The sequence below is a fragment of the Mobula hypostoma genome, chromosome 2 (genome assembly GCF_963921235.1).
Source record: "Mobula hypostoma chromosome 2, sMobHyp1.1, whole genome shotgun sequence".
NCBI lineage: Eukaryota > Metazoa > Chordata > Chondrichthyes > Myliobatiformes > Myliobatidae > Mobula > Mobula hypostoma.
In genome coordinates, this window is record NC_086098.1 from 211,697,602 (window position 1) to 211,769,690 (window position 72,089).

The following is a 72,089-nucleotide window of genomic DNA, read 5'->3' on the forward strand; positions in this document are numbered from 1 at the left end:
CCTGACCAATCCTGAATCAAACTACTGATTGTTCTCCGAACTTGCCAAAGCTGATGCTGTCATCAATGAACACCCTAGTATATTGAAACTGTCCAAGTTTAGTATTTCCTTAAATCAATGTCCTACTCAATTGGTGATAAGCATGGGTTCAAGGGTGAAGCCCCCTCATTTACCTAGCTTGATAAATCTGCAGTTGGGGGTACCTGTATACCTTTGTTCCTCTTTTAGTTGTTAATTTATAATTCCTACGGGTCCTAATGGTGCCATGTGTCTTCACTACAGGAACAGTTTGAGTATCCCAATCAGAAAACTCATCTAGTTCAGTTGTAGCTCCTTTCTATAGTCTCTTTTGATCCTTCCTGACCTTTCCTTTTAGATATTTAAGCTTCAAAACAAAACCAAGAAGTTGTATCCACTTTCAGGAATATCTTGAGTTCCAACTTCATAACAAGAACAGCAGATATAAATGGTTCATTCATGTTCTTAACCTCTTCTCTGGTCGAAGCGGTAAGTTCTAATTCATTAAAATGGATCTTTACACCAGGAAAATTGGAAGAAGCAACTTGCCTTCACTCCCACTGTTTTTCACTCTACATATCACCTTAATCCTTTTCTGATTGTAACTCTAATGAAAGGTGGTTGATTTCTTCAGATGCAGTGACTAATGTCATTTAAATTGGCACATTTACATCAGCAACACAGTCGCCAATTTCCAATGACACTCTTTTTCCTTTGTGACCTCTGATAGTGGAAAGTTTTGATAGATATCTTGTGTGATATAAATAGTCCAAGTAATCCAGCTGTGTCACAAGACTCTGCATTAATTCATATGTATAAAACCCTTTATTCTTGGTTCCAAAAGACTTTGGATCACTTGGGTGCTTGAAGTTACCATGGTCTTGCTTTGTTTCTAATCAAGCTGTTGACAAGTATCCCTTAAAACGACAAATGTACATCTACACTCAGAACCACTAACTGTCTTATCACAATGATGATATCTCCCCTGCAGGTGCTTCTTCCCATGTCCTGAGAGTTCTGCAGCATTAAACTCCAGTTTACTAACTCTCTGAGCCTTTGCCTTATGATTCAAGTCCTGCGCTTGCTTTATCACTTTCTCCATTGATTAGGCTATATCAAACACTTGCTTCACACTTGGCATCTTCTCACTAAGATGCCTTCTTTGAAAGGAAACTTCATCTGGTGTCACGTCCTCCAAACCAGTATGTTATTCACAGTGTTCAATAATCCAGCTGAAATCAATGGCAAGGTGTACAATTGTTTCATCTGGATGCAACCTCATGCTTGAACCACTAACATTTAACTAAGAAACTAGGGTTGGAGAACTCATTCTGTTCAACCACTTTAAGCATCTCTGAAAATGCTTTGTCTTCTGCTTTGGATGGGCAATCAAGCTTTTCAGTAACTTACCTGTTTTATCACTTGCAGATAAGAGGAACTTTGACCACTTCATCCTTCCTAGAATTCTAATGAAAATGTCTAACGTTCTCACTAAAAATTCAATCCATGTCACGATTGCTCTTATAAAGAAATCAGTTATTTCTTCCTTGTACTGTGAAAGGTAAACACATGTACTTTGGGCATCAAGCACTTTTGGTGTTGAAAGCTTCACCTGTGCATTTGCATCTTAATTCAGGTTTACTCTTTTAAACAACCATTTCTAAACGTCAAGACAACTCAGAAAAAGGTAAGCAAAATATAGCCCTGGCCGAAAAATTTGCCTCATCCTCCTTGCTGATTATAATACAACTGATTGAAGCACATGCAGCACACTGAGCTAGCGCTAGAAAAAATTATGCTGGAGGATCTCAATAGGTCAGGAAGCATATGTGGATGATCGGGTCAGATAGAGTGTCTTGTCCTGAATCATCGACTGCTTATTCTACAGATGCTGTCTGACCAATTGATTTATTTTAGCAACTGTTTGTTTTAGCTCTGGACTCCAGTATCTGCAATCTTCTGTGTCTTCAACACTATGGCCTGATGGTAAGACAGAACAACATGTCCAGCTATTTGAGTAACATATTTTTTCACTCATTTGATTGAACATGGGCACACCATTCCAAATGCAAAAGTAATCTCAGACTCAGTAAAATATACACATGGTCCCATTGCCTTGAGTTTACCACGTGATCAAGGACGGCAATCCACATCTTCGATCTGAGGGACGAAGGCTAATTGTAGCACCATGCCTGAGATAATTTCAGTGAAAACCAAGCATCATCCCTTAGATATTTATTCTCTATTAAACAATAGGCATTCAGGTAGCTGTGAAGTGTGTCCCCTCAAATTTAATTGACAGATGCTCCAAGTGAGGCACTGCCACTTCATCGCCATTCAGCACAATCAACATCACCCCACTGACCAGACAATAGACATCAGCTTAAGGAAAATTGGTTGTGATTTATCATGCCTTGAGAGGTGTGAATGAGGGTTCTTTGATGGAATACAATTAACTCAATTTGAAGTGTGAGCTATACCATGGAATGGCTAAGCACAGCTTTGCGTGCTTATCCCTCATAGTGGAGGGAGGAGTAGATGGTGGTGCGACGCAGCGGGTGCGGCCGTTCCAAATGATATTGTATGTGTTAACTAGGGGGCCGCGCACAATCCTGATTTGATGGAGACAACCGAGAGAAGCACAGAGGAACACCTGGAGAAACTTCTGAAATGCCCGCTTTGCTGCCGCAATCGAGAATCTCCTGAGGGGAACGCCCCAGATCCTCGGCTTTGCCTATTGCCTGTAGCCAGGACCGGGGTCGAAGTGTTCAGCAGAGATGGTGCTCGGTGCTCAGTGTCGGAGAGCTGGTCGGAGGCTCAGAGTTTTTGGGCGGACTTGGAGTTGGACTGTGGTCGGATGCTTCCAGGATGCTGCATCGGCAAGTTTACGGTGCTGGAGGTTCACCATCTGCGTGAGATGATGGGACTTTCGAGAGACTTTGAGATTTTTTATCGTGCCATGGTCTGTTCTTTATCAAATTATGGTATTGCTTTGCACTGTTGTAACTATATGTTATAATTATGTGGTTTTTGTCAGTTTTTCAGTTGGTTTGTCACGTGTTTCTATGATACCATTCTGGAGAAATGTTGTATCATTTCTTAATGCATGCATTATTAACTGACAATAAAAGAGGACTGCGTGTCCTCATAATCTAATCTAATCTAACCTCTTTCAGTCATTATCTAAACTTCTTACCAAGATGTCTGAGTCACCTTGTCCTAGAGCAAGGGGTTTAGATGGGGTGGAGTATGTTCGTGAGTTCAGGAAGGTTTCTTGACACAATATGCAGATAAACCTACAAGACGAAAGGCTGTACTTAATTTGGTATTGGGAAATGAACCTGGTCAGGTGTCAGATCTCTCAGTGGGAGAGCATTTTGGAGTTAGTGATCACAATTCTATCTCCTTTACCATAGCATTGGAGAGGAATAGGAACAGACGAGCTAGGAAAGCTTTTAATTGGAGTAAGGGGAAATATGAGGCTATCATGCAGAAACTTGGAAGCCTAAATTGGGAACAGATGTTCTCAGGGAAATGTATGGAAGAAATGTGGCAAATGTTCAGGGGATATTTGTGTGGAGTTCTGTATAGCAACTTTCCAATGAGACAGGGAAAGGATGGTACGCTACAAGAACTGTGGTGTACAAAGGCTGTTGTAAATCTAGTCAAGAAGAAAAGAAGAGCTTATAAAAGGTTCAAAAAACTAGGTAATGACAGAGATCTAGAAAATTATAAGGCTAGCAGAAAGGAGCTTAAGAATGAAATTAGTAGAGCCAGAAGGGGCCATGAGAAGGCTTTGATGGACAGGATTAAGGAAAACCCCAAGGCATTCTACAAGTGTGTGAAGAGCAAGAGGATAAGACGTGAGAAGGATTAAAACCAATCAAGTGCAATAGTAGAAAAGTGTGTATGGAGCCGGAGGAGGTAGCAGAGGTACTTAATGAGTACCTTGCTTCAGTATTCACTACGGAAAAGGATCTTGGTGACTGTAGGGATGACTTACTGCAGACTGAAAAGCCTAAGCATATAGATATTAAGAAAGAGGATGTGCTGGAGATTTTGGAAAGCATCAAGTTGGATAAGTCACTGGGACCGGACAAGATGTATCCCAGGCTACTGTGGGAGGCGAGGGAGGAAATTGCTGAGCCTCTGGTGATGATCTTTGCATCATCAATTGGGACGGGAGAGGTTCCGGAGGATTGGAGGGATGCGGATCTTGTTCCATTATTCAAGAAAGGGAGTAGAGATAGCCCAGGAAATTATAGACCAGTGAGTCTTAATTCAGTGGTTGGTAAGTTGATCGAAAAGATCCTGAGAAGCAGAATTTATGAACATTTGGAGAGGCATATTATGATTAGGAATAGTCAGCATGGCTTTGCCAAAGGCAGGTTGTGCCTTACAAGCCTGATTGAATTTTTTGTGAATGTGACTAAACACATTGATGGCGGTAGCGCAGTAGATGTACTGTACAGGTTTCCCCCACCATACGAAGGTAGAGTGTTCCTATGAATCGGTTCATAAGCTGGAATGTCGTAAAGCGAAGAAGCAATTACCATTTATTTATATGGGAAAATTTTGTGAGTGTTCGCAGACCCAAAAATAACCTACCAAATCATGCCAAATAACACATAAAACCTAAAATAACAGTAACACCTAGTAAATGCAGGAATGATATGATAAATACACAGCCTATATAAAGTAGAAATACTTTTCCACAATCATTGCCGGCACTGTTCTCTGTAGCGAAAATCTCACGCAAGCGCTCTTAGCAAAACACGGCACAAGCGCTCTCGGCAGAAAATCTTACGCAAGTGCTATTGGCAAAAACACTCTCTCCAGTAACCTTTAAGCTATGAAGCTGCCAAATCATACCAAATAACACGTAAAAATACACAGCCGGTATAAAGTAGAAATAATGTATGTACAGTGTAGTATCACTTACGGGAATCGGGACAGCGCCGAGCACACTGATGATGGTGTGTTAGACTGAGTTGTCGGAGTTTGGGTGGTGCAATGGCCCCCACCCTCTGGGGAGCGAACGGATACTGATCCGCGAAGCATGCAGGGGTACAGCGGTAGTCGGGACGCACTCAGCACATCTTTAAGAAAAAAGCCGAAATAAACATGCTAATTAATTAGGTGCCGCCCGGCACATAAATGTCGGCCCAGGTCAGAGCAATCGCCTCTGACCTGGACTGACATTTACGTGCTGGGCGGCACCTAATTAATTAGCATGTTTATTTCGGCTTTTTTCTTAAAGATGTGCTGTGTGCCTCCAGGCTACCGCTGCATTCCTCGCAGATCGATATCTGTCTGCGGCCTGGAGGTTGGGGCGGTGGGACAATGGGGTGTCATCTCATCGTTGTCTGTTTCCATTAGGGCAGGCAGCTCATCTTCTCCTATGACTGCCTGGCTCGATGTCGAAGGTCGAGGTTCGTCGTCTGCTGTGGCTGATGTGGAAGGCTTGCTTGACTGCTGAGCCTCGCGCATTTTTAGATCATACAGTCCTTTGTAAGCACTCAAAGCATCCTGCAAATATCCCCTAAACCGACGTACCCTTTCAAAATTAAATTCGTACTTTATCATTACTCGTTCGTTTTCGATTGTTATCCTTTCCTCTTCCAATTGCATCTTCATCTATCAGTTCTTGGTCATGAGATGCCAAAACCTCTTCAACATCATTTTCGTCAACTTTCACAAGCCAAACTCACTTTGTCCTTACTTCGTTCAGCACGATCGAAACGCTTAATTATGTCTAGTTTTACACTAAGTGTAACATCCTTACGAGCTCTTTTAGGCTTTTCCGATATCTTAGAACTCATCTTGCTAACGGCTGCTCACAGGCACGTGTTTAAGCAATGCCAGCGAGAATGCCGTTCCGAATCCGGGGGAGAGCGGCTGCTCGGGACGCGCGCTGCCTTTTATCGGACGCTGCTTTTTTATCGCGCTCTGCTTTTATTCACGAGCTGCCTTTTTCGTGTGCTGCTTTTCTTCATAACAGTGAAAACACCTTCTGTTAGCGAAAACAGGTAAGTAATGTAGGTCTCTCGTAACAGTGAGGTTTCGTAAAGCGAACATTCAAAAAGCAGGGGACACCTGTATATGGATTTCAGCAAGGCATTTGATAAGATACCCCATGTAAGGCTTATTGAGAAAGTAAGGAGGCATGGGATCCAAGGGGACATTGCTTTGTGGATCCAGAATTGGCTTGCCCACAGAAGATAAAGAGTGGTTGTAGACGGGTATATTCTGCATGGAGGTTGGTGAGCAGTGGTGTGCCTCAGGGATTTGTTCTGGGACCCCTTCTCTTCATGCTTTTTATAAGTGACCTGGATGAGGAAGTGGAGGGATGGGTGAGTAAATTTGCTGATGACACAAAGGTTGAGGGTGTTGTGGATAGTGTGGAGGGTTGACAGAGGTTACAGTGGGACACTGGGCTGAGAAGTGGCAGATGGAGTTCAACCCAGGTAAGTGTGAGGTGGTTCATTTTGGTAGGTCAAATATGATGACAGAATATAGTATTAATGGTAAGACTCTTGGCAGTGTGGAGGATCAGAGGGATCTTGGGGTTCAAGTCTACAGGACATTCAATACTGCTGAGCAGGTTGACTCTGTGGTTAAGAAGGCATACGGTGCATTGGCCTTCACCAATTGTGGGATTGAATTTAGGAACCGAGAAGTAATGTTGGAGCTATATAGGACCCTGGTCAAACCCCAGTTGGAGTACTGTGCTCATTTCTGGTCGCCTCACTACAGAAAGGATGTGGAAACCATAGAAAGGGTGCAGAGGAGATTTACAAGAATACTGCCTGGATTGGGGGGGGCATGCCTTATGAGAATAGGTTCAGCGAACTCTGCCTTTTCTCCTTGGAGCGATGGTGGATGAGAGGTGACCTGATAGAGGTGTATAAGATGATGAGAGGCATTGATTGTGTGGATAGTCAGAGGCTTTTTCCCAGGGCTGAAATGGCTAGCACGAGAGGGCGCAGACTTAAGTTGCTTGGAAGTAGGTACAGAGGAGATATCAGGGGTAAGTTTTTTTTACGCAGAGAGTGGTGAGGGCACGGAATGGGCTGCCGGCGACGGTGGTGGAGGCGGATACGATAGAGTCTTTTAAGAAACTCCTGGATAGGTACATGGAGCTTAGAAAAATAGAGGGCTATGGGTAACCCCAGGTAATTTCTAAAGTAAGGACATGTTCGGCACAGCTTTGTGGGCCGAAAGGCCTGAACTGTGCTGTAGGTTTTCTTTGTTTCTATGTTTCTACCAGCAGGACAGATTCCCCTAAGGTGGCAATATTTGGGAGGAAATAGTTCAATAAGTGGTCAGCATCAACAGTGCATTGAAGGAAGTTTCATGGCATGGGAGGTTAACCATTTTGCTGATTACCACCCATTGCTTTTCTAAAGTGACGGATCAAGAGCTATCACTTGGAAGAAACACAGAAAGCAGTAGGGATGTAGAATGAGGTCCAGGTGACCCAAATCAGTGGTGACCTGATAGCATTGTTACTGACTCAGCTGGGCTGAGGATGATGGTCACGTTTTCCCGAGAGCCAACAGAGGAGAAACCAATGTCCTCACCAGACTTTATGTTATTGCTGTACCTGCCCATGACAATGTTGACAGGAGTAACAATAGTATTGTTATTGTGGAGACAAAGCCACATCCTCATGAATTCACATCATCCATCACATTGCACTAAGCCAGCCAATGGTGTAGTGACATCTTGCAACGGACACCGAGACAAGTGGTCCCGGGTTCGTATCTGGCTGGGTCCTTGCACGGTTTCCATCCATGCTGGGTTGAGCGTTGAGCTAGAAGCTCACCCTCATTAAAAAAAACAGACAAAATGCTAAAGGAACTGCACTATTTATGTTCTGTAGATCAGCAGTTCAAAATGAGGTATTATTAACTACTGTGGGTCATCAGCTGTGAAGAATTGTGTTCCATCACAATTTGTCTCAGATGGCCCTCACTTCATCATTATCACCAAGCAAGGGGAACGGCCCGAGTATAACCGGCATGCAGAAAAATCACATTTGGAGTAGAACACAGGATGCCTGAATGTGAAGCACTGAACTGGTGAAATTCTATTATATGGACAGAGAAAGCAGCATACATTAGGCAGAACCAAGCAAACAACCACTAGAACAGATCAAGGCTCTGAATTCCAACCACACCCATTCATAAATGGCACTGAACATTTGAACAATTAATGAAGAGAAATGGTTCCATGAAATTACACCAATCTCAAAGATGCTGTAGACACAACACAAAAGGCTAAAGTCTTTGCAACCATTCCCAGCATATTGTGCTGAGTTGATAATTCATCCAATCCTCTTCATTAGATCCCCAATGTTTCAGAACTTAGACATTGATAAAACAAATCCAATCTTCATCGAATTTGATTCACTCAAGGGATACTAAAAAATGTACAAGTACACTCGACATTGCGAAGGCATAAGGAATCAGAAAGCCTCATGCACAAAACCTCCAGAATAACTGTACTTCTAGAGAAGCTGTTCCAACACAACCTCAACCCTAGTATCTACCCAACGAAGTTAAAGATTGAACTGATACGTTCTATTTATCAGAAGCAGAATAAGTCAAATGTAAGTGATTACAACCCAGTTTACCATCAATATTCAGTAAAGTAATTAAAGATGTTTCCAAGAGTTAAATAAGGCAGGATATTCTCATCATGAAATGTATTTCAGTGCTGCTTGAGTTTTACCAGGACCACCAAACTTCAGACTCCTTTGTAGTTTTCATTCAAATATGGGCAAATGAGATGAGTTCCAGAGATAACATGAGGCAAGAAAGAGTCATAGTGAAACACAAGCCAATGAGTCAAAACGGAAAGTTCTATTGGCTGTTGTTATACTTCATACCATGAAAGATTAACACATTTGTTGGAAGCCATTTATCTGTAGGAATTCCCCTGGGTTGAAAAAGCTTCATTTTCTTTGTCAGTGCATTTTCTGTCACCATCAGATCAGAATTATGAATGTTCATTGTTGGCAGTGGCAGAGTCCGTGGACCCACATGGGAATGGGGATTGGAATTAAAGTGGTTGGCCGCCAGGAAATTCTGCTTGTTGTGGATGGAGCAAAGATGGTTGACAAAGCAGTTCTCCCAATCTACATTGGGTCTCACTGATGTAGAGGAGGCTGCACCGGGAGAACTGGATACAGTAGATGTCCCTGAAAGACTCACAGGGGAAGTATTACCTCACCTGAAAGGACTGTTTGGGGCCATAAGTGGAGGTGAGGAAGGAGATCAGTGGTCTATGAGTACAAATAGACTGAGCAGTGGATCCTGACATCATCCAGTGAGCAGCCCAATTCCCTTCTGACACATTGTGCTCTCAGAGAACCTTTTTTACTATTTGTATGCATCTCCAATATTGGACAAATTTAGGGGCAGTTGAATAATTAAATTTAAATGTTTTATATAAAATCAAAATGGTAAAAATACTTAAATAATTCTTGAAGACCATCTACCTGTTGCAAATTTAATTAAAATTATTAATATCAATGAAATCTTAGAATACTAACCATAGAACTTAACTTATCTTTTAAATAAAGATTAGTAACTTCATTCAAATGAATGGAAAATACAGCACAATCTTACCTTATGTGTTGTAGATAAGAATTTCTCTGCCCCATCCATTACTGATTTATAAGAAGTGGCTTTTTAAACAGAACATACCTGTGATTGACTCCAGTGTAACTTAATTTCCAACACAAAACTTCAGTAATGGGTTTTATCCACATGAAATATTCAGAAGGCTCTCAGTATCCTGGGAATCCACCATTCTACTAACCAACAAACAAGACAATTCCTCTGGACATACTAATAAATTAGGATATGTCCTTGATTTCAGGTGACAACCTTTGATGTTCATCTTATTCATCCTTTATTCTCAGTTCCAATTTGTCAACTCTCTCCTCTAAATATTACCCGATTTCTCAGTTTACTCAATCATATCAACTGAAACCCCCTCAAAATTGTCACTTCCTGAGGAATTGTCACCTCCTTTTTCTTCTTTAGTTCACCATTGCATACCTCACTTCAACAGTTCCTGGTTTTTCTCCTGAAGAACCCATTTTCAATAGAGAAAGAGTTGTCTCCCCCAACCAGAACTTTTCTTAATTCCAAACTGGCCTAACCAAACACGTCAACAAAATCACAGCCAGGATATCTGAATGAAAAATGCAGCTCAAGAAATCTTTAAAAGAAACAATCGACCATATCCTTCCAATTTATTTTCCCTGGTGGTTCCTTGCTCACCTTCAATATCAAGTGTTAGATGGTTGGAATCATACTTTTGGAAGTCCTGGTTTTTGAAGAGAAGACATTAATCAGATATTAAGTATTGAATATCTGATGCCATATCTCACAAAAGAGCCTGGAGTGTTCTGTGCTGTCCAGACTAATATTTTCCTCCAATCTCAATAGCAAGACTCTAAAACAAATCATCTGTTTATAATCAGATTGCTAATTGTGTGAAGTCACTGTTTTACTGTGCGACAATTGAAGCCTTTGTTTTCTATATTTTAGGGATATATTGTAAACTCCTGGTTTTAATTAAGTTTTTTTTAGATATTTTGTGGTTAAGTCTTTCCTTTCACCTATCTATTATTCATATCCCAACCCATTTACCACTCACTGCCTACTCAGCCACACCTGCATGTCCACCTTGCTTTAGATTAATGGAGACACTGTTGAGCATGTACTTCCCACTCTTCAAATCTCCTGTCAGTACAACTGCCACGTCTAAAAAAAACTGACCTTCCCCTTCTATAAACATGTCTATTTTAAATCTTCTCTAACTGATTGTTGTCACCCAGCTTATCTCTCATTTCTCCTTACATTGTCTCTTCAGTATTGACAGCAGCGTGAACCCTGTTCTTGGTAAATTCATCTGAAGTCCCCCAGTGGTTATGCCATAGAGTCCTGGAGTAGTGTACCATAGAAACAGAGTATTCAGTCCACTGAGTCCTTGCCAGCCAACAATCACTCAGTTACACTATTCCTACATTTATCCCATGTTATTCTCCCCACATTACTATCAATTCCCCCATCATCCAGATTCTAAGATAATGTATACATTAGAGGCAATTTAGAGTGGTCAGTTAACCTGCCAACACACTATAACTATGCTAGTGTTCTTTCTTCTACTCAACTTATCTATTTAGCTTTACATCTTTCTTCATAATTTCTTCTCTTTATCCCACCAATAGCGATCCTTCCAACAAGTTTGATTAGTACTTTATTCTATAGAGCCAGCATAAGTACGGTATTCCCCTTCCAGCTTCACACGTGCGTCTGATATTTTAGTATTGCGTTTTTGGCCCTTTCCCTCATTTGCTGTTTCTCAATTGAAATATTATATACTGAAAGCATCTCTGCCATCATTGTTGATTCTAGAGGCAACACTGTGATATCTCACCACTTAAATGGTTTCAAGATGACCAAAAGAAGTTACTTCAGTTTATCATCAAAAATACTATATTTGTTAAAATTGACTGCCAGATACAGCTTTGAACCTTGGCCTGCAAATCTGTCTCTCTCCTTGAATCATTGCTCAGGCTCAGGCTAACAATATTCAGTCTCTTTACTTGAACATGAATTACATTTTAAAGTGCATGTTCCAGCCTTCAGCAAAACCACCTGTTTTCATCACAGTAACCAGACTACCCTAACAATAGGTCCAACTCCATCAAATCACTCATTGATGTTTTTGTCACCAGCAGGCCTGATTACTCACTTTTATTGACTTTGCAACCTCAAGGTGCTCAGGATGTTGTCTGATGGCATGATATCCTTCAATAATTCTCAATAGCCAATCAAACTTCCCCTAACAAGACCTTATTCACTCCCTATCTCTCCATTCCTAAACCATATTCAGAACATCAGGGAAGTTTTGCAATTTCTACAACTGCAATAAAATATACACAGACACAGTAAAAAAGTTCACCATAATTTTTAACATTTGACAATGTTTAAGTTTCTTCTTTACAATACATTTCAAATGTTTATGCTAGCTGTATTTATTTTTTGTTACCTTTATGTCTGAACACCAAATATGATTCAAATAATAAACTGCAGGAATCCTGGAAAAAATACATCAATCAACTCGGGAAAAGGATTCTGAATAAAAGTGCAGACATAAGTAGAGCTACTAGGACTTGATGTTTCAATCCCTATGGTAAGTCAACACTCGGTTACTTAAATCAATCTTATGCGACATCAAGAATGAATGTGAAAATAATTGATGAAGAAGGTAAGTAATTTAATAACTTAAATTTTATGTAGTTCTTAGCCTTCATTATAAAAATCCTTATGCTGAACAGATGTATCTTAAACATGAAAAAATACTTCTGTCTATTGCGTGCACATATACAATTGCAATATGCAATGGAAGAAATTTATTTGGTTATCTTCCATAATGAAGTAGGAAAATACAGCTTTTCTGTTGAAACTAATCAGTTCATGGTTTGTGTGGTGATCTCCAGCAAAATACTTTTCAATCCTTTTGTGTAGTTGTGAGCCACTTCTCAATCATTCCCATCCCCCACAACACCATAACCTCTGCCTTGTACTTTGTGACCAGTATAATGTCATGAAGTTTTGTCAACCTCAGCGAATTGAAATTAGCAGTTTGATGTACACATTTACAAGACATGGAGGACTTGGTGTGATACTGTCAAATTGACAATAGCACTTCCTCTTACATATCTGAGCTTTCTTCCTATTTACTTCAGTGGCAGTAAAAAAAACAGGCAAGATGTAAATGAGGCTGACGGTTCATTATTGTCCACAGCAACCTTATATTAACTGAATAGCCTTCTCCTTAATTGGCATTAAAATAAATGATTAACTATCAGGTCAGGAGATATCAACATTTGTGAAATACAAGTCATAACATATTTTGTAGAAAAGCATCTTTATTTAGCTCTCTGTTTTGATACAGAAAATCTACTTTCAGCACTGCTTTAATTCTCAAGCTGCAGAGTATTATTGTGAAATTCTAACTTATTATTAATCCAATTGATTCTTTAAAAATCAAATTTATTCACAAATATGATTTTGAAATTCTCAAGACTTACACAGTGTTGATTTCCACTCACCTACATAAATTTCTGACTTAGCTCCAAAATAAACTCTGTGTGTGTGTGTGTGTGTGTGTGTGTGTGTCTGTTGCAAAACTGTTCCTTGTCTTAGAAATTCTTAGAATTAGTTAAAAGACTTACCCCAACTTTGGAAAATTACTATAAAAAATTAAATTGGCTTTTCAATTTTCTCCTAAGGGTGTAGAGGAGCAGAATGGTCCTTAAGATAAATATTATACAAATAGCGTTATCCCCAATATTGTGCTTATTGTCACATAGCTGTCAGGAACTAATTGATATGTTAAAAAAATCCATCTGTTGATTATTGAGAAACTCTAAAAGGAAAGTTTGTAAATGCATTAAATTTAATGTTTGCCCATTAGCACTACTCTGAACATGAAGCATTAACATCCACTATGGATAAAAAACAAGTGTTTAAAGCAGATGAATATATGTCTCTTTCAATTTATGGTGAGACCCATCTTGCTGATTGCTATCATTTGTTTGCTAATTTGTATTCTTGCCACAGAACTCCTTTGAAAGCCAAACTCAAAGTTAAATTATGCTTCTTTCTCATGCTGCTGTGGTCATGAATTAACATTGCTGAAATAATAATGAACAAAATTAATCCCAACAAAAGTAAACAGCTGATTTTTCTCAGGTTCCACATACAAAAGGCCTGTCATTTAATTGAACAGGATCTGCATCCAGATTAAATAGGAAACTGCTAATGAGACCACAACCACTGGGTTAGCAGATCAAGCTAAATGGAATGTACTCATGAATTAAGCATCCACTAACCTTTTCAGTACTGAAAGCGCTTTGTATCCTTTACAATATATGATGGGTTCTCTCACATTGTTGAAGAAATGAATTATCTATGTTCCTAATTTCAAAAGTTGCGGATTTGTAGAAATATTTCAACTGTAGAATGCAAAACATTAATAAGCTAAGTGTAACTAGCATCATCTAAATACAATGAAATACAGCAGAGTTATAAAGATTTTAACCTGAATAGTGGCATTATACTCAGACTGAACAATGATGTCATAAATTATTACACAAATACCAGTGCTTTACTTGGCAGAATCTTGAATAAAAGGGAATATTCTTGCACAAGCACTGATCAAGAATGTCGGTTTTAATTTTCAGGGCTTTTCATGTGGATGGAATTAATTTCACCGAAGGCAACTACAGTTTGTAGAACCAGAAGCATAGCAACACACTCCCCTGTTCTAAAAGCACATACAAAACCCTTACTTTCAAGTTTTCTACTTCTGTGTAAGTGTGTGTGCAAGAATTTGTTTCACATAGTTAACCACAATATTTTGATAGTTGATTAAACCTTAAAATACATCCTTAAAGAATATTCATACACATTCTATATGTAAATTACAGCACCGAATTCTTCCAAAGTACCAACATAAAGCAAATGGAAAGCAACACTTTGAACAGATTTAATTCCTCATAAAATTATGGTTCTATCCAATTTATAATCTGATTGGCTAGTTTTTTGTGAGACTCTGATGTCAGTGAACAGCCTTTCTCTGGGAGTTCAGCAGATTCTCCATATATCTGCAGCTGGATCTTCAACTTCCTCACAGACAGGACACAGGCTGTAAAAATAGGCACAAGCTCTCCTCTACAATCACTCTGAGCACTGGTGCCCCACAAGGCTGTGTACTCAGCCCCTGCTGTACTCACTGTACACCCATGATTGTGCAGCTAAGTTTCCATCAAACTCAATATATGAGTTTGCTGATGACACAACAATTGTAGGCCGTATCTCGGGTAATGATGAGTTTCAGTACAGAGAGGAAATTAAGAACCTGGTGGCATGGTGCGAAGACAATAACCTATCCCTCAACGTCAGCAAGACGAAGGAATTGGTTGTTGACTTCAGAAGGAGTAGCGGACTGCACGACCCAATTTACATCGGTGGTGCGCAAGTGGAACAGGTCAAAAGCTTTAAGTTCCTCGGGGTCAATATCACCAATGACCTGACTTGGTCCAACCAAGCAGAGTTCACTGCCAAGAAGACCCACCAGTGCCTTTACTTCCTGAGAAAACTAAGGAAATTTGGCCTGTCCCCTAAAACCCTCACTAATTTTTATAGATGCACCGTAGAAAGCATTCTTCTAGAGTGCATCACAACCTGGTATGGAAGTTGTCTCGTCCAAGACCAAAAGAAGCTGCAGAAGATCGTGAACATGACGCAGCACATCACACAAACTAATTTTCCGTCCTTGGACTCACTTTACACCGCACGGTGTCAGAGCAGTGCAGCCAGGATAATCAAGGACACAACCCACCCAGCCAACACACTTTTCGTCCTTTTCCCTCAGGGAGAAGGCTCAGGAGCTTAAAGACTCATATGGCCAGATTTGGGAACAGCTTCTTTCCAACCATGATAAGACTGCTGAATGGATCCTGACCCGGATCTGGGCCGTATCCTCCAAATATCCGGACCTGCCTCTCAGTTTTTTTGCACTACCTTACTTTCCATTTTTCTATTTTCTATTTATGATTTATAATTTAAATGTTTAACATTTACTAATTTTTGATAATTTTAATATTTCATATTTGTAATCCAGGAAGTGGGAAGCGCAGAATCAAATATCGCTGTATGATTGTACGTTCTGGTATCAATTGTTTGGTGACAATAAACTGTAAAGTATAAAGTATTTGCCTGTGTAGTCATTCTTCATGTGCAAGCCCAGTGAACAGGACTCTTGGCTTCACGACTTGTGTATCTGTTGCCTTCTACATTCAACCAATTTTCACTAGACTTTTTGACCACCTCCGGTACAACATGACCTTCAGTCAAACGAAGCCTTCAAATACAACATGAAGCTCAAGGGCCATGATCCTTCTTACTCTATCTTTCAGCATACCACATTTGTGACCGATTTGTTGAGTCAGTTCACTCCTCTAGTTCAGCAATTATTCTTACACTTAGCCGTCTTGCTCCCCTAACATGCATGTTGCATTGACTTAAGTGACCTCAGCTGCAGCTTCAATCCAATTGGTGTCAAAAGTTGGAGATGCCACTTATGTTGTGTCTTTCACATCCTCCCATTATCCCGAAGAAAATAACAACAACGAAATGCTTCTTTGAGTAATCACTGAAAGAATTCAAGAAGTCTTGCTGCTGCCAACTTGAACACAGTAAGCTACCATAGGTTGTCAGGGTAATAATTAGTAAAAATAGTTGATGGATAGATCTTGGCCAGGTCAAAGGTAAGCCTTTCTGGAGGATAGCAATTGGTTAAGATACGGGAAGTAGGATGTTGAGTGAATAACCAACAAGTTCAATTTTCCTGTTGTTATTTTGAACCAGTCACTGGCTAATGATAAGAAACTTAAAACTTGGTGAGTCTTTGATCCTCTAATCCAGGGGTTCCCAACCTTCTTAATGCCATGGACCTTCTTCGGTTGTCCATCGAAATCCGATGATGATGTCCACTCCTTTAACGCTGAGATCTTTGTTGACTATACAGTCCTCTCCTGGACCCACAAGCTCTATTACAGGTGAGACATGTATATGTAGTAGTGGTGGCAACCATGGCTGCATTTCTCCTGGCTCTCTTCTGCTGTCTTCTGGTTGTTCTTTCCATCTCCAGAATACGAAACTTGTCCCTACATAGCTGCCGCCAAGTGGTACGGTCAGCAGCAACGTCCTCCAGGTCCTCAGATCTGATCTTGCACGTCCTTAAAGCATTCTTCATCTGATCCTTATATCGCTTCTTCGGCCATCCAGCTGAGCGTCAACCACGATGCAGCTGGCCGTATAACACTCTGCGGGGTAGCCGACATGGGGGCATCCTTATCACGTGCCCCAGCCACTGCAGCTGACGCTGGGTGATCATGGCCTCAATACTCCTGCAGTTGGACTTTACAAGTATTTCAGTGTGAGGCATCCGTTCATGCCAGGTAATTCCCAGGATGCGCTGGAGGCAGCTTATGTGGAAACACACCAAGGACTTGATGTGACAGCTGTAGGTTACCCAAGCTTCACAGCTATAAAGGAGGGTGCTGACACAGACCGCTTGGTATACGGCGACCTTTGTGGAGGGACAAAGGCTCCTGTTCTGAAAGACTCTATGCCGAAATCTCCCAAAGGCAGCTGATGCCTGTTTAATGTGGCTCTGGATGTCGTTGTCAATGCCGCTATCCTCAGAGAGAATGCTCCCCAGATATTTGAAAGATGGCACTACTGACAGCTTTTCATCACCAACAGTGAAGGCGGGTAGAGTGGGTGGGACACTGGTACTCCATTGGCAAACCACTTCTGTCTTGGTGGTATTGACAGTCAGCCCCATTCTGCTGTATGCTCTCACCGCCACAGCAAGGATAGTCTGAAGATCCTCCAGAGTATGGGCCACAAGAGCACGGTCGTCTGCATACTGCAGCTCCAGGACCCTGCAGAGTCTAGTGGTTGCATGGAGCCTCCTGATGTCAAAGAGGTTGCCATCTAATCTGACGTCCACTGCCACACCGCTACCGTTTTCAATCTCATTGTGGAGAAGCTTGGCAACGCACAAGAAGAAGACGTTAAAGAGCACTGGCGCTAGTCACACTCCTGCCTCACCCCTGTGCGTACAAGGAAGGGCTCGGACTCTTATCCTCCTATGGTCACCCGAGCAGTCATCCCATCGTGGAACTGGCGGAGGATGTTAACAAATTTATTGGGACAGCCAAACCTAAGGTGGACATCCCATAAGAGCTCTCTTTGCACAGTGTCAAATGCTTTGGAGAGGTCGACAAAGGCCATAAACAGGTCCTGATGTTGTTCCCGGCACTTTTCCTGAAGTTGCTGGGCTGTAACGATCATGTCAATTGTGCTCCTGTTCTTCCTAAATCCACACTGTGATTCAGGCAGCATTGACTCGGTAATGTTGCTAATGAATCTCTGAAGCATCACCCTAGCCAGGACCTTTCCAACAACAGAGAGGAGTGATATGCCCCTACTATTGCCGCAGATGGCCTTGCCACCCTTGTTCTTATAAATGACAACGATGTTTGCATTCCTCCATTGCTGTGGGATGTTCTCATCAGTCCAGGCCTTGGTGATGTACTGGTAGAGGGTGTGCATACACATGTACCCTCCGTTCTTCAGTAACTCAGCAGGGATATTGTCAGTGCCAGTGGACTTTTTGTTCTTAAGGGAATGGACAGCTGATAGAACCTCCTGGAAGGTTGGTGGTAGACTGAGGTCATGGACAGTCAGAAGTTCAGGCACTTCATCCAGGATGGTGGGGTCTGCATCAGAGTCCTGATTAAGCAGGGTGTTAAAATGCTCAGCCCACCTCAGCAGAATGGTATTCTGATTCTTCAGAAGTGTTAGACCATCTGCTGTTTTCAGGGGAGTAACACATCGATTTATTGGGCCATAGATGGTTTTGACAGCATTGTAAAAATTATGCATGTCATTATTATCGGCAAAGGACTGGATTTCATGTGCTTTTTCAGTTCACCACTCATTTTGTATGGCCCGTATTGCCTTTTGCACTTTCCTCCAAGCTGCCTGATGCTGGTGGATGACGGGTTGTCTAAAGTTGCTCGGTATGCTTTGTGCATGTCCTTAAGCAAGTTGTGGATGGTGTCTGAGATGTTGTCAAACCAGACTTGGTGGTTTCTCCTCTTATGGCTGATGGATTGGGCTGCTGCCTCATTGAGCGCAGTGCGATATAGATCCACTGTTGTTCCATGGTATTTTCTGAGCTCAGACAAGGTTCCAGCTCTCTTAGTTTCTCAGCTAGGATGCGTCGAAATTCACTTCTTGCTTCTGTGTTTCTCAGGCGGTTGCAATTTAGCCGCTTTTTATTGGGTTTTCGCAGCCGCAAGGGGGGGACACACTTTCATATGGAGCTTGGACACAACCATACGGTGGTCAGTCCAGCACTCTGCACCACTCATGGTACGGGTGATAAGAACGTCCTTGATGTCACTACGTCTCACAATGATGAAGTCGATCATGTGCCAATGTTTAGAGCAAGGGTGCATCCATGAGGTCTTATATTTTGCCTTCTGCTGGAAGATGGTGTTGGTTATGGTAAGGTTATGCTCAGAGCAAAGAGTAAGTAGCCTCTGCCATTTGCATTCACCTTGCCAATACCATGCCTACCTAGCACTCCACTCCATATCCTGTTGTTCTGTCCCACCCTAGCATTGAAATCACCAAGCAAAAGGATCTTATCATTCTTAGGGATCCGGCAAAGGGCTTCATCCAATGTCTGATAAAAGCCTTCCCTGGCCTCATTCTCAGATGGCAAAGTTGGTGCATAGGCACTGAGAAACATGGCATAACATTTCTTTGCCGGGGGATACGGAGGATCATTAGTTTTTCACTAATGCCAACAGGTGTTTCTGTAAGACTTGGTAGAAAGGTGTTCTTGATGGCCAAGCCTACTCCGTGGAGATGTTGTCCACCTAGGGGGAAACCTTTCCAGAAGAAGGTGTAACCCATCCCTTCCTCTGTTAAAGAGCCTTCATCCAGGAGACTGGTCTCACTCAGGGCAGCAATGTAGATGTTGTAGCGCCTCAACTCACCAGCGATCAAGGCTGTTCTCCAGTGAGGTCTGTCAGAGATGCCATATGAGTCCAGGAGAGTCCTTACATTCCACGTTGCCAGTTTTACGTTGTATTGTTTCTTATTTCGACTGCAGTAGTGGTATAGCCCAATAGGCACAGTAACATATCCAGGTGAGTGATTGAATGGGCAATTTTTAGGCCACCTTTTCTAGGCCCTTCCCCAAATGGGGTGAGCAGTGCGTTTCCTAAATAGGGCTGCTCAGTCGCACAGGGGAAACTGCCACTCAGTCCCAGCTGCTGGTGACCAAATACCCTGTGTCGCTGCCATGCAGGGTTCTGACTAGAAGCTCCCAGTCCATTTGTACCTGCTCCCGTTGCCAGACGCCCCATCGCCATCAGACTTCAACCATATGTAAGGTCCAGGTATTGTTCATCGTGGTCAGAGGTGGAGACCTGCACAAGGAAGATTTTAAAGTGCCACATGGGGTGCGCCATCCACAGTAGCGTTATCTTCACCATGATGAGGTAAATCCCAGTGGCAAGGGTGATCCCAGCACAACTGGTCCCACATCTTGGCTGCAGGAGGCTGCCGGGTCCTTGGTCTGTTAAGGCCCGCCTATTGTGCGCCACCAGCATATTGCTTTTCTGTCAGGGTGTGCTCCCTTAGCTTTGTCTCAACAGACTTACCACAAGGCAGTGGGGCTATTTGCCCATAGCTGGGACAGTGGTTGACGGGTGCCAGGGCGTGTCCACACAGTGGTGGGCCTGCACGCCACGTCTCTGGGGCCCACTGCTGCTCCGAGATCCTCTGTAGTTTAGCCTGGGACCGTAAGATACCCAGTTTCTGTGTGTGGCCCCGAGGAGTGTGGGAGTATTTGCTCACAGGATGTGTGTGAAGAGTCTAGTGCAGTAGTGTAGTAGTGCTTGTAGTTAGTGCATGCTGCATGCTGTATGCCGCATAGTGCTCTCTGCTTACAGCTACTGCCACTAGCTAGCCATCTTAATAGAGGGTGAAAAGAGGAGCTGAGGGTGTAAGCCTCCTCCTGCCAGTACAGAGCCTCTCCACCACCAAGACTCTTGCCATGGACCAATACCAGTAAATAATGTTTCCACAGACCTCAGTTTCAGAACTCCTGCTCTAATCTAAAGACACAGAAATCACTCAGAAAAGTACTCAGCATAGACGAGGGTTTACCTTGATAGTATGTGCCATGCATTTAGGCATAACACAGAGACAGATGCCACAAAATCAGAAAGCAATAGGAGGGATAGCCCCAAGGGTTTAGAGAGAATGTGGGAGAAAGGGACTGTGCGTTTACTAAGTATTTGCAGCAAAACCTGTTTTCCATTCATCTTGGACCTCCTTGCCATTGAATGCGCCCTCTCTCTGTCAAGTCTGTGTGGTATCTGATGTGCAACTGTCAACCGTCATTCATGCACAAACATCTTCGAACATTTCAGAACAAAGTGGAAGCAACTCCCATGCTACCTAAGGGGATGCCAAAAGGAAGGTAACTGATTACCGAATATGCTTGGTGAGTAATTTGAAAGCCCCACGCCTTCCAAAGACAAATATTAACCCCTTTCATTGGATTGATGTCATTTTAAATCCCTTGATGATGTTGGTTCCTTTTTAGTTCTAAATTGAGATGGTCATTGCTTACACTGCTATAAATTACCCTATTGGAGCCTAAGGGTGTGACCAGCCCAAAATATATATATGCTGGACTTCTGTGTCACTGCGGATAATACATTAAAACAGCTGTGAAGAGGATTGAGAATGGGAAAGGAAAAACTGCTACTGCATGGGAGACATCAGGCAGGGCATACATGCTCCACTGCTCATCCTGAATGCAATCTTTTTGTGTGGCTTTAAGGCATTTAGATTTGTGGGTGGTGAAGAAAAAGAGAGAAAAATCCTTTTTTTAAAAAAATAAAGGGGGGGGGAAGATTGATGTTCTGAAGAGCAGTGTTTGAAGGGTGAGAAATATGCCAGATGCTTGAACTATTTCACATGGAGTGGGCTGGATTAGTACCAGCTCTATTATGAGCACCTGCATGCACTCACTCCCAATAAACAAGGCTTCATATCAAAACCTCAGTGCCATAATTGGAATGCAGATGTAACAGCAGTATGTGTGGTGTTCATTTCCTGTAATTAAAGGAATTATATTCCTCAAAGAACATATGTACATTGAAAAAAGACAATACTCAGAGCTGGGCGCACCAGTCACAGCAGGTATCTTTGACTAAAGCCACTTAATACTTGTTTTCCATTTATATGCAATTCAGGATACTATTTTGAGTTCATTGTTTTTGACAGCTGGAGGCAAATCAAATTAACTTCATTTTATTCTAAATTCAAATTTCTTTTTTAAAAATTGATTATTCAAGTGGCTACAGTTAGTAGGTAGATGAGCCATAAGGACCCAAAGGATCCCAGGCACAACCCTGAAGCATTACTTTGGCAAGCTGCTGTATATTTCGCTCAGCTCCACTCTGGTGGCACTGGACCATAATGTGACGATGTAAGATTTCCTAGCTGTTTGGTTTTCATGAATCACGATTAACCTCCTTGCCAGTTGCAGTTGGCCACGAAAGGCTCACTTACCAGAAGTCATAGCCACTAGCATGGGATCATGCAACGTTTAGCTATTTCTTCTCTGGCACCTCTGTCTATTGATTCTTGTTGTATTTACATGCATATGGGCATTAGCCTACTACTCTGTGCTCAGCTGTCATTCTCTCAAAACCTTGTTTACACTTGCTACCAATACCTTGCTTACACTTGCTACCAAGGCTCAGATGTACAAGGATTCAACAAATCAGAAAAGAAAGTTCAGACTAGGAAATTAACAATTAGACCATGACTCCGCAGCATTCAGGTGTGGAGGTAGTGTGGTTTCAGTATCATATCCAACCCTGGTGGCCTTTGGTAACAGGGATGAGGGGAAAGAAACCAAAGTGAGAAAATTTCACTATTTCATCTCCACTGCTCCAGGTCTAAGAGACAAAAAAGATCTCATGTCCCTGGTAGAAATGCATGGAGATAAATCTAATAATGAATCATTTGTCCTATGTAGAAATTAAGTTAATTTGTTCAAATTATATGAATCCACACATGTTATAAATAATCCTTGGAATTGTTGTGTATGAATTTTGCTGCTGATTCTGGCTGGTAAATTGGGTCTTAATCCAAGTTTAACTCTGACAGAGTAAGTCAATATTTGGGAGAAAGAAATGAACACTATTTTACTTACACAGTTTATATACCTAGACTATATTGGTAGGAGAAACATTCTGGTCTGCAAATACTTTTCACTTAGAAATTAAGGCAGACTATAATTAAATGTTTGTAATTTATAAATACAAAAAAATGATATCCCATTTTGCCAAAAGAGAAACACATCAACAGAGAGAAGATGCATTCCCACAGGGAGAGCATGAAAAATTAGCAAAAGAAAATCTTCTCAGAAAATTTTCTGGAGAATCATTGTCAAAGCCAAAGAATTCAGTACATTCTACCAGCTGCAGGACTATAGGAAACCTTAATAAACAAAATGCCATCAAATGGAATAGAATCTTTTTAAAGTATCTTCAACCTTAGTTATAGCAGACATTCAACACTGGTGGTATTTTTTAGATTTTCTTTTGGTATTTTTAGCACATTATCAGGATCTAAACATTAAATAAAAATTAAAATGGTCAAGGTAAATGTGTGTCATTAGAACTGACAGCAGTTTCATTCAATGGGCACATAGTTATTCAAATATTTTAGACATTGTGGATAAAAAGAGTCTAAAACAGTCTGGGAAACTGAGGAAAGACAAGAAAACTGCTGACATTTTAAAGATATATGCATTGCATCACTTTTTGTAAAATGTTCCTGGAAACTGGAGTGCTCTTTACATAAACTTAAGACCATAAGACCATAAAATATGAAAGCAGAGGTAAGCCATCAGCCCATCGAGTCTGCCCTATCATTCAACCATGGGCTGATCCAATTCTTCCAGTCATCCCCACTCCCTTGCCTTCTCTCCATACCCTTTGATGCTCTGGCTATCGAGAACCTATCCATCTCTGCCTTAAATACACCCAGTGACTTGACCTCCACAACCACTCATGGCAATAAATTCCACCGATTTGCCACCCTCTGAATAAAGTAATTTCTCTGCATCTCTGTTCTAAATGGACGTCCTTCAGTCCTGAAATCATGCCCTCTTGTTCTAGAATCCCCTACCATGGGAAATAAATTTGCCATATCTATTTGTTCAGGCCTTTTAACATTCAGAATGTTTCTATGAGATCCCCTCTCATTCTCCTGAACTCCAGGGAATACAGCCCAAGAGCTGCCAGGCATTCCTCATACAGTAACCCTCTCATTCCTGGAATCATTTTTGTGAATCTTCTCTGAACCCTCTCCCATAACAGTATATCATTTCTAAAATAAGGAGATCAAAATTGCACACAATACTCCAAATGTGGTCTCTCGAGTGCCTTATAGAGCGTCAACACCACATCCCTGCTTTTATATTCTATACCTCTTGAAATGAATGCCAACATTGCATTCACCTTCTTCACAACCAACTCAACCTGCAGGTTAACCTTAAGGATATCTTGCACAAGGACTCCCAAGTCCCTTTGCATCTCTGCATTTTGAATTCTCTCCCCATTGAAATAATAGTCTGCCAGTTTATTTCTTCCACCAAAGTGCATGACCATACACTTTCCAACATTGTATTTCATTTGCCACGTCTTTGCCCATTCCCCTAAAGTCCCTCTGCAGGCTTTCTGTTTCCTCAACACTATCTGCTCCTCCACCTATCTTTGTATCATTGGCAAATTTAGCCACAAACCCATTAATACCATAGTCCAAGTCATTGACATACATCGTAAAAAACAGCGGTCCCAACACCGCCCCCTGTGGAACTCCACTGGTAACCAGCAGCCAACCAGAATAGGAGCCCTTTATTTTCACTCTCTGTTTTCTCCACCCATGCTAGTAACTTCCCTGTAATTCCATGGGATCTTATCTTGCTAAGCGGTCTCATGCATGGCACCTTGTCAAAGGCCTTCTGAAAATCCAAGTACACCACATCCTCTGCATCTCCTTTGTCTACCCTGTTTGTTAATTCTTCAAAAAATTGCAGTAGGTTAGTCAGGCAGGATTTTCCTTTCAGGAAACCATGCTGGCTTTGGCCTATCTTGTCATGTGCCTCCAGGTACTATGTAATCTCATCCCTATCAATCGACTCCAGCAACTTCCCAACCACTGATGTCAGGCTAACAGGTCTATAGTTTCCTTTCTGCTGCCTCCCACCCTTCTTAAATAGCAGAGTAACATTTGCAATTTTCCAGTCATCCGGTACAATGCCAGAATCTATTGATTCTTGACAGATCATTGTTAATGCCACCACAGTCTCTCCAGCTACTTCCTCCAGAACCTGAGGGTGCATTCCATCAGGTCCAGGAGATTAATCCACCCTCAGACCATTAAGCTTCCGGAGCACCTTCTCAGTCGTAATTTTCACTGCACAAACTTCACTTCCCTGACACTCTTGAATGTCCGGTATACTGCAGACGTCTCCCACTGTGAAGACTGATGCAAAATATGCATTCAGTTCCTTTTCCATCTCTGCATCTCTCATTACAATATCTCCAGTGTAATTTTGTATTGGTCTTAATCTACCCTCGACTCTGTTAATTAAGTGCTGCTCTCCTTCCTCACAACACCACCAGTACCAATCTTGCAATATTAGGAAAAATATCATTTTAAAAAGTCATTGGAGCAACATTCATTTATAAAATCCTTACTTGCAAAATTTCCAATGACAGCTACCTGCAAGAATCACAACTCCTGCATCTTACCTATTACAAAACCTGGGGTGCCTTTGGAGATTTTTCTGAGCTGTCAGCCTCAGAAACTCTCTATAGTGTTCACAATACAGTAAAATACAGGGCTGCCATTATGTAAGGGAAAATGCACAGGAGGGTAGCATCATGTCTGGATATGGTGAGTGCAGACAACTCCCAACCCCATGGTCATAGCTGCCAGTTAGATCCCATGCCACAGGTAACTCTAAGTCACAATGTGGCAGGAGTTTATCACTGTGCCAACACGCAGTATTTATCTCTGCAATGCATTGCTGTAGTAAGTACTGGGAGAAACAACAATAATGCATGAAATATGAAAAGCATTATCAATGCATGAAGATAGACAGTAACACAATGGGGTCCTAGTCGGGACTCTAATTCATATCTCCTACTTGACCTGCTGTCAATTTGGTGTCTTGTTTTATTGGGAGTTATAAACCAAGATGGTATGTAAGTTGCTTCCTTTGCTGTCAGTGCAGCAGGGATAACAGTCAACAATGCTGATACACATTTGTGCACAGATGATAGTGCAGAAGTGTTTGCCAAAATTAGTTAATTAGAATAATAATAATAATCAATAAGTGAAAACCCCCAGAAATATGCTGAATTAAAAGAGGAAATGGGAAAACTTTGGAACATTAACGGGGTATATATTGTCCCAATAGTAAAATCTACAACCGGTGCCAAAGGCAGTACACAATAGCATTAAACAATTTGGACTACGCAGCAATATTTATGTAAATCTTCAGAAAGCCACAATACTAAACACCTCTAGAAGTGTCCAGAATTTACTAACGATTGAGAAATAAGTGTGCTTGGCTATGCATGTACCTCAGCTTGAGCTGAGGAAAACTAAAAATAATAACTTATTTCTAGAGCACTTTTCAAACAAACAATGCTTTCAATGGGATTAAAGTGCAAACATGACAATAAACGACAAAGAGATGTTAGTTAAAAGCAGGTGAAATAAATATGCTTTGAGTTGGTGCTTAAACGGTAGATTGTATCTGAAAGTGCCAACTTCAGTATGGCCATGGGTGCATTTTCAATAATAAGTGGTTGCTATCAAATAGATTTTATGCATGTTTTGGGCTAAAAAATAAATGCAATCAAAGACATTACTGTTTGCTTACCACATTTTTCAGGATCAAAATTGTTTTCAGTTGAAGCATTACTGCATTTTTTCTTTTGGTTTCATCTCTCAACAAGAATGCTGACCTGCATTTCACAGCTTTAATATTCCCCTTAGTTTGCTTTCTCTTTCTCTTATTGCCTTAATTAAAATATTAATTGGAAAGCTTTAAAAACATTGGGATCCACAACCCTCATCATATCACAGTTATTCATTTTGTCCTTTTCATACATTTTTCACCTCAGTAATTTAAATATAATGGATAATCCACATTTCCAATTCTAATGAAGATGTTTAAATGAGAAAAAAATAACATTCTTTTTCCATATTTGCCACTTGTTGAGTGTATTTTACAATCTTTGAACAGTTTTTATAGATATCCTCCATTATTCTCAAATGTGCATGTTCTTTCATAGTGATGTATACTTATATTACCAAATATGTACATTATTTATTGATGCAATTGATTTTAAGTTCAATTGTAATATAAAACCATTTACTGATAATTTCATAGTTATACAATTCTTTTTGAGTCCAATGAATTTAATTATTCTAGCTCTGCCTTAATTATGTAACTCAAAAAACTATCTACTTGCAGATATATTAATTTCATAGTATTGTAGTATAATTAATATTGCTAATTGTGATATTGACGAAAAATGCACTCACTATTTCCAGCAACACTGAGTTAATATTTGCAACATCTAGTCAGTGCTTTGGATTCAAAGCATATTAGCTCTTCATACTGGACAGTCTTCTTTTTTAAAGAAAATGAGTTCACTGGTTTAGCAGAATAAACTAAATTCCATTGGGAAGCTTCTATCAAATGAAAACATGCCAGTTATTCATAAAGTACGTTAATTAGAAAGTGTAAAATAAACAAGCATGACAATAAACAAATTCAGATTTAAAAAATTTTATGATTTCTGTTTTACCTTCCATATCTGAGAGATTATACAATTCTGAAATATATTTGTTGTTAGGAAAGAGTTATCTCCAAATTATTTTGAAGAAAGTTCGGTCGGAGATGTGAAACTTTGACAAGTCTCTAATCTACCCCATTCCTTTCTTCCAGAGATATATACCATTAAGTGACTTCCCATAAACTAACAGCAACATTTTGTTGCTGTCCCAGCTTAGTGTGCAGGAAGTAGCATGTCAGTATTTTAAAAGGCACATCACAGTCAGACATTCTGGTAATGTAGATGTAAAACAGACTTGGGGAAATCCTAAGTAACCTAAATGGGTTTTTATATTCACGACCCAACTTTATGAAAGTGGTGAAGTGGTGGAGAACTGGAGATAGTTCTCACAACTTATAACATCCTTAAACAACAGCGGAGTTCAATTGACAGATAATTTAGATAATTAATTGTAAACTAATATTCCAGTCTTACCTAGGAATTTAGAACATCTAATTATCAAGTGATTAAGCCAGATTCTGAATTCAGTTTTTTATTAAAACAATAGATTGACAATGTTAATGTAAAAGAAAGTACAGAAAGCTGTAAAATTAGTCAGCTTCATCTTGGGTACCAGCATCTGTAGTATCCAAGACATCTTCAAGGAGCGGTGCCTCAAAAAGTTGACGTCCATTGTTAAGAGCACCCATCACCCAGGGCATGCCCTCTTCTCATTATTACTGTCAGGAAGGAGGTACAGAAGCCTGAAGGCACACTCAGTGATTCAGGAACAACTTAATTTCCCTCTGCCATACGATTCCTAAATGGACATTGAACCCATGAACTCTACCTCATTTTTAAAAATATATACCATTTCTGTTTTGGCATTATTTTTAATATATTCAATATACATGTATATACTTACTTTTTCTTTCTATATTATCCTGTGTTGCATTGAACTGCTGCTGCCTGGTTAACAAATTTCATGACTCATGTGGGTGATAATAAACCTGATTTTGATTCTGATTCTGAATTTGTAGGAATTCTTTTATGATATTTTATATGGAAGAACCAAAGCAGCGAGGTTTCTCTCCCTACCCTTGCTAAACATATAATAACAGCGTAACATCTCACCTATCTTAACTATGCAGAGCTAAGTTTCATTTCTCATTTGAGGCCTTGAGGATATTTTGAAGATTGAATTTATTCATAGAGAGAATAATATGAGATCATTTTTTGGCATGCTTCTGGTCACAAATTGCTCCCTCTGATTAATTTAAACAAAATAAATAGGCAGCTGCCAGCAGTTCTATAATACAGGGTGTCAATGTTGTACATTCCTGACAAATAGACAGTAAGTAGGATAGTTAGAATGACACATAGAGAGAGCACAAATAGAAGATTAGACAGAGACAAACTGAGAGATAAACAGGTATATAGGTCGATGATCTATGATTGACTAAGAAAGAGTTGCCTAATGAAAAGATGTACAGGCTAGGAGCTAGGATTTTAAAAAAACAAACGGTAAGTTGTTAGTCAAATCTTCAAGTTAAACCGTGCTTAATTACTATCATTAATAACTCTAATGCAGCATGGTATCAAAAATAATTCAATAACTAACAAAAACTGTTTTTTGTCACTTGCTCTGGAGCAACTGGTGAGCTTGTAGTAACACCTGTAATAATTGCATTTTCATCTTGATCCACCCGCACCATTTAATGCTGTGGACCTAGAGCTGTTGGTAAGGAGAGGAAAGTGGTATGCCCATCAGTTTGATAATATATCATGTCCACTAAAAATTGGAGAGATTGTACTTGCGCATTCAAGCTAGATGAATATGAACTCCCTTGATGGTTCAATGAATTTAACAAATCTGACAGGATCACTGTGTCTCAGAAATTCAATTCATAATATAAAGTTAGATATGCTATGCAGCTTAATTTCTGACCACTAACATTCAAAAAGTGAAAATGGGAATTTGATATGGGGATTGGAAAGTCTGCAACTTTTCTTCCTGGACTTTGTGCACCTTTAAGGCACAGTGATGCCCAGACAGGTATGGTGGCATTTAACAACATGCAACACAGGTCTGGACACAAGCTCTGTTATGTTATTAGAATAAGCATTGCCAGCAGATGGACAAGCTACTCATGCAGAAGCAGCTAGCTCTTCACGATAAATGTCCATCATGACTAAAAGGCGTCCTGCCTGTTTACTTCCTAATCCATAAACCTGGTGTTAGGAGTTGGCTATCCTTGGAGCTCTTATTCCCCAAACCCAATTAAGAGCCCAACAACCCCAGCAATAGATCATGACTCTGACATGCCCAGCAGCTGAGAACAATCCCTTTCAATGCTCTGAGGGTTGCCTTGCTGGTCAACTTACCCTGGATCCTTCAGCCTCACAATCTGCTGCCCCACCCAACCTGTGACTTACCTGTTTTCTCCTGTTTACACCACAACAGTGGTGCAAGTGGAACAAATGCCTTTATGTGTTTGCCCACAACAAGTGGACACAATAGAATTTTTCTGTGGCAAGAACACAAGCATTCATCGGCCCATTGGATGCCTCATGTTTAACATGCCTTTCCCTCTGAATCAGTGTATTAGTAAGTTAGTTGACCGTTGGGGCATTACAGATTAGACCTTTCCTTTCCTCATCAAATTCCTGTGCATCAGCACTTCCCAAACAACTTGCCTGACAATAATGAGGAGATGGACTCTTGACCCCTTTCTCCCTCGCCACACCACTGCCATCCTCCCCCACATCCCCCTTCATTACATCTCTGCAAATTCTAGAGGCAACAAAAGAAATTTTACTGCCCTGTCTGAAGTCAGCTAAGCCCACCAAAAAACCGAGTGCCTTCCTTCAGTGTTCTGCAGCCATTTGATGGACAAACTTAATAATGTATTCTGAGAATACAGAAAAGATTGTCAGAAATTTTGCTGCACTCGTCTTCCAGCATAATAATTTTCTACAATCTTAAAATTGGAAGAACCATCTGTTTCATACTAACCAATAAACATCCTCTTTGAATCAGGCATTCACTTTGCATTAAAGTATAGTTTATATTTATTATATTTGTAGTTTTCAATTATGTATCTGTGAAGTTCTTAATCATAATATATTAGAGTATCATTATGTTGCTGTGAAACTGCCAATATCTCTCTTTTCTGGAGGACCCATTGCAGTTTTAAATGACAGCCTAAGGGAAGATGCAGAACACAAATGTTTCTACAAAGGTTTCTAAACCTAGAATAGAGTTTTGTTTCTGAAACTTTCAGGTTTTCTTTACCAGTAACTCATTAAGCCATTTGTCAAAATGGACTGACAGACAATGGTGTTAGCTATGGGTCAACTGACTTCCTTGAACTCAAACTTAAATGACCAAACCCTTCCAAGCAGCAGCCACTGGACAGATGTTTTGTTGTTGTGAATAATGGCACCAATTAGATATAGTACATGGCAGCTGTGGGTGGGGCTTGATGTGCTGGTGAATGAAGTGAATTGTATTCAGTGTCAACCACTGGCTTGCACAGTGTGTTGTTTAATATCCTGCTGCTCTTTTATTGCATTGTGAGTGACAAATTGGTTTGCAAGACAGACTAGAATAATATTATATGCATAAACTGGAAGAGCATATTATAATCCAACATGTCCAGGACAAATATAATTTCCAAAATTTATCAGCTGTAGCAGATTCCCATTAAATTGGAGGAAAGGAAGTGTTGATAAAGCAATGTCGTGAATTATTCTTGGAAAGGAATCTGTATGTTTTGACACACTGTAAAACAAACTACTTATATTTGCCTGGTGCCAGTAAAGCAGAGAAAACACATTCTAGTGCTTTACAAACATGTTTGAACGTTTGAATATGTGTCAAAATGGAAGAGTTTGGGAGTCTGATCAAAACATTGTCCAAAATGATTTTTTTCAGGAGGATCTTAAGGAAAACATGAAGGCGGAGAGGCTGTTGAGTTTAGGGGGAGTGAAATTAAGGAGGTTGAATGTATGATCAAGTGTGAAGAAGTGGATGGGAAGAGAATGTGATCAGAGGAATAAAAACAGAAGATGAAAGGCTTCTGAGAAGGAGAAAGTTACAGAAAATTTACACTGTACTTCCTAGTCTAAGTCATTTTTATAAATGATTGGAAGAGGAAGTACAGGGGTGGATTAGTAAATCTGGAGATGATACAAAGGTTGGATATGATATGGATAGTGTAGAGAGTTGTTGCTAGTTACAACGGGATACAAGCAGGATGCAGAGTTGGGCAGAGAAGTGGCAGAGGAGTTCAATCCAGAAAAATGTGAAGTAATACACTTTGGAATATCAAACTTGAAGACAGAAGACATGGTTAATGACAGAATTCATAGCAGTGTGTAGGAACAGAAGAATCTTGGGGACAAATCCATAGATCTATCAAAATTGCCATGCAATTAGACAGCATGGTTAACAAGATGCATAGTGTGCTAGCCTTCATTAGTTGGGGGAAGGGGGTTGAGTTCAAGAGCTATGAGGTAATGTTACAGCTCTATAAAATTCTGGTTAGTCCACATTTGCTGTAGTCTGAAGGATGTGAAAGCTTTAGAGATGGTACAGAAGAGAAGTAACAGGATGCTGCCTGAGTTAATGAACGTGTCTTATGAGGAAAGATTGAGCAAGCTAGGGCTTTTCTCTTTTGAGTGATGGAGGAGAGAGGGTGACTTGATAGAGGTGTAGAAGATTATGAAAGGCATAGTTAGAGTGAACCACAGCACTTTAACCCATGGTGGCAATGGCCAGTACCAGAGGACATTTATTTAATGTGAATGGAGAGAAGTTTAGCGGAAATGTCAGAAAGACGGATTTTTGCACAGAGTAGTAGGTGCCTGGAAGCTGATACAATTGGGACATTTAAAATTTCCTTAGCTAGGCACATGGTTGTTAGAAAAATGGAGAGTTATGGGCTGTGTAGGTGGGAAGGATTAGACTAATGAAGAAGTTTATATTCATCGGCACAGCATGATGGGCTGAAGGGCACATAGTGTGCTGACTGTTCAACGTTCTGTGTTCTAAAAAGACAATTAAACTACATGGAACTTTGTGCATGCTCATCAAATCTCAGACACAGTGAAACACCTCCCTCGGTTAGAGCAATGAAATGCAGTGCACAACAGAATGAATCTGGAAATATAAAATCACAGTTACTGAGAGAAAGCACACTGTAGCCATGATTTATTGGCTTCATTTAAGTGTTTGAAAAAAAGTGTTTATGTAGCTTAAGCTGTCATTCCCTCCAGAAAACACCCATTATCTTTTGTACTTTTCCATGATTTATGAATTAAATATCACAGCCACATGGTTTGTATTGTCTTGTCAAAATCTCAGCTACAATTGTTTTGCAATTCATACAGCCATTTGAATGGTGTTTTAATAATCAGCCTTGATTAAAGTGCTCAATTCATGAAGAAAACTTCAATGGAATATGGCTTAGATTATGGCAAATGTGTGGGATTCCATGTGGAAGGAGATGGTTTAGTAAATGGGAAGAAGCCAGTAAGAAGACTGGCAAAATAAGCAAACATTTTATAACAAATAAAATAACTCTGAAGCATAACAACCAAGTTGTACAGAGAAAATTTCTGCAAGGAGCAACATAATCATTTTAAATGATGTCGGTGGAGTTAATATTCACCAGGATATCTCAAAGGCTGTCTACTGTTTGCAGTATGTACACAAAATTGCCATATTATTCTGTGTGATTGGAAACAAAATAGAAAATAAATTGGACAACTCGAAAAAAGGTACATAGATGATGAAGTAGATTGTTCAGAGACCATTCAGCGCAAAACAGAAACATCAGCTGGCAGTTAAGTAGACATGCGCCTCAGGACTGGAACTCACTAGCACCAGCTGAAGCTGACTACACTATGTAAAGCCAACATGCCTCTCTTTAAAGAGAGGAGTGTAGTATACTTCAAGCTCTGCTGAGAGAGAGATTGCAACAGGTGCGGTACAATACCAGAGAAATGGAATATGGTTCCTCAATTTTTTTCAAAGATATGCTGGTCACTTCTGTGGAGGAAGGGACAAGAATTTCAGAAAGAATTTCATCTGCTTTGTAATAGAGTTCATCCCATTGGTCAATGTAAATGGAAAAAAAATTGTCAAAGCCCTTGTACAGTAAAGGAGGTGAAACCAGTGAAGACAGTAGCATTCTCTACATTTATCCTCTCTTTCACATCCCATCTCTCCCTCATCTATTCTACTGGAATAATCTTGGTTAACACAGTCTTCTGCTAAAAGTCCTTATCTCGTCACTCATCTTCTTGCGGTTGCCTTGCATTGCAGCTCCTCTGCCCTGTCCCACTTGTCAATCAGCAGTTTGAGAGCAATTACTCCAGAGTTATTCTCCCAATGTAGCAGGAGTCTTGATTTCTAGACATCTTGGCACACCACTCCTTGTAAGCTCTACATGAAAGACTACATGAACCAACACACTGCAGAATTCCAACACACTTTTTGTATTTGGTAATTCCTTTAAATAGAACAGATGGAGTGTAGGAAAGGAGGAGGATAGTGGAGGTTTCTTCCTGTAGCGAATGTTTGGGAATCTGTATGTGTTGAACACATGGTGTTAGTAGCATTGCGGTAGTCCAATTTCATAGCACTATCAAATCGGTGACATTGTGATCCGTTATCTCTGCATTCTTTGGTGGTCACAAACACAAGCACATTTTGATTCATTCTAACAAGGGGCGTATGCCAATTCTGACACAAATAATCATCCACAGTGTGCCCACAATCCATTTCAAATTTGCTAATACTGTTGCTCTGATAATTCAATAAATAATTATGTCACAGGCATTTCTTAGCATTTAGATTTAAACCAGGTTCAATACTAGATATGCTGAGCATATTCAGAGGCCAAAAATTAGTTTCAGTCATCAAAAGAATACTTAGTTTACTGTTGCCAAGAGGAACAGAACATATCTAGCAAGTCAGTGATCAAGGTCAGATGAAGAGTACCACCAGGATAAGTACATTGAAAATAGATTAAGATCCAATATTTCCCCACAACCAATCAGAAAAAAGTACTTCCAAGAAGAATCGATATTTATGACTACTTGAAACATTGACATGAAATCATTTGCCAGTTAGCAGGAAACAAAAATGGAAAAAAAAGGAAGAACAAAGTTTCTATCATATCTCCAACATTTTATTTTTGAAGAAAATTAAGAAACTAGAAATAAAATAAAGATTGAACAGATTATCAAGAAACTAATTACAATAATTAACTGTAGTGGTTCTTAAACTCATAGGTAACGTCCACTCTACTATTCTCACAAGGTACCACTTGCACTGCTGCAGATAGACAGTGTGACCTCATCTCGAAGAAAGATGTAACTCATAACAAACACATTGTAGGAGATGATTCTGATGGACACAACCATCCATCTAATCCTATCATCTAAGTTGAGTTTACATACTGAGAAGGTCATCTTACCTGAATTATCAAGCCAACAATATCCCTTTAAGTGAATTGGATCTGTAAATCCAATATATTTCCTCTGTCTGTACCCATTATATTCTAGCCTCTAATTTTATTATGGGAGTATATTTTTACCCAGATTAGATTACTCAGAACAAGAATCATAATTTGAATTAAGTACAGCATGCTTCACCTTTCACATAATTCTGATCAATTTTGCCTTTCCATGATAAATAGATTAATCACTTCATTTTGTGAATAAACAATGAATGCCATTAATAATAAGCTCTAATGAATAAGGACAGGATGTAAACGGAAACATTGATTGGGATGCATACCACATTCAACTGAATATTCCTTAAAACGTTGGCCTGTTTTTAATTGTTTGATGTGCCCTTACAGTTACATGCATCAAAACAATTATTTTCTGTTCTGTTTTACTAAAGTAGTAAAATGTAGGATGCAAAGAGCAGGTGCGGGTGGGTTTTACAGATCGAGTTGGTCCAGATTTTATTATCTTTCTTTGCTGCGTTATGTACTCTCAATCAGAGATGGATTGCTATTACCTCCCTATGCACGAGGGAATTATTTTAAGGCCCGATGAAGGGTCTGGCCTGAAGCATTGACTCCATTCATTTCCAAATTCATTACCATACATGCTACCTGACTTGCTGAGTTCCTCCAGCATCTTGTGTGTGTCGCTCTGGGTTTCCAGTTTTCAGAATCTGAATCAGAACCAGGTTTATTATCAGCGGTACGTGTAGTGAAAATCATTAACTTAGCAGCAGCAGTTCAATGCGATACATAATATAGAAGAAAAATAGATAAATGAATTACAGTATACGTATATTGAATAGATTAAAATTCATGCAAAAAACAGAAGTCATATATATTTAAAAAGTGAGGTAGTGTTCAAGAGTTCAATGTCCATTTAGGAATCGGATGGTGGAGGGGAAGAAGCTGTTCCTGAATCACTGAGTGTGCGCCTCCAGGCTTTTCTACCTCCTACCTGATGGTAGCAGTGAGAAAAAATGGACGCTGCCTTTCTGAGACACCGCTCCTTGAAGATGTCCTGGGTATTTTGTAGGCTAGTACCCAAGATGGAGCCAACTAAATTTACAACCCTCTGCAGAATCCCCATCCCCCATACCAGACAGAGATGCACCCTGTCAGAATGCTCTCTGTGGTACATCTATAGGATTTTTTGAGTGTATTTCTTGACATACCAAATCTCTTCAAACTCCTAATGAAGTGCGGTCACTGTCTTACCTTCTTTATAACTGCATCGATATGTTGGGACCAGGTTAGGTCCTCAGAGATCTTGACACCCAGGGACTTGAAACTGCTCACTCTCTCCACTACTGATCCCTCTATGAGGATTGGTATGTATTCCTTCGTCTTAACCTTCCTGAAGTCCATAATCAGCTCTTTCATCTTACTGACGTTGAGTGCCAGGTTGTTGCTGCAACATCACACCACTAGTTGGCATATCTCACTCCTGTACACCCTCTCGTCACCACGTGAGATTCTACCAACAATGGTTGTATCATCAGCAAATTCATAGATGGTATTTGAGCTATGCCTAGCCACACATTCATGAGTATAAAGAGAGTAGAGCAGTAGGCTAAGCACCACACCCCTGAGGTGCATCAGTGTTGATCATCAGCGAGGAGTATACGTCATCACCAATCTGCACAGATTGTGGTCTTCCAGTCAGGAAGTCAAGTATCCAATTGCAGAGGGAGGTACAGAGGCCCAGGTTCTGTAACTTCTCAATCAGGATCGTGGGAATAATGTTATTAAATGCTGAGCAATAGTCAATGGACAGGATCCTGACATAGGTGTTCGTGTTGTCCAGGTCGTCTAAAGCCGTGTGAAGAGCCATTGAGATTGCGTCTGCCGTTGACCTATTGTGGAGATAGGCAAATTGCAATGGGTCCAGGTCCTTGCTGAGGCAGGAGTTCAGTCTGGACATGACTAACCTCTCAAAATATTTCATCACTGTAGATATGAGTGTTACCGGGCAATAGTCATCAAGGCAGCTCACATTATTCTTCTTAGGCACTGGTATAATTGTTGCCCTTTGAAGCAAGTGGGAACTTCCACCTGTAGCAGTGAGAGGCTGAAAATGTCCTTGAATACTCCTGCCAGTTGGTTAGCACAGGTTTTCAGAGCCTTACCAGGTACTCCATTGGGACCTTCTGCCTTGCAAAGGTTCACCCTCTTTAAAGACAGCCTAACATCAGCCTCCGAGACAGTTATCACAGGGTCATCAGGTGCAGAAGGGATCTTCACAGCTGTAGTTATATTGTCCCTGTCAAAGTGGGCATAGAAGGCATTGAGCCATGTTTTAGCCAGGTTTTCTGATTCTGAGCAATGTCTTTCAGGTAATGACAAAGACTGCTCTGATGTACTGTGATAAAACAGCCTCCTCACAATAATGTTCAATGTTAGAATATGTTGATATAATGCATTCCAGGGGTACTAGGTATTGTGGGACTTTTCACCAACAATGCAACTCAACTACTTTGATCCTGGCCTCAATTCCAGTTATATTGCTGCACTGGAAATATACCTCAGCAATTTTAGCAGAACGGAGAGGGCAAAATAAAATAATGCAATTGGGTTGTCTTACATGAGGCTAACCACAATAATCCACCACAACACTATCAGTATACAGGAGAATATTAAATATCAGCTCAGTGCATCTCTGACTAAAACCATCAAGCAACCTATGCTCGCACAGCTTCAATATCAGGCAAGTCCTGTCTCACTGTCATTTAACCTCAAGTTTATTAATAACAATGCAGTTTCAATGTAAACCTTCTTTTAAACATATTTTTAGTTCTAACCAATAGCATAAGGTCTATTGTGTGCTGAGTTATTACTGTTGTGCTGTGAATGCCAGGATGTGGAAAACCTTGTAATATGAGTAAACAGACAACTTCCACTGAGGCCCCAGCCTCACTGCATAAGTGATCTATGTGCATCATAAGTGTGGTTTGCAGCCACAACTATGAAAACCGTTTCTCCACATCTGCTTTAAGGAAGTCTTACACTTAATATGAAATGCCAGACCAAACTAGAGAGTAGTTTATCAGATAATTTAAAGTAATTGAACACACAATTTGTATACCTATTTTATCTTGAATAAATCGTACAGGTTTGCTAATACGCTCCATGGTCTGACTGGCTGATTGGAAACAGTGAATGACATCAAAACCAATAATAGGCTTTTGAAACATTAACACTTTCTGAATACCAGTATAGTGAAAACTTGTGTTAATATTTTCTCAATTAGCTAATACTTTACTATCATAATAGTCACAAAATGTATTGGCTTCATCATAATCAAACAAGTCGCTGAGCAATACTGGATATGAAATTCCACATTTGGTCAATGTGTTAGCTGTTCTCACTGGAATCACAACAGACATATTAGAGTTTATTTCTAAGCTTATATGTTGAGGAGATGTGCACAAAAAGAATTCATACTCTACTGCATCATCGACTCTTTTCACAGACATCCCAAGGTTATCTCCAAGGCTGTTATTTAACATAATCAAGCAATGAAAATGCCATTTTGGAAGTTTTTTCTTAAAGGAACTATATTGTGGATTAAAATTAAATCTATTTCTTTTTGTATTCATGATTGAAATCTTCTCTTTACTGCACCGTCAATCAGAAAGAAGATAGAAAGGAGGTGTGATGCTCATCTCAATAATGTTAATAATAATGGACTAAAGAAATACATATTTAAATTATTGATTTTTCAATATATGCTTCAAACTCCAGACTCATTGGCTCAAAGAGGAACAAGATGGCCTGACAACAAATTCCAGCTATGCATGATGAATAGACATGGTATCTTTTGGGACCCTCTTCTTCTTAGTCTCTCTGGATCATGGCGGATGAAACGATTTACGATTCATTAGCAGGAGTAAAAAAAAAAGTAAAGCAGGGTCAAAGCATTGTGTAAGTGGACCAGTGCAGGAGTGAGAAATTGAGGCTTTAGCTCAAGAGGCTTCAGCTAGGAGGCATAGGTAAGTAGCAGGTAAGGCTTTTGCAGTAGTTGAATTAAAAAGTCACTAAATTACAGCTAATTAAATAATGGGATGATGCAGGATTGGGTGATGTGCTGTAGCTGCATGATGTGGCAGCTGGTGGACCCTATTGTGGTTCCTGGTGACCGCGACAGCAGCAAGTGTTGGCTGCTCAGAGAACTCAGGCTCAAAGTTGATGACCTGGAATCTGAACTTCATTCACTGCGTCACATCAGGGAAGGGGAGAGTTACCTGGATTCTTTGTTTCAGAAGGTAGTCACATCCAATAGACTAGCTGCCTCAAATTCGGTCTGTGGTCAGGGCAAGAGGGTGTGATTGTGAGTGAGGTGCGTAGGGGGATCCAAGAGACAGTGCTGGAGGAGCCTCAGCCCTTGAGCTTGTCCAACAGGTCTGAGATTTTTTTCTCCCTGTGTGGACGAGAGTGGAGGCTGTAGGAAGGATGAGCAACCTAACTGCGGCACCATAGTTCAGGAGCCAATCAAAACGGGAGAGAGAAGAGAAATATAATGGTAATTGGGCATAGTATAGTCAGAGGAATAGACAAAGTTCTTTGAAGCAAGGACAGAGTGTCCCAAAGGCTGTGTTGCCTACCTGGTGGCCTGGTTTGGGACATCTTATCTGACCTGCAGAGGAATTTGCAGTGGGAGGGGAAAGATCCAGTTGTCATGGTCCATGTGGATACCAATGACATAGGTAGAATGAGAAAAGAGGTTTTACTGAGGGAACTTGAGCAGCTAGGGACTAAATTATAAAGCAGAACCAAGAAGTTGGTAATCTCTGGATTACTACCTGAGCCATGTGCAAATTGGCATAGGGTCAAGAAGATTAGAGTTAAATGCATGGCTCAAGGATTGGTGTGGTAGAAGTGAGTTTCAATTCATGGGAAATTGGCACCAGTATTAGGGAAGGAGGGAGCTGTACCAATGAGATGGACTTCACCTGAACTGTGATGAGACCTGAATCCTAGCGAATCGCATAACTAGGGCTGTGGATAGGACTTTAAACTAAATAGTGGGGGGGGGGGTGGGTTCAACAGATTGGAGAAGTAAAGTAAACAGGAAACGTCTTAGTAAAGATAAAGAAAAAGCAAAAGATAAAAAAGAGAAAAGAGTGGAGTGAAGAAAAGTCGTGCGAAAGCACAATGAGTGTACAGTAAGGGCACTTTATTTGAATGCCTGCAGTATTCAAAACAAGGTCAGTGAACAAGTTAGTACAAGGGGGTATGATTTAGTGGCCATTACAGAAATGTGGTTGAAGGGTGGACAAGATTGGGAATTTAATATCCAAGGATATCAGGTAACACAGATGTATAGGCAGGAAGGTAAGGGAGGTAGGGTAGCACTCAATTAAAGATGAGATCAGGGCGATAGTGAGAGACAGTATAAGATCTAAGGAGCAGAATTCTGTAGTTAGCAATCGTCCTGGAAAGACCGATCATGGTCTGCTTGAGTTTCTCATTCAAATGGAGGGTGCAATAGTTTGATCTAAAATCGGTGTATTATGCCTAAAAAATAGAGACTACAATGGGATGAGGGAGGATTTGGCTAGTGTAGACTGGGAACACAGGCTATATGGTGGGACAGTTGAGGAACAATGGAAGACTTTCAAAGAGATTTTTCATGGTGTTCAACAAAAGTATATTCCTGTTAAAAGCAAGGACAGTAAGGGTAGGGAGAGCCAGCCTTGGATAACTGAGGAAATAAAAGAAGGTATCAAGCTAAAAGCTCATGCATACAAAGTTGCCAAGAATAGTGGGAAACTGGAAGGTTGGGAAAACTTTAAAAAGCAACAAAGAACCACCAAGTGAACAATGAAGAAAGGGAGGCTAGATTATGAAAATAAACTGGCACAAAATATAAAAAATAGATAGAAGAAGTTTTTATAATTATATAAGGTGGAAAAGGGTGGCTAAAATGAATGTAGGTCCCTTGCAGGATGAGGAGGAGGAATTGATATTGACTAATGAGGAAATAGCAGAGGTTTTGAATGACTATTTTGTGTTGATCTTCATCAGGATGACATGTCTAACATGCCAAAGAGAGATGTTATGGATGCGATGGGAGGAGACGACCTCGATACAATAACTATCACTAAAGAGCTTGTGCTGAGCAAACTGTGGGCCTGAAGATAGACAAGTCCCCTGATCCTGATGGAATGCATCCCAGGATACTGAAAGAAATGGCAGTAGTTATAGTAGAGGCTTTGGTGGTAATTTACCAAAATTCTCTGGACTCTGGGCAGGTCCCAGTGGATTGGAAGATGGTGAGTGTCATGCCACTGTTCAAAAAAGGCAGGCAACCATAGGCTAGTTAGTTTAACATCTGTAGTTGGGAAAATGCTTGAACCTATCATTAAAATAGAAATAGTGAGGCTTCTGGAAAGCAATGGATCCATCAGGCAGACGCAGTATGGAGTCAACAAACGTACTGTTTGACAAACTTACTGGAGTTCTTTGAGGATATAATGAGCACAGTGGATAACGGGGGAACAGATGGACATTATTTACTTGGATTTCCAAAAGGTGTTCAATAAGGTGCTGCATAAAAGACTAATCCATAAGATAATGATGCACAGATTTGGGGGTAATGTATTAGCATGGATAGACAATTGGTTAACTAATAGAAAGCAGAGAGCTGGGATACATAGGCGTTACTCTGGTTGGCAAACGGTGGTGAGGGTGTGCCGCAGGGGTCGGTACTGGGCCTGCAACTGTTCGTGATACACATTAATGATCTGGAAGAGGGTACTGAGAGTAGTGTATCTAAGCTTGCTGATGATACTAAATTGAGTAGAAAAGCAAATTGTGCAGAAGTTACAGAGAGTTACAGAGAAATATAGATAGGTTAAGTGAGTGGGCAAGGGTCTGGTAAATGAAGTACAATGTGGGTAACTGTGAGGTCATCCAATTTGGAAGGAGAAATGAAAGAACCATAGAACCATAGAAACTACAGCACAGAAACAGGCCCTTTGGCCCTTCTTGGCTGTGCCGAACCATTTTCTGCCTAGTCCCACTGACCTGCACACAGACCATATCCCTCCATACACCTCCCATCCATGTATCTGTCCAATTTATTCTTAAATGTTAAAAAAGAACCCGCACTTACCACCTCATCTGGCAGCTCATTCCATACTCCCACCACTCTCTGTGTGAAGAAGCCCCCTGAAGAAGCTGTGTGTGAAAGAGCAGATATTATTTAAATGGTAAAAAATTGCAGCAAGCTATTGTGCAGAGGGACTTGGGAGTGCTTGTGCATGAATCACAAAAGGTTGGTTTGCAGGTTCAGCAGGCTATCAAGAATGCAAATGAAACAGAAACATAGAAACATAGAAAATAGGTGCAGGAGTAGGCCATTCGGCCCTTCGAGCCTGCACCGCCATTTATTATGATCATGGCTGATCATCCAACTCAGAACCCCGCCCCAGCCTTCCCTCCATACCCCTTGACCCCTGTAGCCACAAGGGCCATATCTAACTCCCTCTTAAACATAGCCAATGAACTGGCCTCAACAGTTTGCTGTGGCAGAGAATTCCACGAATTCACCACTCTCTGTGTGAAGAAGTTTTTCCTAATCTCGGTCCTAAAAGGCTTCCCCTCTATCCTCAAACTGTGACCCCTCGTTCCGGACTTCCCCAACATCGGGAACAATCTTCCTGCATCTAGCCTGTCCAATCCCTTTAGGATCTTATACGTTTCAATCAGATCCCCCCTCAATCTTCTAAATTCTAACGAGTACAAGCCCAGTTCATCCAGTCTTTCTTCATATGAAAGTCCTGCCATCCCAGGAATCAATCTGGTGAACCTTCTTTGTACTCCCTCTATGGCAAAGATGTCTTTCCTCAGATTAGGGGACCAAAACTGCACACAATACTCCAGGTGTGGTCTCAACAAGGCCTTGTACAACTGCAGTAGTACCTCCCTGCTCCTGTACTCGAATCCTCTCGCTATAAATGCCAGCATACCATTCGCCTTTTTCACCGCCTGCTGTACCTGCATGCCCACTTTCAATGACTGGTGTATAATGACACCCAGGTCTTGTTGCACCTCCCCTTTTCCTAATCGGCCACCATTCAGATAATAATCTGTTTTCCTATTTTTGCCACCAAAGTGGATAACTTCACATTTATCCACATTAAATTGCATCTGCCATGAGTTTGCCCACTCACCCAACCTATCCAAGTCACCCTGCATCCTCTTAGCATCCTCCTCACTGCTAACACTGCCGCCCAGCTTCGTGTCATCCGCAAACTTGGAGATGCTGCATTTAATTCCCTCATCCAAGTCATTAATATATATTGTAACCAACTGGGGTCCCAGCACTGAGCCTTGCGGTACCCCACTAGTCACCGCCTGCCATTCTGAAAAGGTCCCGTTTATTCCCACTCTTTGCTTCCTGTCTGCTAACCAATTCTCCACCCACACCAACACCTTACCCCCAATACCGTGTGCTTTAAGTTTGCACACTAATCTCCTGTGTGGGACCTTGTCAAAAGCCTTCTGAAAATCCAAATATACCACATCCACTGGTTCTCCCCTATCCACTCTACTAGTTACATCCTCAAAAAATTCTATGAGATTCGTCAGACATGATTTTCCTTTCACAAATCCATGCTGACTTTGTCCGATCATTTCTCCGCTTTCCAAATGTGCTGTTATCACATCCTTGATAACTGACTCCAGCAGTTTCCCCACCACCGACGTTAGGCTAACCGGTCTATAATTCCCCGGTTTCTCTCTCCTTCCTTTTTTAAAAATTGGGGTTACATTAGCCACCCTCCAATCCTCAGGAACTAGTCCAGAATCTAACGAGTTTTGAAAAATTATCACTAATGCATCCACTATTTCTTGGGCTACTTCCTTAAGCACTCTAGGATGCAGACCATCTGGCCCTGGGGATTTATCTGCCTTCAATCCCTTCAATTTACCTAACACCACTTCCCTACTAACATGTATTTCACTCAGTTCCTCCATCTCACTGGACCCTCTGTCCCTTACTATTTCTGGAAGATTATTTATGTCCTCCTTAGTGAAGACAGAACCAAAGTAATTATTCAATTGGTCTGCCATGTCCTTGCTCCCCATAATCAATTCACCTGTTTCTGTCTGCAGGGGACCTACATTTGGCTTTACCAGTCTTTTCCTTTTTACATATCTATAAAAGCTTTTACAGTCCGTTTTTATGTTCTCTGCCAGTTTTCTCTCATAATCTTTTTTCCCCTTCCTAATTAAGCCCTTTGTCCTCCTCTGCTGAACTCTGAATTTCTCCCAGTCCTCAGGTGAGCCACTTTCTCTGGCTAATTTGTATGCTACTTCTTTGGAATTGATACTATCCCTAATTTCTCTTGTCAGCCACGGGTGCACTAGCTTCCTTGATTTATTCTTTTGCCAAACTGGGATGAACAATTGTTGTAGTTCATCCATGCAACCTATAAATGCTTGCCATTGCATATCCACCATCAATCCTTTAAGTGTCATTTGCCAGTCTATCTTAGCTAATTCACGTCTCATACCTTCAAAGTTACCCCTCTTTAAGTTCAGAACCTTTGTTTCTGAATTAACTATGTCACTCTCCATATTAATGAAGAATTCCACCATATTATGGTCACTCTTACCCAAGGGCCTTCATTGCTAGAGGGATTGAAGTTAAGAGCAGGGAGGTTATGCTTCAACTGTACAGGGTACTGATGAGGCCTCACCTGGAGTACTGTGTGCATTTCTGGTCTCCTTACTTGAGGAAGGGTATATTGGCTTGGGAAGCAGTGCAGAGGAGGTTTACCAGTTTGATTCCAGAGATGAGGGGGTTAGACTATGAGGAGAGATTGTACTCACTGGACTGTACTCGCTGGAATTCTGAAGAATGAGAGACCTTAAGGAAAGCTGTTCCCACTGGTAGGTGAGACTTGAACTAGGGGACACAGCCTCAAGATTCGGGGGACTAGATTTAGGACAGAGAATGGTGAATCTGTGGAATTCTCCGCCCAATGAAGCAGTGGAGGCTACCTCAGTAAATATATTTAAGACAAGGCGGGATAGATTCTTGCAGATAGTAGGGGAATTAATGGTTATGGGGAAAACGCAGGTAGGTAGAGATGAGTCCATGGCCAGATCAGCCATGATCTTATTGAATGGTGGAGCAGGCTCGACGGGCCAGATGGCCTACTCCTGCTCCTATTTCTTATATTCTTAATTTCTTACGTGACTGTGGCGGATCTGGGAGATTCAGTTTCTTCTATTAATGGAGTCATTAGACCATAAAACCAGAAGACATAAGAGCAGAATTAGGTCCATTTAATCTGTTCCACCATTCAATCATGGCTGATTTGTTTTCCCTCTCAAACCCATTTTCCTGCCTTTTCTGCATAACTTCTGACACCCTTACTAATCAACCTCTAGTTTAAACATACCCAATGACTTGGCCTCCACATGGTCTGTGGAAATGAATACCACAAATTCATCACACCCGGCTAAAGAAATTCTTCTTCATCTCGATACGATAGGGATATGGTAGGGTCTTTTAAGAGACTCCTGGATAGGTACATGGAGCTTAGAAAAACAGAGAGCTATGGGTAACAGTAGATAATTTCTAAAGTAAGTACATGTTCGGCACAGTATTGTGGGTCGAAAGACCTGTATTGTGCTGTAGGTTTTCTATGTTTTTCTGTTTCTATCTCTGTTCTCAAGGGACATCCTTGTATTCCAAGGCTGTGCCTTTTGGTCCAAGACTCTTTCCATATTGGAAACATTCTCTCCACATTCACTCTGTCTCAATTTTTCAATATTTGGTAGGTTTCAATGAGATTAGCTCATTCTTCTAAACTCCAGTGAGTACAGGCCAGAGCCATCAATTGCGCATTACTGATCAAAGTGAAAATGGATCTCTACAAAGTGGTCTACATTAATTACAACTATAAAACACAAAATAATTGATTGCAAAAGTATTTACCCCTCTAATATGACACACCAAATCATCACTGATGCAGCCAATTGCTTTTTGAAATCACATAATTAGTTAAATGGAGAACTGTTTTTGAAGACCTGTGTGCAGTCAAAGTGTTTCAATTGATTGTGTAAAAATACACCTGTATCTGGAAGGTCCAACTGCTGGTGAGTCAGTATCCTGGCAAAAACTACACTATGAAGATAAAATAACACTCCAAGCAGCTCCACAAAAAGGTTATTGAAATGCACATGTCAGGAGATGGATGCAAGGAAATTTCCAAGTCACTGAATAGCCCTTGGAGTACAGTTAAGTCAATCATCAAGAAATGGAAAGAATATGGCACAGCTGTAAATCTGCCTAGAGCAGGCCATCCTCAAAAACTGAGTGACTGTGCAAGAAGGGGACTAGTGAGAGAGAGGCCACCAAGAGACCTATGATAACTCTGGAGGAGTTACAAGCTTCAGTGGCTGCAATGGAAGAGACTGCACATACACCAGCTGTTGCCCAGTGCTTCACCAGTCACAGCTTTATGGAAGAGAGGCAAAGAGAAAGCTACTGTTGAAACAAACTCACAAAAATCTCAGCTGGAGCTTCCTAGAAGCCATGTGGGAGACCCTGAAGTCAACTGGAAGAAGGTTCTATGGTCTGATGAAACCAAAATTAAGCTTTTTCTGGCCATCGGACTGAACACTGTGTTTGGCGTAAGCTAAACATCGCACATCATCAAAAACAAACCATCCTTATCGTGAAGCATGGCAGTGGCTGCATCATGCTGTGGGGATGTGTCACTGTAGCAGGCCCTGGAAGACTCGTGAAGGTAGAGAGTAAAATGAATGGGGAATAATTGCAGTGTCCAGATGTGCAAAGCTGATAGAGACCTATCCACACAGACTCAAGGCTGTAATTGCTGCCAAAAGTGCATCTACTAAATACTGACTGGAAGGGGGTGAGTAATTATGTAACCAATTATTTTGTGTTTAATAATTACAATAAATTTAGCGGAATTTGTAGAAATTTGTTTTCACTATGACACCAAAGTCTCTCTTCTGCTGATCAGTGTCAAAAAAAGCAAATGAAATCCACAGTGATTCAATGTCACAAAACAATAGAACATGAAAACTTCCAAGAGGGGGTCGTTTGAATACTTTATATAGACACTGTATGGAGCCCAAACCTGCTCACAATACTCCAAATGTGGTCTGACCAATTCCTTATAAAGTCTCTGCATTACATACTGGGTTTTATTTTCTAGTACTCTGGAAATGAAAACTAATATCGCATTTGGTTTCCTTAATACTTTTTTTCATTTCAAAATATTCTTTATTCAAAATAAACTATATTCAATAAACTATATATAAAGGACTCTCAATCCTTTACATACGTTCCCCTTATGGTCTCTACATATCCATACTTTGGCCACCCATGTGGCAATCCGTTGGTTCACCTTCCCACGGGTTCCAACCCGAAACATCGGCCGATCTTTTCCACGGATGCTGCCCGACCTGCTGAGTTCCTCCAGCATGTTGTGAGTGTCACCTTCCCACACCATTGTTGAGGGGTATACTCCCCGCCACCTGACCCCTCCCACTCCCGCGGGAGAAGAACCTAAATTGTGGTCCTTCCCCACCGGGCCCTTGCGGTGGCTGCACCAAGTTTCAGTACGTCCCTCAGCACGTACTCCTGCAGCCGAGAATGTGCCAGTCAGCAGCATTCTGCCATGGACATCTCTCTGTGCTGGAAGATCATCAAGTTTCGAGCCGACCAAAGAGCGTCTTTCACGGAGTTGATGATCTGCCTGCAGCACTGGATGTTGGTCTCTCTGTGAGTCCCTGGGAACAGCCCATAGATCAGAGAGTCCTCTGTTACGCAGCTGCTGGGGAAGAAACGTGACACTAGCCCGTCCATCCTCCTCCACACCTTCTCTGCGAACTGAAAGTGTGCAGAGAGGTGGGTCACAGACTCCTCCTCACAGCAGATACTGACTCAACAAAATATATAAGTTTGCTGATGACACAAAAATTGTAGGCCATATCTCGGGTAATGATGAGTTTGAGAACAGAGAGGAAATTACAAACCTGGTGGCATGGTGTGAAGACAATAACCTATCCATCAATGTCAGCAAGACGAAGGAATTGGTTGTTGACTTCAGAAGGAGTAGCATTTACATTGGTGGTGCGCAAGTGGAACAGGTCAAAAGCTTTAAGTTCCTCGGGGGTCAATATCACAAATGACCTGACTTGGTCCAACCAAGCAGAGTTCACTGCCAAGAAGGCCCACCAGCACCTTTACTTCCTGAGAAAACTAAAGAAATTTGGCCTGTCCCCTAAAACCCTCACTAATTTTTATAGATGCACCGTAGAAAGCATTCTTCTAGGGTGCATCACAACCTGGTATGGAAGTTGTCCTGTCCAAGACCGGAAGAAGCTGCAGAAGATCGTTAACATGGCGCAGCACATCACACAAACCAATCTTCCGTCCTTGGACTCACTTTACACCGCATGCTGTTGGAGCAGTGCTGCCAGAATAATCAAGGACACGACACACCCCCAGCCAACACACTTTTCATCCCTCTTCCTTCCGGGAGAAGGCTTAGGAGCTTGAAGACTCGTATGGCCAGATTTGGGAACAGCTTCTTTCCAACTGTGATAAGACTGCTGAACGGATCCTGACCCGGACCTGGGCCGTACCCTCCAAATATCCAGTCCTGCCTCTCGGTTTTTTTTTTGCACTACCTTACTTCTTATTTTTCTATTTTCTATTTATGATTTATAATTTAAATTTTTAATATTTACTAATTTTTACTATTTTTAATATTTAATATTTGTAATGCAGGGAGCGAGAAGCACAGAATCAAATATCACTGTGATGATTGTACGTTCTAGTATCAATTGTTTGGCGATAATAAAGTATAAAGTATAAAGTTAACTTTTAAAGAATCCTACACAAGGTCTCTCAAGTCCCTAGTTCTGTTAAAGGACAGTTAGCTGGTTATTTTTGAGGTGTAATCCTTCTGATGTTTATGCAAGACTTTTGCATGTTCCCAATAAATGTTGTATGAGCAGAATTTAGATTGAATAAATTTGTATTCACTCATGTTTCAAAGAAAAAGCGTATATTTGATTGAAATTAACCTAATTCTGATTGAGCTACACAGAGTGGTTGAAATCTGGCAAGTGTGTGGAGCCCAGTCAGATACATTCAGAGGTTACAGGGCAAGACGTTAGGGATTGGGTGAAAAACAACTCTTTTTCTCATCATGTGGAATTCATTGCCATTGTAGGAAATAGTGGTCAAGTCACTCAATTTATAGGAGAATGCGACAGATAAATTTCTTGACATAGCAGATATCAAGAGGAATGAGGAGAGAACGAGGATATGATAATATGATGTATGATCATTCCTCATGTAATGGTGGAGCAGTTGAAGGCCAAATAATCTAACCCTGCTCTTCCTTTCTCTGCTTAATGAAGATGAGGTTCCTAACATCAAATTGATTACACTTTCTCCACTTGAGTAGTCATGGGGCAAGGATTCCTCAGAGTCTGTGGGATATTTCAATTTTTGAGTATTCTCAGCAGGAATTTGTCATTGGCTTGCCATGATAAGCATAAAAAGTGACACCTGGCCTCTCTGAAAAATATTAACAATTAATGTGAATTGTGTTGTTAATTGTTAGTTCAATGTTTTCCTAGAAATTATGAATTGAAATGATTAAAATAGATGAGCATTCTCTATGTAAATAAAACCAAATATTTGGATAACCTGCCAAAATGGTATAAGCTAATAATTCTGTAATAATATTATATGTCAGAGTGATAGACCTTGATGAGCAGAACAGCCTTTAATTAGAGGGCAACTTTATTCATGAGTTTTCTTGCATAAGATATCAGCTTGACTTTTGGTTGCTTCTCAGTTTATTCCTTGCATGGATCGCGTGCAAATAGTGCAGCTTCGGTATAAGTTGATTTGAAGATAGACAGTTAAGTAGTATGTTAGGCTACATATCTAAACTACATCAGATGTTTTTTTTAAACAACTACTCTCTGACCCCAGCTTATTATGTTGATAATTGCACTATGATATGATCACATTTATAAAGGCAGTTGATTAAGAACTTTAGTTTCAAATTAGCAGCTTAAACTGAACATTTTAACTTCTAGGTGCTGTATACTCTAATGCTAGACCACTTATGTTTCCATTATACTTTGTCAATCTTATCACATTAACCACAAAGGAACAAAGAACTATTATAATTTCTAAATGTCTGTGAAGGAAAATAATAGACATGAAAATTTGCTCGCATTTTACTTTTTTTTTCTCAAGCCCAATGACCATATAAAAATAACAACTTGAAGAGGCTATTTTAGTAAGGTAGTTATTTGCTGCAATGTAGTTGTCAACTAGCAAAATCTCATTAAAAGAGAGAATTTTAAAAAATCACACAGTGAAGCAAATAGTATATAGATGAGATTAGTATAATGTGAAGAAATAGTAAATATAAATAAGGAAAATGATTCATGTTAGCATTGCCAAGGATCTTTCCTCATTCTAATCAGAATTCAAATTTCACTGACAGAGCATAAAGGAGGGCTTTGTATTGTCATTTAATTCCTCTTTTAATGTACAGTTTATCAATGTACTCTCGTGCATCTGTGGGAAGTAAAAAGTTATCACATGGAAGGTCACTGATTGAAATGTTCAATACATTTCTCACCCCTTAATGATGCTACTTGGGTATTTCCAGCAGCTTCTGTCTCTAGTTCAGAGTTCCAGAATCTGCATTAAAAATAATTATATTTATACCTACCCTACAGTAGGTATCAAAGCCTATATAAGAAAAGTTCCTTATTTGGAAATTAAAGTAGCTCATCTACTGTTGTATTGAAATTGCTTCATTTCGTATCTATATAAAGATTGTTTTCATATGCTATATGAGGCCGCAAAATGAACTTCTAACGACTGCCAATGACATATATGAAAAAAGCCTACATAGCAACATCCCGCCCTAAGAACCTACACCACTACCTGCTTTGCCAACTGTGAGTCTAGACTGAGAGTGCCATCAGTTGTCTAGCAATGTTTAAGGTAATTGTAATGTCACAAATTTGCAAATTAGTTGTTTGTACATATCAAATTAGTAACTCATTGGATCCTCAGAATTAGGGCTACGACTTGTCAGAATCAGAATTAGGTTTAATATCACTGCATATGTTGTGAAATTTGTGAACTTGGCAGCAGCAGTAGAATGCAATACGTGATAAATATAGAAAAAATACTAATTTACAGCAAGTATATATATGTATGTTAAATAGTTAAATTAAGATAAGTAGTCCAAAAGCAGAAATTAAAACAAAAAGTAGTGATGTAGTGTTCATGGGTTCAATATCCATTTAGGAATCAGATGGCAGAAGGAAGAAACTGTTCCTGAATTGCTGAGTGTGTGCCTTCAGGCTTCTGTACCTCCTTCCTGCCAGTAACAATGAGAAGAGGGCATGTCCTTGGTGGTGGGGGAACTTGATGATAGAAGCCATTTTTCTGAGGCACTGCTCCTTGAAGATATTTTGGATACTATGGAGGCTAGTACCCATGATGGAATGACCAGTTTTACAACTCTCTGTAGCTTACTTTGATCCTGTGCAGTTGCCACCTCCTCATACCAGACGGTGATACAGCCAGTCAGAATGCTCTCCACAGTACATCTGTAGAAGTTTTCCAGGATTTTTGATGAGAAACCAAATCTCCTTAAACAAATCTTTTGTGAAATATATCCAATTAAATGGCTTAAGTGTTGCAAAGGACAGGAAAAGGTTATTTTATGCTTAAACTTCAGTGGTATAAAGATAGATTTATCCAGGCCAATTGTCAGTTGGAGTCATGTTGGATGAATCCATTTGGGTTATCTATTCAATCATTCGTTATGTGCTGTGGCAAATAATGTGGGCAGTCGTGGTCGTTCCATGATCATGGTTGTTCTTGGCAAATTTTGCTGCAGAAGAGGTTTGCCATTGACTTCTTTTGGGCAGTGTCTTTACAAGACGGGTTAACCCAGCCATTATCAATACTCTTCAGAGACTGTTTACCTGGCATCAGTGGTCACATAACCAGGACTTGTGATATGCACCAGTTACTCTTACGACCATTCACCAGCTTTTCCCATGGCTTCAGGTGACCCTGATCAGGGGGGGTAAGCAAGTGCTACATCTTGCCCAGGGGCGACTGGATGGCTAGTGGAGAAATGCAGCATCCTACACCTCATTTGGTAGAGGCATAACTCCATCCTGCCACCCCAGGTGATCCATAGGCAAAGTTAATTGGTTTCTGCATACTCAATTACAGTAGATGCTCAGTCCCATCTCATCACTCTAGCTGTCATTTCTCACCAATTAATTGTTTCTGGAAAGTTAGCACGTTTTGAAGATAGTAATCAACTTGAATGATGTTTGTATGGCAAACAATAGGTTTATAGACATTAACGCTAGAGATTCTGCAGATACTAGAAATCTTGAGCAGCACACACAAAATGCAGGATGAAATCAGTAAGTCAGGCAGCATCAATGGCAGGGAATATACAGTCATCATTTTGGCTGAGACCCATCATCAGGATTTCCTGAAGAATCCTGATGAAGGTCTCAGCCGGAAATGTGGCTACCTGTAAGGACACAAATCTCAAGGTTGTATAGTGTACACATTCTTTGATAATATGCATACTTTGAACTTTGAATGGCAATTGGTATGTGTCATCAGAGACCCTATGTCACTGTTTTCAGAAAAATAGAAAAGAAAAATCACAAGGGCCCTTAATTGTTATTTTCCATTTTTGAAATCTGAAGTGGGATCATCTAATTCCAGGGAAGCAAGACTTTGAAGCTTATATTTAGTTAAAATAAAAATTTCATTAATGTAGGATTTTCCATTATCCCAAATATACCAAAGCACTTCACAGTATTTGAAATGTGGTTCCTAGTGTGATATCAAAAATATGCAGATGATTAGCGGCATCTCAGTCTAACAAAGAGGAGTGGAATAACTATCCCACAAAACCTCAGTGCAAGTTTCGTCATCTGTAAAGTATATGGGATCAATTAATGGTTTTTAAACATCACTGGCATTCAGGGACATAAATAAATTACTAAAAACAAAGTAAATATTAAAAACTATTATTATTGATTCTTCTTTTTGCATTTGCAGTTTGTTGTCTTCTGCACTCTGGTTGAAAGCTCTAATTTGGTGGTTGTTCATTGACTCTGTTATAGTTACTATTCTATACTGTAGATGTGTTGAGCATGTTCACAAGACAATTAATCTCTGGGTTGTATATAGTGACATATAGGTACTTTGATATTAACATTTATTTTGAACATTGAACGTTGAATTTAAAGAATAAAGCTCAAGACAGTTAATTTGCAAACAATCAACAACATGAGCAGAATCACTTTAGTTTTATAGATCATAGAACATAGAATAGTACAGCACAGTTGTGTCGACCCTCAAACCCTGCCTCCCATATAAGTCCCCACCTTAAATTCCTCCATATACCTGTCTAGTAGTCTCTTAAACTTCACTAGTGTATCTGCCTCCACCACTGACTCATGCGGTGCATTCCACGCGCCAACCACTCTCTGAGTAAAAAACCTTCCTCTAATATCCCCCTTGAACTTCCCACCCCTTACCTTAAAGCCATGTCCTCTTGTATTGAGCAGTGGTGCCCTGGGGAAGAGGCACTGGCTATCCACTCTATCTATTCCTCTTATTATCTCGTACACCTCTATCATGTCTCCTCTCATCCTCCTTCTCTCCAAAGTTTTGGAATGAAATTTGCCTCCCCCCTTTGCTTCACTTTCTTCAACATCCAGGCTGTTACCGCAACCTGTTACAGTTTGAACTCAATACAGAAAACAGGAGGCAATTCCCAGGGAAATAAAAAAATAACGTGGTGGAAGAACTCAGGTCAGACAGCATCTAAGGACATGGAACAACAGAGTCAGTATTTCAGATAGAGGATTTCTTATTGAAAATGGGAAATGCTAGAAATAAAATGTAACTTGCTTTTAATCACAGTTTCAGGTAAAGGAGTAGGCGTGAAGAGAGATAAGAGAAATGCTAATGAATAGAAAAATATTTTGAGAAGGCAAAAGAAAAGGAGTTGAAACTTCTCTTTACCAGAATACAAGCAAAAACAAAATCTAAATGCTGAAAATGTGAGATACAAACCCTGAAAATTATCTAAAATAATGGAATTCATTGCTAAGCCTGAAAGACTGTAACGTACTTAATCAGAACCTGAGGTGAAATCCCTTGAGTTTATGTCAACCTTCATTAAAACCAAAGACAAGGAGGTTAGAGAGGGAATAGGTTGGATTTTCTCGGGAATATCAGCAAATTAAAGCTTGAAGGCCATATCACTTAGCCTTCGGTTCATGGACTGAACTGACTGATGTTGTGTTCTGAGTCAGCCAGTAAGTTTGGGACGTCTGCATTTTACCATGCATGCACAGATGAACTAAACTGTTTCATTAATGGCAAGATTGAGCGGTATGGTAGCATAGTGGACAGTGAACCTGGTCCACTGGTAAGTCACTAAGTCCCAGGACCCGGATTCAATTCCTGTTACCGTCGGTAAGGAGTTTGTATGTTCTCCCCTTATCCACATGGGATTCCCATGGGTGCTCCAGTTTCCTCCCACAGTCCAAAGACGTACCGGTTGGAAGGTTAATTTGTAATTGTAAATTGTCCTACGCTAGGGTTAAATCAGGGGTTGCTGGACAGAACGGCTCGAAGAGATGGAAGGGCCTATTCTGTGCGGTATGTCAATAAATAAATTTTTTTAAAGATTTGGGTCACTTTATCACAAGGCACATCTTCATATCTAAAAACATCAGAAACAGAAAGGAAGAACTTTATATATTTTGATATCATGGTAATATTCTATTGTTATAATGACAATATTGGAATATCAAATTATTGCAGCACAACACTAATTTAGTATCATTATATCACAGAGTATTCTTAATCTATGGAATGCAAGCAATCTGCTACCTGATGAACAGATAAAAGTCCTGTGATGATACCAACCTACCAAACATTAAGTTTCTTTAGTTTGGCGCAAGTTAGCTGATCTCAGGCAAACAGATAATATAGATGCTGAAGTCAACTACCATATCTGGCAACTAGATAACGTGAACAAGAAAAATCAGCTACAAAATTAGGAAAATAATGAATTGCTAATAGAGGACATTTATAAAGGTTTCCTGTACAATAATGAAGAAGATTTCAGTCATTAAAGATATCAACAATCAGACTTGGAGCTGCTAATGGGTTCACATTAAATCCTGTGGTGCTGCTCAAAAATAAAACCACTACATAGAACGGGAATCTTTTGGATTTAATATTTATGTAAATGAAATTCTGATTTTAGTTTCATGAGTGACCACATGAATAGGATAATACAATTCTGGTTAAGCAAAAAGAAAAGAAAACTCAACACAGATTTGTCTTTTTTCTTTTCTCTTCCCCCTGCCCCCATCTTTCCAGTTGTGAGGCTCTCCCAGGTGGCAGTCCTCAATCATAGTTCAACTATTGTTTATTACAATTACTAGGTTTAATCCTGCCTGCCAATCCAGTCTATAAACTCTCAGGAGAGCAGCCTGCACAATGTCACAGCTGTCAGGTCATACTTTGATGTATCTTATCTTTGATGGCCTTCTCGCTCCTCATGACAACTTTGGCTGACTTTTTTTTTAAAAGTCTTTTTCCAACTTACTGTTGTAATTTTCACAAGGATTACTGCTGTTTGTCCAGTGGTATAAATGGTGCCACCCTTCCTCTGCTACTCTGGTTAGCCATTTCTTCCTCATGTAAAAGGCCAGACATGAGTGTCAGATTCTCATATAGTCAAAGGCATCAGAAGTAGGTCTAATCCTGTCCTCACTACGTATCTCTCACTGAATAGTATCAGTAGAATTAATTCAATATCAGATGAGGACAAAATCTACAATTCTTTGAAAGTGGCTCTGAGTTTTGCAATGAACTATATGTCTATAGTTCATATTCAAGATTCAAGATTCAGGATTGATTAATGTCATTTCCCGTAAACAAGTGTAAGGAGATGAATCTGATGCGGCACAAAGAACACTAAAGGTAAAAAAAAATCATAATAATAAAAACATACACAATCAATATAAATATATAAGATAGCTTATATACACAGCTTGATTATATGACCATAATATGATGCTTGGCTGTACATTAGGCGACTGACGGTAAATAATAAAGTAGTGGTGGGGTCAATGGGTGGAGGTGTTGATCAGTCATAATGCTTGAGGAAAGTAATTGTATTTGAGTCTGATGAAGGGTCTCGGCCTGGATACTGCCCGGCCTGCTGAATTCCTCCAGCATTTTGTTGCAGCATCTGAAGATTTTTTCATCTTTGTATTTGAGTCTGCTGGTCCTGGGATGGATGATAGGTAGCCTCCTCTCTGATGGGAGTGGGACAAATAGTCCATCAGTGGGGTGTCTGGTATCCTTCATGATGTTGCTGGCCCTTTTCTGGCACCTTTCTACACATATGTGCTTTATGGCAGGCAGGCTGGTGCCATTGACGCATTGAGTTGCTTCAACTATCCAACTCACCGATGTAAAGTGGGGGTTGTGAGTGATGTAGGTTCTCCTGAAGTTAATAACCATCTCCTTTGACTTGTTGTCATTGTTGAAGAGGTTATTTGCCTGGTACCAGGCCTCAAACTCTTCCACCTCCTCTCTGTAGGCTGCCTCATCATTGTTGGTGATGAGCCCCTCTACTGTTGTGTCATTGGCAAACTTGACAATGTGACTGCTCAGGTGTTTTGGTTATGCAGTCATGTGTGAGCAGAGCGTACTGCAATAGGCTCAGCACACTGCTGTAGGAGGCACCTGTGTGAAGTTCATGGGGGAGGGAGGGGTGGTTGTGCATCTTGACTCTCTGTGGTCTGTTTGTTAGGAAGTCCAATACCCAGCTGCACAATGGTGTATTTAGACCAAGGAGTAAGAGTTTATTCACCAATGTCTGTGGGACATTAGTGTTGAATGCCAAACTGAAATCCAGAAACAGCATTCATTTAGTCATTTAGTTCAAAAGATGGAGAGTTTTATGGTACAGTGATCATGGTGGTTGATTTGAAGTACGTGAAGACAGCAGCCTTGATGAATGAAGTGTTGAAGATGTCCGTGAAGACATCAGTGAGCTGGTGTGCACACTCTGAGTACTTGGAATGGGATGGTATTGCTTTACATTCAATGCATTGCAACCTTTATAATATCTTTAATGTCTACATCAAATAATAAATCACTACTTTCTTACATCATTCTTACTGGATGTTATACAATTGATGTTGATAAAAAAAAATGTAGTTTAGATTTACCAACCTTTCTTATTTGTGAATTTACTTTTACAAAACTCTGATCTGGCTCATTTCAATGTTCTGCTCCATATTTCTGAACCATAAGAAATAGCAAATGAATGTTTCTGATATTTGCAAATCACACTGAAGACTTAAAATTTTCACTGTTGTGAAAGAACTTTATGAATGTAAGTTATTGAATATATTTAAGGTAAAGCCACATCAACTAAATATTTGGTTATTAGAATAAATTAGTGTTGTGATTATCCCAAAGTTTAGAGTTTTAAGAACTACAATATCCTTTGCAAATTTAACCACCCAAATTGTTCCTGAACAATTGCTGGAGTTCCAAACTTCGTTCTGCAAGTTTTGTTTTTCCAAGACTTGACAGGTCGGATTTCACTGAATAATTACGGTGTTCAGGAGATTCAGAGTGTCCCCACTTTTTATGGTATGATACCCCACCTAGTGGCGTTGCCCACATTGTTTTGTGGGTTGGAACAAACAACGGCTAGTGTTTCTTTTAACTCTATGTGAGTTAAAAGAAGATCTGAACCGTAACGCTGAGGTGTCAAAAAGTAAATGAATTCATTATTTGGGTAAATGTCTTATTTCCTTTCTAGAACAAGTTCCCAAATAAAACTTTGAGGAACTAACTTCTTTTTGATAAGATTCTATTTAAAAAACCCCAAAAAAGTTGTTTTCTTCTTTGCATTCTGGGTAAAGCTACAACATTTCTATTCTAAATAAACAAGCCTTTTCAAAATTTTGGCTTTACTTTAGTGGGAATTGCAATGGCTAAAGTCTCTTTCTCATTGCTTCAAAGTGCTGTGGTTGTGTACTTACTTGAATGTTCCATCTGCATGCTATTATTTCAATGAAGAAAATGAATTCATGAGTTCATAACGACATACAGATATGGTTGGATTTCAAGACCCCAGTCTATGTTGAGATTGGGTATGTAGATACAGTGGCTATAATGACAGATTCAGAGCCATCATATGCCAAATGTAGAATGGAGACAAATTTCTGAGGGCAGCCAAATTTGAGAAAGTTTTTTCATAATCTCTTGCAGATGAAAGGTTCTAAGTGTTTGGAATAAGTCACGGTTAGTCATTGATGCAGGTCCCCACACTGTGCCTGGAGGTTTTGCAAGATATAGGTGACATCCTTTGAACACTTTGATGCACAGAATGAACTCTATGATTCACAGTGGGGCTCTTCAAAGAGCCTTGGACCATTGAAAGAAGGCAGCTGAGGAGAATACTTGGAATGACTTTCCTTGAAGCAGACAACAGGGAAACCTGTTGCATTTAGATGTGTCTTTATTGTAGATGGTAAATTTTATGATGTCGGAGGTCCCACAGCATGCTCTACTTTTCCCAGATGAGAGAGATGAAGCTGTAATGTTCCCTCAGGCAAGGTTTAGTACTTCAGCAGGCGCACCATCTACTCCAGAGGCGTTGTTGTTTCCAGCTGTTAGACAGACTTGTAAGCTAATTATGAACTGGTGGAGTTTTAAGGTTGCAGTGGATATGATGTTGTGGAATGGTACTAAGAGAGTCACATTAAAGATAGAGTGTAGATTTCTTCAAAGAGCTCCTTGCAGTGGTGTGCTGAATGTTGCTTAGTTTTTGATAGGTTCTCTTCTACTCTTGTCTCTCAGTGAGGATACCCCATTCTGTCTCTGGATGGTCTAGACAGCATTGAAAAACCTCTGCATGATGTTTGATAAACATGTAGTTGCTGAATCTCAAGCAGAGTCAGGTCTATACAGGCAGGCACATCCCATTCTCCACCTTCTGGCTAACAGGAGTCACCTGCCACTTGTTTCCAACTCATCACCTTTGGTCTATTTAAACCCTTTGTTTGTTCATCAAATCAGCCGGCCTCAAACAGTTTCTCCTAGCCTTCAGCTAAATTGTTCCCTTGCCATGTTACGTACCTGATTTCTCTTGTTTTGTGGCTCCTTGGGGTTTGTTATTTTGTATTGTTATTAAAGTTATCACACACTGCTAAATTATCTCCTGCTCTGTGTTTGGGTCAAGCCTTCTCTACACTTCCTAGCACCCAGTTGTTGGTCGGGGAAATGAAAAACCCAGACCCTTCATTCTTCTTTCTCCTAACATCTTTTCTCCTTGGACCCACTCTCCCTCTTTCTGCTTTTCCGCTGGTCACACTCTTCCTCTCTATCCTTAATATTCCTCTTCCCTCCTTCCCTTATATTCTTACAATTTCTTCCCCCTCCAGCATCTCCTCACCAATCACCTACCTCTCCTCCTCCATGTAGCTAGGTCTGTAAGTCATTTGGTGATTCCATTAAGTTAATTAACAGTGGTAAATCTCCAAATACAGTCTCCTTTTTGTCAAGTTACAGTAGTGGCTGATGTAAAATGAAAGTCATACCACACAGAACACACAGTGTTCAGAAGAGCAATAACCTTCACATAATCTAAATCATTTCCTCTTGAAAGGAATAAATACATATAACCATATAACAATTGCAGCATGGAAACAGGCCATCTCGGCCCTTCTAGTCCATGCCGAATGCTTACTCTCACCTAGTCCCACCGACCTGCACTCAGCCCATAACCCTCCATTCCTTTCCTGTCCATATAGCTATCCAATTTTTCTTTAAGTGACAATATCGAACCTGCCTCTACCACTTCCACTGGAAGCTCATTCCACACAGCCACCACTCTCTGAGTAAAGAAGTTCCCCCTCGTGTTATCCCTAAACTTTTGCCCCCTAATTCTCAACTCATGTCCTCTTGTTTGAATCTCCCCTACTCTCAATTGAAAAAGCCTATCCCCGTCCACTCTATCTATCCCCCTCATAATTTTAAATACACCTATCAAGTCCCCCCTCAACCTTCTATGCTCCAAAGAATAAAGACCCAACTTGTTCAACCTTTTTCTGTAACTCAGTTGCTGAAACCCAGGTAACATTCTAGTAAATCTTCTCTGTACTCTCTCGATTTTGTTAACACATTTCCTATAAATCAGTGACCAGAACTGCACACAATACACCAAATCTGGCCTTACTAATGCCTTATACAATTTTAACATTACATCCCAACTCCTATACTCAATGCTCTGATTTACATTGGCCAGCATACCAAAAGCTTTCACACCACCTTATTCACAAGAGATTCCACCTTCAAGGAACTATGCACCATTATCCCTAGATCACTCTGTTCTACTGCATTCTTCAATGCCCGACCATTTACCATGTATGTCCTATTTTGATAAGTCCTACCAAAATGTAGCACCTCACACGTATCTGCATTAAACTCCATCTGCCATCTTTCAGTCCACTCTTCTAACTGGCCTAAATCTCTCTGCAAGCTTTGAAAACCTGCTTCATTATCCACAACACCACCTATCTTAGTATCATCTGCATACTTTCTAATCCAATTTACCACCCCATCATCCAGATCATTAATGTATATGACAAACAACATTGGACCCAGTACAGATCACTGAGGCACACCACTAGTCACCGGCCTCCAACCTGACAAACAATTATCCACCACTACTCTCTGGCATCTCCCATCCAGCTACTGTTGAATCCATTTTACTACTTCAATATTAATACCTAACGATTGAACCTTCCTAACTAACCTTCTGTGTGGAACCTTGTCAAAGGACTTACTAAAGTCCATATAGACAACATCCACTGCTTTACCCTTGTCAACTTTCCTAGTAACCTCTTCAAAAAATTCAATAAGGTTTGTCAAACATGACCTTCCACGCACAAATCCATGTTGACTGGCCCTAATCAGACCCTGTCTATCCAGATAATTATATAAACCATCTCTAAGAATACTTTCCATTAATTTACCCACTACTGACGTCAAACTTACAGGCTGATAATTGCTAGGTTTACTCTTAGAACACTTTTTAAACAATAAAACAATATGAGCAATACGCCAATCCTCCGGCACCATCCCCGTTTCTAATGACATTTGAAATATTTCTGTCAGAGCCCCTGCTATTTCTACGCTAACTTTTCTCAAGGTCCTAGGGAATATCCTGTCAGGACCCAGAGACTTATCCACTTTTATATTCCTTAAAAGCGCCAGTACTTCCTCTTCTTTAATTATCATAGTTTCCATAACCTCCCTATCTGTTTCCCTTACCTTACACAATTCAATATCCTTCTCCTTAGTGAATACCGAAGAAAAGAAATTGTTCAAAATCTCCCCCATCTCTTTTGGCTCCACACATAGCTGTCCACTCTGATTCTCTAAGGGACCAATTTTATTCCTCACTATCCTTTTGCTATTAATATAACTGTAGAAACCCTTTGGATTTATTTTCACCTTACTTGCCAAAGCAATCTCGTATCTTCTTTTAGCTTTTCTAATTTCTTTCTTAAGATTCTTTTTACATTCTTTATATTCCTCGAGCACCTCATTTACTCCATGCTGCCTATATTTATTGTAGATATCTCTCTTTTTCCGAACCAAGTTTCCAACATCCCTTGAAAACCGTGACTCTCTCAAACTTTTAACCTTTCCTTTCATCCTAACAGGAACATAAATATTCTGTACCCTCAAAATTTCACCTTTAAATGACCTCCATTTCTTTATTACGTCCTTCCCATAAAGCAAATTGTCCCAATCCACTCCTTCTAATTCCTTTCGCATCTCCTTAAAGTTAGCCTTTCTCCAATCAAAAATCTCAACCCTGGGTCCAGATCTATCCTTCTCCATAATTATATTGAAACTAATGGCATTGTGATCACTGGACCTGAAGTGCTCCCTAACACAAACCTCCGTCAGCTGACCTATCTCATTCCCTAACAGGAGATCCAACACTGCCCCTTCTCCAGTTGGTACCTCTATGTATTGCTGCAAAAAACTATCCTGCACACATTTTACAAACTCCAAACCATCCAGCCCTTTTACAATATGGGCTTCCCAGTCTATGTGTGGAAAATTAAAATCTCCCACAATCACAACTTTGTGCTTACTACAAATATCTGTTATCTCCTTACAAATTCGCTCCTCCAGTTCTCACTCCCCATTTGGTGGTCTATAATACACCCCTATAAGTGTTACTACACCTTTCCCATTCCTCAATTCCACCCAAATAGCCTCCCTAGATGAGCCCTCGAATCTATCCTGCCAGAGCACCGCTGTAATATTTTCTCTGACAAGCAATGCAACACCTCTCCCTCTTATCCCTCCAATTCTATCACACCTGAAGCAATAAAATCCAGGAATATTTAGTTACCAATCACACCCCTCCTGCAACCATGTTTCACTAATAGCTACAACATCATACTTCCAGGTATCAATTCATGCTCTAAGCTCATCCACCTTTCTTACAATGCTCCTAGTATTAAAATAAATGCATTTAAGAAATTTTCCACCTCTTTCTCTCTGTTTATTACTAACCGTGCAAACAACTTTTACTATCTCCTTTTTCTTCCTTCTTCCCTACATCTGTTCCTACACTCTGGTTCCTCTCCCCCCTTGTATCTAGTTTAAATCCACTGGAGCCTCTCTAGTAAACCTACCTGCAAGAATATTTGTCCCCCTCCAGTTCAGATGTAAACCGTCCCGCCGGAACAGCTCCCACCTTCCCTGGAAAACTGCCCAATTATCTATAAATCTGAAGCCCTCCCTCCTGCATGTCTTCAGCCACGTGTTGATCTGCTCTACCTTACTATTTCTAAACCCGCCTGCACGTGGCACTGGTAGCAATCTTGAGATTGCTATCCTGGAGGTCCTGTCCCTTTAACTTGGCGCCTAACTCCCTAAACTCACCTTTCAGGACCTCCTCAGTCTTCCTACCCACGTCATTGGTCCCTACATGGACCACGACAACCGGCTGCTCACCCTCCCTCTTGAGAATACTGAGAACTCGATCCAAGATATCACGGACCTTTGCACCAGTGAGGTAACAGACCATCCAGGATTCTTGATCTCTTCCACAGAACTTTTTATCTGTCCCCCTAACTATCGAATCCCCTATCACTACTGCTCTCCTCTTTTCCCTCCTTCCCTTCTGAGCTGAAGGTCCTGTCTTGGTGCCAGAGACGCAACCACTGAGGCTTGTCCCTGGTAGGCCGTCCCCACCAACAGTATCCAAAACAATATACTTATTATTGGTGGGAATGGCCACAGGGGTGCTCTGCTCATTCCGTCTATTCCCCCTTCCCTCTACTGACAGTCACCCAGCTATCTGTCTCCTGACTCTTGGGGTGACTATCTCCCTGCAACTCCTCTCTATTTCTGCCTCTGCCTCCTGAATGATCCGAAGTTCATCCAGCTCCAGCTCCAGTTCCCTAACTCGCTTTGTCAGGAGCTGCAGCTGGATGCACGTTTTACAGGTGTAGTCATCAGGGACAATTGTGCTCGCCCTGACTTCCCACATACTGCAAACAGAGCACTCAACTGCCCTAACTGATGCCTCCATTACGTACTGTTAAGGTAATTAGAGTAAATTAAAGGAACTTACCCGGCCTTACCTCACTAGGAGCAGGCCCGTCCTCAGCCTCTGCTCGCCGAAGCCTCTCAAGCCAAAGCTTTCCTACTCTGTCTCCCACTCGTCCGTCGCCCGCTCCGTTAATCTGCTCGCTTTTTTAAACTCTCCCGCTGCCTCACGGGCCGACTTTAACGCACTTGCGCAGTTGTGCCCTGTTCAACTGCCAAAGAAGTGACTGGCCCTTCTCAATCTGCTCGCTTTTTTAAACTTTCTCACTGCCTCATGGGCCGACTTTCACGCGCTTGTGCAGTCGTACCCCGTTCAACTGCCGAGGAAACGACATACAGGCTGACTACATTTTGTTAGCTATTTATATACATGAAATTATACAATTAACAAATTATTTACCTTTTAAATGCAGATCTATAATATTAGAAAAGACATAAAATTACTTAATCTCCTTGTCTTTTCATTTACAAATCTCTTCACTTATGACAAAATATCTCAGAAGCATTCACCTCAGAAACTAATAATTCCAGTGGCCACTTCCTCAATAGATCATCCACAGCTGATCTTACAGCCTATACTCGAACTGTTCACCTAACAAATTTGTCTCTATAGTTGTGCAGAACTTTCAATACATTGTAGCATACCACAAGCATCAACTATTGAGATTAAACATAGGACAGGGAATTCGCACTTACCAATTAGTACAGTTACCACAGAAGTTACTATTATACATTGCAATTGGTATATTATTGGATTCCTTGAATACAGTCACAGTATTTTCTGCTCTATTCTTTTATTAAAGCTCCCGTTCTTTGTGCTTGTGCTTTCATCCTGATATACATTAGAACTTCCATTTTGATACATTGTATACATTGTACCAACGCCTTTCATGTCTACAATACTCTCTCTTCTGACTTTCTCTCTTTGGATTGTCTCCAAGAGTCTGATTTCTCATATGATAGTCTTCAGTCTATTTTTAAGCACCATTAACCTCCATACTGCAATACAATCCACTGCATTTGATTCAAGTAATCTTCTAGTCATTTATTTTCCCAGAACACACAGAGTCTCATTTTCTTCATCAGTATCATAAAATGTCAGCATCATGTGCCAAGCTTGTTTGCTTTCATCTTATTGGATATTTGTAGTGGCACGGCTGTTGTCCTGAAACTCAAGAAAATTGACTTATTTTCCAAATTTATCCAATCTCTTTCTCTGAGTTACTATTCCTACTATTCTAAAAATGTGAAATCATTGTCCAGAAGATGCTGTGGACTAGGGCTGCTCATTATGGAGGTTTCCTCATTTCAGAGCATCCAATTCACAGGTGTGTTTCTCAAACTTGGGGAAACTTCCACCAGTTGTCTGTTAAACCTTATGATAGCACTTTCTGCACCAGCATCTTTCCTCTGTCATGATGTGGTCCTTGCTTCACTGAATAAACCTCAGTAAAATACACTTGTGTCCAGCCCTTCTAAACAGACATCCAATTAGCACAGTAAATCCATGACTACCAAAAAAAGTTCTTATGTCCTTTTTAGTCACCAGATGTGTGTGTTTATTGATGTTTTTAGCAACTTGCACTACAAGCTAGTTCAGTGTATATCAAACTCCATTTTTTCTCCATGTTCTTTTACGAGAATCTTTGACTCCATAATCACTCAGTCGTTCCGCTAGTATCAATACCACATAAGCTCTGCATTTATTGATGAACTTCTGAGTGCAGTTTTGTGTGCAGTTTTGGTCCCCTAATCTGAGGAAAGACATTCTTGCCATAGAGGGAGTAAAAAGAAGGTTCACCAGATTGATTCCTGGGATGGCAGGACTTTCATATGATGAAAGACTGGATTGACTAGGCTTATACTCCCTGGAATTCAGAAGATTGAGGGAGGTCTTATTGAAATGTATAAAATTCTAAAGGGATTTGACAGGCTAGATGTAGGAAGATTGTTCTCAATGTTGGAGAAGCCCAGAACGAGGGGTCACAGTTTGAGGATAAAGGGGAAGCCTTTTAGGAACGAGATGCGGAAAAACTTCTTCACACAGAGAGTGGTGAATCTGTGGAATTCTCTGCCACAGGAAACAGTTGAGGCCAGTTCACTGGCTATATTTAAGAAGGAGTTAGATAAGGCCCTTGTGGCTAAAGGGATCAGGGGGTATGGAGAGAAGGCAGGTACAGGGTTCTGAGTTGGGTGTCCAGCCATGATCATACTGAATGGTGGTGCAGGCTTGAAGGGCCAAATGGCCTACTCCTGCACCTATTTTCTATGTTTCTATGAGTGCCGACCACAAAAAGCACCTAGCCTGGCTACATAGCTTTTTTATAATCCAAGCTTCATGTTCCTCTTTAGAACAATAGTTGTTACTTTCCATCTACAATGGAACTGGACCATCATCACACAAGTATCTTGATCACGACACCTCCCCTTGGAGGGAACTCTCTATCTGTGTTGCACTGTGATACCAAGTTCCAGCTACTGGTATTGCAATAATTGGTTTCCTGTTGTTCATGACTACTTCACTGTACTTGTGAGCTAGAGATTTCTCTTTAGTCACCCTGATGAGTGGCCTTCTTGAAGATGCCTAGTCCATTTGGAAGCATGGGAGTTGCTCCTGGACCTCTTCACTGTTCAATGTTGTGATCCTTTCACTCAATGTTTTTCAGAAAAGGCCAATTGATAGTGCATGGCTTTGGGACAGAAGGGAACTGGAAACGTCTGTTTCCATGAGCAAAATAACTATTTACTTGTTGTCAATTTGGAAGTTCTGCATAGGTGCCTGACACTATTTTGTTCTGGTTCAATGCAAAATGGTTGAAGTATTTCCAAAATGATTCAAGGCCTATAACAACATAACTCTATGCATTATCAATATGCCCACGATCATTGCTCTTTTAGTTCACATGATGGGTGTTAAGTGGACTTCCATATCATTCTTCTTGGTGTGCCTTAAATACCACTCAATATTCTTCTTTCCCCTTCACCATCCTATTCCACAGTTTGTATGTTCCTACAATACTTTCATACCCCTGTCCCCTTGCAAATGAAGCAAACCAGACTTTTGTCTTCACTAGCAGTTACTTCTTCAGGGATTGGCACCCTGTGCAATATACTAAAGGCTCGAGGTCCATTGATAGTACTAGCACATCTTGAATGGGCATTCTGATGCAAGGTAGTTCACGTAACTTTCATAGAAAAGCCTCTCACCTCTAGCACCCCTGTATCTTGAGACTTCCCATCTTTTGTATTCCTGTACTACCAGCTTCCCCTAAATCCCAATGGTAACTTCCACATACCTCATTGTCACAAAGAAGACCCTACCACCGATATAATTTCTAGGAGTTTTATTTTTCTTAGCTACGTCTTCGAAACACAATGTGAGTATAACTTTTCACATTTATGAGCACTATCTCCATTCTGGTGTCCATTCAGCACACAACTTTAAATTTCAAATCCAACATATCTATTAACTTTGCCAGATTTAACTTGCTTAACAGCCATGCATCTCATGATTCATAAACATCTAGATATTACATGCTTTTGCAGCATCCGAATAATTTTTTGACAATTGCTTCCTCCCATCCTTGGTTGAATATGCCAGAGTTATATTTCTTGAAAATCTTTGAAAGCATGGAATTAAAATGTTCTGTCAAAGCCTTTCTCTGGTTTGTGGCACAAGTAGACTCAACAATGATGTCTCTGGATCTATCACCAGCAATATTGTCTTCATTAATTTGTGTAGCACTATTCTGTCACCTCCCCCTTGACTTTGATGGCATTATTCTTCCCTAAGAAGATTTCCATTTGTTTCATATACAGGGCAACTGGCTGAGGTTGCTTGTATCACTTGAGCTCACCAACATATCTGCAACTTCCTCTGATAGCTGGTACTTGTTAATCCAGAGAAACATGATCTCTGCCACCTTGACACCTTGTAATGTACTGATACTCCCACAAGCAGCAACATCAGACTCTTTGCCAACAAAAATTCAAAAAACAGGAAGTCAAATGTACTTTGCAAAGGTGGTGCCTGGTTGTACTTCTACTCCTAACATATAGGCAGAGACTGAGGACCAAGAGAGTTGAGGGAGCACTTACTGGACTGCTCTGAATTGGTGGACTGGACCGTATTCAGTGATTCATCATCGGATCTGAATGAATATGCAATGACTGTCATTGACTTCATCAAGATCTACGTGGATGAATGTGTGCCTCGGAGAACATGCTCAGTTTTCCCAAATCAAAAACCCTTGATGAGCCAAGAGATTCGCAGACTGCTGACGGCTATATCTGTGCCATTCGCAGCTAGTGATCCGGTCCTGGTGCAGCCAGTGGAAGGGCATTATCAGAGTGAAAAGATAACTCCATGTGAAATCAGCGATACAATCGGATGCATGACAACTGTGGCAGGTTTTGCAAGCTGTTATTTCCTGTAAGGTAAAATCTACACAGCAGTGCTGCTTCATTCACTAATGAGTTCACTGCCCTTGATGCACATTTTGAGAGGAAGAATACACTACACCTGTGTGAATCCTCACAGTATCTGGTGACCCTGTGATCTCTGTCTTGGAGGCCGATATTAGAACTTCCTTCAAGAGGGTGAACCCTTGTAAGGCATCAGGCACCACCGAAGGTGTACCTGCACCGACATTGGAAATCTATGTTGAGCAATTAGCTGGAATGTTCAAAGACATTCTCGACCTCTTACTGCTGCAGTCAGAGGTTCTCACCTGCTTCGAAAGGACAGCAGTCAAACTAAGAAGTGACCAAGAAGAGTAGGGTGAGCGACCTCAATGACTGTCAACTGGTAATACTTGCATCCATTGTGATGAAGTTGATCATGGTTAGGATTAACTACCAAAAGCCAAGGACCTGGAACTAGTGCAATTTTTCTATCCCCAGAACAGGCCTACAATGGATTTAATCTCACTGGCTCTATACCAGTGATTCCCAGACCTTTTCAGGTTACTGCCTCTTTGGCTCCCAGACCACAAGCCTAGCACCCACACCTCCCTAATCCAGCCATTACATAAAAACGATAAAGAATTTTGATGTATGATGTACACTGAAGATAAAGTGTAAACTGCAAATTCAATGTAATGATAAATAATTGCAAAAATTATTCAAATCTATTTAAAGTTACAAGTAATCTGTTTCTTCATTTAATTACAGTATAGACAATTTCCATCAATTATGTCAGAGTGTGGATTTGTAGTCCATCTATTCTCTACTTCACCTTTCAATGAGACGGATGGGTTTGGTGCAGTGATATCAGCTTCTCAACAATAGGCTGAATGCCACTCAGAAGGAGCCTCAGATCCCCATCATGTTTAGTAATTTGCAGTCTGTTTTGTTACTTTGAAAGATGTTGGGCAACTACACTGAAACTATGCTCCACTAAGTATGATGTTGCAAAGGCAAGAACAACTTGACCTTTTTTCCATGGTGCAGGATAGCATTCAGAGATTTCTTTCTGGAACCAAAAGTCTTGATATGATTTTTTGAATCTCAGCTTCATCTCAAAGTCATTTTGAAGTGAGATCAGTTCTTCCTTCATCTTTCCTATTTATTCCTCATTACAAGTGTTCAGGAATGGATTTATTACCCAATCTGGAATTTGGATCAAGAAAATATACTGAAATCTCTCTGACATGTCTTTATGCAGCTCACTGAGGTGGACACAGTACACTTGAAGATCATCATCTAGTATTCTCTCTTTTTCATCCAACTCAGAGAGGCTTGGAAATCGGAAAAGACTTTGACAGCCAATGTTGCATTTAAATAGGGTTAACTTGGACAGAAGTGTGGCGATAACTGATTTAACTTTGATAAGATTCATATCATTTCCTTACAATTGATTATTTATCTCATTAAGCTTTGTACATAATTCTGACAAATAAGCAATGTCAGGCCTAATATCCTTAAGTTGATTAGTGAATGACGCATTCAAATTTTCAGAAGATTTTATCACAGTTTTAAAAAACCTTAAAGGCATCTCAGGCAGTTTCCTTTCGAGGGCCATCTGACGTTATAGGAAAGGTACTGGCATGGATAGAGGAAAGGCTGACAGGCAGGAGGCAGTTACTGGGAATAAAAGTGGCCTCTTCTGGTTGGCTGCCAGTGACTAGTGGTGTTTCTCAAGGGTCAGTATTGGGACTGCTACTTTTCTCATTGTTTGTCAGTGATTTGGATAATGGAGTTGATGGCTTTGTGGCAAAGTTTGCAGATGATATGAAGATAGGAGGAGCTGAGGAAGCAATGCGATTGCAGCAGGACTTAGACAAATTGGAAGAATGGGCAAAAATGTGGCAGATGGAGTACAGTGTTGGGAAATGTATGATAATGCATTTTGGTAAAAGGAACAATAGTGCAGACTATTATCTAAATAGGGAGAAGGTTCAAACATCAGAGGTGCGGAGGGATTTAGTCCTGATACAAGACTCCCAGAAGGTTAATTTACAGATTGAGTCTGTGGTAAAGAAAGCCAATGCAATGTTGGCATTTATTTCAAGGGGAATAGAATTTAAATGCAGGGAGATAATGCTCAGCCTTTATAAGATACTAATCAGGATTACTGATACTGAGAGTATTGTCAACAGTTTTGGGCCCCATATCTCAGAAAGGATGTGTTGGCATTGGAGAGAGTCCAGAGGAGGTACACGAGGAAGATTCCGTGAATAAAGGGTTAACATATGAGGAGTGTTTGGCAGCTTTGACCTGTACTCATGGGAATTTAGAAGAACGTGGGAGGATCTCATTGAACCCTACTAAATGTTGAAAGTGCTATATAGAATGGATGTGGAGAGGATGTTTCATCTGGTGAGGATATCCAGAACTAGAGGGCACAGCATCAAAACTGAGGTGCGACCTTTTAGAACAGAGGTAAGAAGAATTTGTGTAGCTGGAAAGTAGTGAATCTGTGGAATGTTCTGCCACAGACTGCAGTGGAGACCAAATCCATGGGTACACTTAAGGCGGAAGTTGATTGTTTCCTGATCGGTCAGGGCATCAAGGATATGGCGAGAAGGCAGGTGTATGGGATTGAGTGGAATCCAGGATCAGCCATGATAGATTGGCAGAGCAGACGATGGGCTGAATGGCCTAATTCTGCTCCTATGTTTTATGGTCTTATGGATGTCTGTGTGCAACAGCAAGCATTCCAGCTGTTCATTGTTCTCAATCCAAACGTCTCGAAATAGTCAGGAATTGAGAACATCAGGCTTGATTTTATTTACCACTGCGATAGCAGTATTTAATGATACGTGGAGCCGATCACTTATGTTTTCCGCAACAAGGTGTTGTTTGTGAATTACGCAGCCCCACTATATTGATGTAATTGATCTGTTGCACAAGCAAGAATGCTGGTGAGCAGAATGTCCTTCTCTCAACAACCGGAATGATTGACTCCCCTTTAGTATATGTTTCTAATTCCCTTGTAAATAACAACTCTTGAATTACATCTTCATCTTTCATAAAGCAAACATAACCAAGAAGTGATGATTTGTTGCCTGGCAAAGATGACTTATCCAACTGCAAAGCAAATTATGGTGTTCTTAGTATGTTGCACAACGTTTCTTCCACCTTTTCAGACATTCCATTTATTCATCTTTGAACCATACTCAGAACCTCCCTTACTGCCAGCAGAATCACTTCTTCTGCAGTTCTGCGAGGTTTCCAGATTTAGCAATGAGCAATGAAATGTTGTATGAAGCATGCAAACCATCACTGTTCTATTGTGAAGTGACAGCAAACATGTTTTGAAATGTTTTCCATTTCTGAAAGTTTTCACGAAGTGACTGAAAATAAATCAATTTCTTGTTTGCTTTATTTGAGCGTATTCTCTTCAAATGTTCAAGGAGCCTGAACGGGTTTACTGCCTCGAATTTTAAAAAAATCAAACAGACACATTGGCTGCTGGTTAAAAAAAATCCATATTTCAGATACTCTACACTCTGCTGTCTACACTTCTTTTTTGTTTAGTTTGCTTCTGCCATTTTCATTATGGATTAATGACCATGGTGAATCACCTATTGCTTGAGTCCAACCTCAAGCTCTGCGATCAATAAAGGGGAAAGTTATGACATCAACATAGCTCAGGCAAAACCTGACTTTCTGCCTGAAGGTACAAAACGTGGGCAGGAGTATAACAGTTAGACCATGGGCTAGAGAAATGCAGTCAAAGCCATTCAAAAGGGCAATTTCTTAACTTTATTCC